Source organism: Canis aureus, chromosome 7 (assembly GCF_053574225.1).
Source record: "Canis aureus isolate CA01 chromosome 7, VMU_Caureus_v.1.0, whole genome shotgun sequence".
NCBI lineage: Eukaryota > Metazoa > Chordata > Mammalia > Carnivora > Canidae > Canis > Canis aureus.
This window is the reverse complement of record NC_135617.1, coordinates 36074098-36146186: the sequence shown is the minus strand read 5'-3', so window position 1 is coordinate 36146186 and position 72089 is coordinate 36074098. Positions and strand designations below refer to the sequence as shown.

General features: G+C 35.0%; 1 protein-coding gene across 1 annotated transcript; it reads left to right on the top strand.

Annotated features, from left to right (window-relative positions):
- Positions 1-45910: 45910 nt before the first annotated feature.
- LOC144316700 (cleavage and polyadenylation specificity factor subunit 5-like) lies at positions 45911-58249 on the top strand. The gene is made up of 2 exons (XM_077902603.1): positions 45911-45997; positions 57558-58249. Exons 1-2 carry the CDS (start codon positions 45911-45913, stop codon positions 58164-58166), a joined length of 696 nt encoding a protein of 231 aa, XP_077758729.1. The 3' UTR covers positions 58167-58249.
- Positions 58250-72089: the final 13840 nt, after the last annotated feature.

Genomic DNA, 72089 nt, shown 5'->3' with positions numbered 1-72089 from the left:
TTCAAACCATACTTTTCTCATGAATGGGTATTTTCATCCACAGTAAAGAAAAATCAAAAGAAAACTATGCATCTTGTTACAGATTCTTACCATATTCTATTTCTGTGTTCTGTATAATCTAATTACTGAAGATTATAGTTAGAAAAAGGACTCTAAAAATATCATTCTGCTGAAATAAATTTATTTCCTAATTGATTTCCACAGAAAATAATTTAATCTTTGAGTAAAATCAAGAATGTCCTAAATTTTCATATTAAAAATTGACTCAGAGGTCATCAGAGTAATCTAGAAGGAAATTTCAAAGTCCTGGAACCTGCAAGCCCCCAGCAAACAGACATAATTTTGCCTATTTCAAAGATTTTCATTTGAAATTCATTTTTCAGCATAATATTAAGCAATTCCTTTGTATGTGGGAGGAGCAGGGAGAAAGTGGTTGTTAACTTTACTAAAATGAAATAAAGGGATTTGAATGATCTATATTTTCCTACCCTCACCCCCGTTTCTATTAATCAGTTATAGAATCATTAATAGTTTTGAAAGATTTTCTGTCTCCTGTAGAATGTTTTTCCAAACCCAATACTTTTGTCTTAAGCCTTTTGATTCTGTCAATATCTGCCCATTATCAGCATTAATAAAATAAAAACCCTAGCTGCCAAACTGTTTAAATTTGCATATACACATAGAAGTTACTTTTAGATATGCCTATAGCCACTAGATTTTATTTATTCATCTTTCTCTTATAAAACTATAAAAATATTAGAGTATGTATAAAACGCTAACAATGGGAAAAAATAATTATGAATCTGTGCCGAAGTTTTTAGGACGTTTTAAATTTAACTGATCTGTTTTCATAAATATCCCTGTTAGTTTTCCTTTGCAAATATGTATGACTCATACAAACTTCAGTTATTTCTTTTCAACTATGCCAAATGTTTTTAGAATAATAAATGATTCGTATAAGAGATAGCTATTTCCAAGCATGCAAAAACAATCCTTAGAATATGTACCATGTGGTAACCACCTATTATGGCATTTCCTTTTTCTTGCATTTAATTCATTTTTCCTCCCTCTCCTTCCATCCATTTTACATTTTATCATATGCACAGTTCTTGTATTAGAAAAGTATGATTATATAATTAAGGAAATATGAATCAACTCATCACATCTAATTTTCTCGAGTTTAAAATTAGGAACAGAAGTTAATAAAATTTGTCTGCATCTTAAAATTAGCTCTGAATTATCTTGCCAACTTTTTAATAATTATTCTAAAATTGGATTTAGTTTTATAACTAACATCATGATTTCCATTTTTTCCCACTACTCCCATTTAGAAGCATACCAGAAACACATGAGAGTCTGAAAAAAGTGTCTTAGATAATCTTACATCTAAAATTACATTTAGAAGGGACAGAGGAAAACACAGAATAAAGTGCTATAAATTAAAGAACATGACCCAGTGAATTTTTCTTTTCTTCCATAGCAGTTGAGCAAGATACAATTTTCACTGGAGGAGTTCTGTGATGTTTCTGCCACCACACATTATAAAAATGCTTTTTCTTATTCAAAACCTTCTTAGAAAAAAGATGGCTTATTCATTTTGAGAGTGATCCAGAGAATAGGAATTATGATATAAAATGAAAGTGTAATTTTTCCAAGTATAAATACATCTTTTTCTCTGTGTTCAAGAGAGCAATGACTAGATATGGCAAAGATATCTGCATTTAACAAAGGAAAAGAGATAAGCCATAGAAATAAGTCTGTAATGGTGGAACTTCCTATATCAGTCAATAAGACATGGAAGACTTTCCTTGGAAAGGCAGTGATGTGATTGAAAGAGGTCAGAGTTAGGATAAGATTAACTTAGATCCTGACTCTGTCACTTACTAGCCCCCAATAAGAATGCATTTTCAGCCTTTTTCTGAGCCTTGGTTTCATTACTTGTAAAAAAAGACATAATAATATATTACCTGATTATTTTCATTATGTGAAAATTCATTAAGTGAAACAGTGAAAGTTAAGCATGAAATAAGTGTTCAGTGCTAATCTCTACATGAGTCTACTCAAAAGCTCTTCTTACCATCTTTAAAATGTGGGGTGCTCCAATCAGCCTTGCTCTGGCTGAAGAGTCAAATATATGTAACTCCAAATAACCTACACATTTACTGATTGAGTACCTGCCTAGTGTCAGACACTATTTCCACAAAAATGTTAAGTGATAATTAATTTAATACTAAAAAGTACCTTATGAAATCGGTACCATTTAACTCCAATTTTCTTAGCATAGAAAAGCCAAAAAAGTACTTGACCTGACATGACTAATTAGGAGGTAGAGACCAATTTTAAAGCCAGGGAGTTTAGTCTTTATCTCAAGAAGCACTATTTATTTTACTAAGAGACAGAACTTTGGGTTTATAATTAAAATAATTTTTTTTAATTTTTATTTTTTTATTTTTTTTAATAAATTTATTTTTTATTGGTGTTCAATTTACCAACATACAGAATAACACCCAGTGCTCATCCCGTCAAGTGCCCCCTCAGTGCCCGTCACCCATTCACCCCCACCCCCCACTTCCTCCCCTTCTACCACCCCTAGTTCATTTCCCGGAGTTAGGAGTCTTTACGTTCTATCTCCCTTTCTGATATTTCCCACACATTTCTTCTCCCTTCCCTTATATTCCCTTTCACTATTATTTATATTCCCCAAATGAATGAGAACATATAATAATTTTTAAAAATTCTTTTATCCTTTGGACATATCCAATTAAAAATGTATAGTCCAATTATAATATTTTAAAGTCACTTGGCATATTATCTTACCATGTATTTATAATACTGACTAAATACATATTTAGGTTCATTTTTAAATTTTTATTCTTGAGGATTGTTCTTTTATTTGTTTAATTTTATAATTGTGTAAAATATCCCATTTCATCCCTTAAGTAATATTTTTGAAAAATTTATTTTAAAAATAATATTTTATTTACTTTAAATACTTAAGTTATTGTTATTTTATATATATTTAAAAATATAAACTAATTAAGTAGATGTTATAGAGTGTTTTGTTATGAGACTTTATCTTTCCTATCATACATTTTTTTAAGGCTTGACATTTAGATCAATCATGTATCTATCTAAAATTTAGTAGGCTATACATGAACACAGTGTTCATTCTTATAAATTGGCTCAAAATTCATAAAACAAAACTTAAAGAGATAATAGATGATACTTAAGGAGATGACAAAGGGTTTCCTTAAAGGTCTCAAACATTCAGAACAATCTTAAAGATTGTTAACTACTTCCCTCTTAATGACAATAAAAATAATGAAGACATCATAGCTTGGATATTTCACAGAGTCAATAGAAAGATATGGCATTTAAACTTTCTATTGTCTTGTGTTTTTAATACAAGTCGATAAATATATTTAAAAAAAATAAACAGTGGGAAACCACATATCCTATTTTCCTGCCTGGTCTGTTCCTCTTTGCATGGATGTATGTATTAACATCTAACCAATAGTTTCCTATGGATGGACACCTGGGTTGTGTTCAGTCACATTACAAATAATTCTGTTTTGAATAGCCTTATACAGACAGAGTCCTTGTTTTTGGAAGCATATTTTTGAGATGGATTACTAGAAATAGGACTACTACGTCAAGAGGTAAATGGATATGTAATTTTTCTAGGTAGTTCCAAATTTCCTGTCATTGTAGTTGTATCACTTGCATTGTCATCTACAATGTGCAAGAGTGCTTTTTACACACAGTTTCTTCCACACAAAGTGTACTGTGAAACTGTATTCTTCATTTTTCCTCTTGGTAAGAAATAGTATCTCTTTTTTTTTAAGATTTTATTTATTTATTCATGAGAGACACACACAGAGAGAGGCAGAGACACAGCAGAAGAAGCAGGCTCCACGCAGGGAGCCTGACATGGGACTCCATCCGGGTCTCCAGGATCACACACCAGTGGACACACAAGTTAACTGTGGGCTGAAGGCAGTGCTAAACTGCTGAGCCACCCAGGTTTCCCCAAGAAATAGCATCTCAATGCAGTTCTCCTGCTTTTGCAAATGATTGAGAGATGCACATTCCTATTTTTATAAAACATCTACTTTTTTTTCTTTCCAATTTTCTGTATTTTTTTCTACTTGGTTGATTTTTTATTTTTAAAACAAAAATATTCTTATAAACTTTTCATGAAGTAATATTTTTACCTTTTCATAAATCTTTATTGCATGCTTACTTTGCATTATGAACTATACAAAGTATTGGGAAAATTGTTCACTATTTTAATTTTACTTATTATTTGAAGCTTTCCATTCAAATCACCTTCAGTGGAAGATGGGAAGAAATCCAGAGTTATTTATCAATTTATTAAAAGTTCATATCTGGATAGGAAATTCAATTTCTATACATTAATTTGGGATTCTTTTTTTTTAATTTGGGATTCTTATAAAAGGGACTGTATTTATCAAGATAGGATAAGTTATACTCAAGTAATATGCAAACTTCCTGTATCTCATTGGCTTAGTATTATGATGGGTTATTTTTTACTCACCTTCATAGTACATATAGGTCGAACTGCCCTTCTTGGTGATTCTCCTAGGTGATAATTCAGGGTCCAAGTTTCCTTCTATATTGAGACACTGTTGTCTTAGACTTGTGGCCCCTAAAATTTGAAGAAGGAGAAAAGAGAGCATGTGAAGATGGTTTATGGCCAGGCCTAGAAGGAATAGATATACATCACTTCTACCCACATCCTATTGGCCAGAATAGACCAAAGGACGCTTAAAAACACAGTTAACTTTTGTGTCCAGAAAGGGGACAATGAAGTGGGATTTCACAACAACATAGTGTTATTGTCTGTGCCAATAGGCAGTCTTAAATTAGAATGAGAGTTTTGTGTGATTAGCACTACCTTACTTTATCACTACTTGAAAAAGAAATGGAAAAGGAAGCAACATTTAAAAATTATGGTTATCAGAGCTTCTGTATTTTACTATAATTTCTTTCATTTGATGTGGTGAGCATCCAACCATTCCTCAATTACTCAGCTATGGTATAAAGCTTCTGCTTCTCAATGGCTGTGTGTTTTTTTCCAATTAGTATATGACATCGGGCATTACAAATTTCAGTTATACTTGTTTTGATTATCTACCTCTTTAAAATATATTGCTAAAGCCTATCTTTATTTTTAAATCATAACATATTCTGTGGAAATAGTTGTCACTTGTTTTCTATTTACTTTATGTTTGTAGAGTGCCTGACAGGCTATACAAAAAGAATGTTAAAAGTTACTATTTAGGGGGCGCCTAGGTGACTCGGTGGGTTAAGCCTTCGACTCTTGATTTTGGCTCAGGTCATTGTCTCAGGGTCATAAAATGGAGCCTGTGCTGGGCTCCATGTTCAGTGGGGGTCTTCTTCTCTCTTTCCCTCTTCTTTTGCCCCTCTCTCTGTTCACGTGCTCTCTCTCTCTCTTTAAAATAAATGAATAAATAAATCTAAATAAATAAATAAATATTCATCTTTTACCACACCAGACCTCTGGGTATAGCTAATTAAAAGAAAACTACTTTGGGGGCTTCCTATTTAAGAAAACCTCATGTGATTACCTTGAAAGTAGCAGATGATCATCATTATCCCTTTTCCTTAAATTTGTGCTTAAAAAAACAAAACAAAACAAAACAAAAAATTGTGCTTAAACTCGTATTTTATGTCTGTTTATACATAATTTTTACATTATTGTCAAATTCTCAAAAACCTTTCCCAAAATTTACATTCAACACTTTATTTTGTCCAGAATTAAAGCAAAAACTTATTTGTGATATAGTAAACCACAAAGAATACTAACATACTTTTGGGTATTTAGCTTTTTCTAAATTGAAAGTATGCCCCATGTCTCAGTATATTTTATTAAATTGGATGCACTTCTTTTTGCTCTCAGAGTACCCTATGCTATCTTCTACCATAGTGATTGTCACCTTCTATTACAGCTGTCTTGTTGAAATTGCCTTCACTAGAATCAAAGACATAGGGCCATATCTTCCATGCCAACATTCAGCACTTGGCACTTACTATGCATGACTCATATAAACTGATCAATAAATGTTTGTGGACATGAACAAGTTAGTAAATAATAAGTATGCATAAAGAAAATGACGATTCTTAATGATTGTTTTGTGATGAATTCAGAATCTAATTGCTTAGTTGGAGAAATGAGAATTTTATATATTTCTGAATGACTTCCTACTCCTTAATGATGCCTTCTTAACCTTCAAACTGCCTATAGGAAATAGACTCAAACAGGCTATAGAGAATGCAGTCACTTCATACCACTGTAAATATGCATACATGCAGCTGACATACATTCAGCTGATCCTTCCCCTCCCTTCCCCACACTCCCCCCTTCCTTTCCTTTTACTCTCGTACCCTCTTCTCTCCTTGCCTCTTTTGCAATTGCTTCTATGGGTATAAGACCAGTTTAGTATTACATGATTCCAATTCTAACACCCTCATAAGTGATTTAATAAATGGTAGGCACATTTCCAATGAGGCAATCAGATTCTTTGGGAGACTCTAATATTTGGGGTTAAAAACACTAGTCTCTGCTGTCATTTACACAAAGATAAAGTAGATCCAAGAACTGAGAGCACCATTTTGATGCAGCTATGCTTTGCCTGCATGCACAAACAGCAGAGAAAATGGGTTTCTTTAAAACAAAGAAACCTGAAAAGCAGAGGGCAACAGAACAAAATTCAAGTCCTCCCAGATGAATGGAAGTTGTCACTTTGAATTGCATGTGGCTGATTACAATTCTATAAATAAAACTCAGTATTCAAGAATATGATTCTCTTTATCTTTCCTTAATCACTGCAATTTCTGTCTTGCTCTCTTTTTTTTCATATCAGAAAACACCATCTAGTCAATACCTAGTAAACTCAGAGATTACTTGATCCATTCAGGTTTCAAAATGTCATCAATTTGGGATTTAAACTCAGTGAGTTAAGGAGTCAGAATCAGTCCACTTCGAGTTTTCTTCTTCCCATGTGGAGGTCCTGGGAAAAATGTGGTACTTCAGGGCATGGATGGTGAAGGGCATCAGATCCTTGATCATCTCTACACACCAGATTGATTGCTTCCTTTTCAGTCATTGTAAATACTTGCTTGTCAGTTCAGGCGCTGAGGTCCCTGAGTTCACTGTGATGCCTAATATCCAAGGGCCCAGAGCTCTTTCTCTATCTGAACTTTAAGGCCACCTGGAGTTCTCTGACCACCTTCTTGCCCCCTGGCATTTTGTGAGGCTTCCTTTAGGCCCTAATGGCCTGAACACTCTGCCCTTGCTTCTCCATAATTGTACACCTTCTTGATGCCGGGCTTCTTTGCAAGGGCAATGATCTCCTGGGCCACACTTGGAAGCAAGCCCAAGACATCCTTCAGATCCCCTCAAATGTACCTTTCCTGCTGTCATTCCCTTCCCAAGGGCGAGGTTCAAAGGTTCAAATTTCAAAGGTTCTATTTCACAACAGTGTTTGATACACTTGTCCTCCACACTTGGGAAAATATCTTTTGGTTTAGCTGAGAAAAGACACATTTCCTTTCTGTGTGTAGGGAAAACTAACCACATCTTTCCAAGGAAGCCATTTATGTAGACCATTCAGGCAGAGAATACTGAAACTGTTTTCCCCAACTCCTGTTCTCTCTCCCCTTACTTTAGTAAAGCACTAATAGGCCCTGTGAGCTGAAGGTGAGGGTTTGTTGTACACATTAGTCATCAAATTAATCAAGTCCAACCTATGAATGTCAGTGATAGGAGCTGTGTTTACCCAGATGTTCCATGTATACTTCAACTTATAAAGTGGATAAAATTCTACAAAAGTTTTAAGTTGGGAGAGCTGGCTCTTGTATTTCAAAATAACATAATTGGGGCACCTGGGTGGCTCCATAGGTTAAGCATCTGACTCTTAATTTCAGTTCATGTCTTGATCTCAGGGTTGTGGGTTTGAGTCTTGTGCTGGGCTCCATGCTGGGCATGGAGCCTATTTAAAAAATATCTTACAAATAATGCATGAGAATAAAAAATGGGGGACACTGGGGTGGCTCAGTGGTTGAGTGTCTGCCTTTGACTCAGATCGTGATCCCGGGGTCCTGGGATGGAGTCCTACAACAGGCTCCCTGTGGGGGACCTGCTTCTCCCTCTGCCTATGTCTCTGCCCCTCTCTGTTTGTCTCTCATGAATAAATAAATAAAATCTTTAAATAAAATAAAAATAATTTTAAAAAGAATACAAAATGGAATGGTTGGTTGTGATTAAACAGAAAAAGGCAAATTCACAGTGACTTTTTGTGTTGGATGTGTCAGCCCATGGCAGGCTTTTTCATAGGAAATATCTCATTTATGTCTCAGAACCACTGTAAAATAGATGTTAGCTTCATTTCTGAGGAGAAGAAACAATTAAATGAGTTATCCAAATTATAATAAGACTTCTATTATTGGTTGAACTGCATCCCGCCCCCCAACCCCGCAAAAGATACATTGAAGTCCCAACTCTAGGTACCTGTAAATGTGACTTCATTTGGAAATTGGGTCTTTGCAGATATAATCAAATTTAGATGAGGCCATGCTGGATTAAGGTGACCCTTATATCCAATGACTGGTGTGCTTTTAAGAAGAAGATGATTTGGAAGATTTGGAGACCCTCAGACACACACAAAGGAAAGATAGTCATGTGAAGGTGGAGTGATGTAGCTATGGTCAAGGAATTCCAAGGACTGTGGGAAACTGCTGGAAGCTAGAAAGAGATAAGTATTCTAATCTATAGCCTTCATGGAGAACATGGTCTTTTGGACACCTTTAGACTTCAGACTCCAGAACTGAGACAGTAAATTTCTTGTTGTTTAAGCTATCTAGTTTGTGGTAATTTGTTACAGCAGACCTAAAGTAATACAAAATTCTCCAGTCATTGAATGCCTAGTAGATTGCAGACATTCTCGGGGCCATCTGTTACAGGCTACTTAATTTAATCCTCACACCATCAACACCAATTTACTGAGAGGATAACTGGGTTCAAAAAGGTTAAGCAACTCACCAATGTTATACTGTTTTACTATTTTCAAGTGATAGGGCCCAGATTTGAAAGGTCAGATGCAAAGGTCCTACCACACTACAAGTGCCTTTCTAAATTCACACCACCAGAAAACAAATTTGAAACGAGAATTTTCAGATTCCAGGTCCAGTGCCCTAATCACTAAATAGAATTTAAAAAAAATCAAATGTCACATTCATCAATGCAATACAGAAGTGAACAAATGAAGACCAGTGAACGTTATTGTACAAAATTCTATGTATAAAGTCTTAGACATTTATAAAGGAAGATTGAAATGCAAAATTACAAGTGATAAGTGAATCAAATTATCTTGAATTAAATAAATACATTTATGCAATTTTCTTGCATTAAATACCGCTAATTATAAGCAGTCCAAGACAAAAAGATTTTGCCATATAGAGATTTTAATGGTAACTCTATCTGCAGTAATTAGGTAGACTTTTTGACCCTAGAAGAATGTTTTTAAAACTGTGTTTCAAGTGACCTTCCAATTTCCTCAGAGCTAAGACCTTCCTATGAACTTGCCAAGACCTACATGATCCCACCTCCTTTTCCTGCAACCTCTTACCCATTACTTCCCATTTGATCACTCTTCTCCAGCCACACTAACTCCTCTATGCTTCTGGAAATGCTCAGCTTTCTATGACTTCAAAAGAGTCTTTGAAGTTGCAATTCTCTCTGGCTGGAATTCTCTTCTCCCAGAGTTCTATATGGCTCACTCTCTCACTCCCTTCATGTTTTAACTTGAATGTCGTCATCTTTTTAATGTTGTCTTCTCTGACCACTCTATCTAAAATTGGATCCCCTGTCTATTCACTCCCTGATTTATTTTTTTTTAGCAATTAAAATTATCTGTGAAAATAAAGAAAAAAACTCATTTAAAATGAAGTTGGGAAGTCCTGAAGGGGGGGCTCTCATGAATGTAGCATCCATCTAGTTTACTTTACTATCACTGCAGGAAGAGGGAAAATTTCCTCCTTACCCAGCAACAACCCAGCCAATTAGAAGTTGACACAACTCCAAACTCTTGCTTTCCTCCAATTGACTTTTTTTCAAACAGCCCCTCTCAACTTCCTCCTTTCCTCTATACAAAAATGGCTTCTCTCCTTTGCTCTCCAAACTTGTCTATGGTTCACCATAGTTTCCTTGTCCTGAATTTTTAAGGTTGACAAATCAAATATACTATTTACATGCTTTTTGAGTTGTCTGTATTGACTTATTTCCCTTTCCACACAAATGGAAACTCCACTAAGGCAGACATTTTTGTTTTGTTTGTTACTATATATTCAATGTCTAAAACAGTTCCTGATACATATCAAGTCTTCAACAACATTTGTTGAATGAATGAGTGAATGAATGAATGAATGAATGAATGAATTTGTGGATAAATGATTTTATAACTCTTAACCTGAGTTCCAAAATCTTTTTGTCTTGGACTGTTTATAATTAACGGAAATACAAGTGAGTGCAAATTATACATCCTCTTGGATTCATATTCTCCTGTATTTCCATCATTACTTTCCACATAGGCTCTTTTATTTTTCTCTTTACTTGCTTTCCATACTCACATTAACCTTTCCTGTTTTGCTTTCTCTTTTCTTTTTCCTCCGGTAAAGCTTCTTTTTAAGAAATGATATTTCAGTTTTATTCAGGCATAATTGACAAAGTTGTAAAATATTTAAAGTATATAGAGTGATGATTTGATATATGCATGTATTGTGGAAGGATTCCCTACATCAAGTTAATTAACTAACACACCTATCCTTTCACATAGTTTCCCTTTTTACAAATTTTGTTGAGAATTTTTAAGTTCTAGTCTCTTAGCAAATTTCAATTAAATAATACAGTGTTATCAGTTATAGCCACCATGTTATACATTAGATCCTCAGATCTTATTCATCTTTTATTCAAAAGTTTGTACCTTTTACCAATCTCTTCCTATGTCTTCCACCCGACAGCTCCTGGCAACCACTTTTCTACTCTCTGTTTTTATGAGTTTGGGTTTTTTTTTTTCCTTTTTTTTTTGGATTCCGTATATAAATGATTCCATAGAGTATTCGGTTCTTCTATTTGACTAATTTCACTTAACATAGTGACCTCCTTCATCTTTTATTATAGTCTTTTGCTTAAATTCTATTTTATCTGCTCCTATTTTCTTTTGCTTTTCCTTTGCATGGCATATATTTCTCCATAACTTGTCTTTCAGCTTAGGTGTTCCCTAAAGCTGAAGTTGAAGTGAGTCTCCTGTAAACAGAACATAGTTGGGTCTTGTTTTTTTTGTTTTGTTTTGTTTTTTTTGTTTGTTTGTTTGTTTGTTTTTAATTCATTTGGCCACTCCATGTCTTCTGCATTCTAAATCTATGAAGGATTTAGTTCATTTATATTTAAAGGAATTATGGATAGGTATGAACATACTATTACTGTACTGTTCATTGTTTTCTGCCTGTTTTGTAGCTCCTCTGTTTCTTTCTTCTTTTCTTGCTCTCTTCCTTTGTGATTTGATAAATTTCTGTGGTGGTATGTTTTACTGTCTTTTGTGTGGCTACTATAAGCTTTGCTTTGTATTACCATGAGACTTACATAAAATACCTTATATTTATAACATTGTATTTTATCCTATACAACTTCACTTCAAGTATGTTGAAAAGTTCTACATTTTACTCTCCCACTTCCTCTTATGTTTTTGATGTCCTAATTTTCATCTTTTTACATTGTGTAATCATTAACAAATTGTTGTAGTTATGGTTATCTTTAGTACCTTCATATGAGAGTTATAAGTGATTTTACCAAAGCATTATAACATTGAGGTGTTCTGAATTTAACTACATATTTACCTTTTCCAATGAATTTTATACTTTTATATGTTTTCTGTTACTAATTAACCATTTTTTGTTTATTTTTTATTTTTTTTTATTTTTTAATAAATTTATTTTTTATTGGTGTTCAATTTGTCAACATACAGAATAGCACCCAGTGCTCATCCCATCAAGTGTCCTTTCAGTGCCTGCCACCCAGTCACCCCCACCCCCACCCACCTCCCCTTCTACCACCCCTAGTTCATTTCCCAGAGTTAAGAGCTTTCATGTTCTGTCTTCCTTTCTGATATTTCCCATTTAACATTTCTTGTAAGGCTGATCTAATGGCGATGAAGCTCTAGGTAGAGCTTTTGTTTGTCTCCTTTTACTTCTCCCTTACTGCCTAGGGTCTAAAAGCCAGGGTTCCTTATCTGATCTTATTCCTCAATTTCATTTAAATCAATTAAAAATTCCATTTTTAAATGATTTGAAACTTCCAAAACCTGGAAGTTTGGGCATACCTATCTGTAGAAACCTCTGGTACCTTGTGCTTTGAGCATCCTTCAACAGAAAAGGAAAAAGTCAACATTTACCTCTAGCAATGTTTCTTAAACTTTTCTGATAATAAGAATCCTCTGGGATTCTAATTAAAAATGCATTATTATTCTCTGAATATGGCCAGGTTTAGCAAATAAAAATATAGAAATACAATTATTCATTGTTCATCTGAAATAAAATACAGAAATACAAACTTATCAGTTACATGAAATTTGAATTTACCTGATATTTTGTATTTTATCTGGTATCCATATTGGGATGGTGTTCAGAAATCATGTTTTTAACTTGCACTTCAGGTGGTTTTTATTATCATGTTTTAGGAAGAGGCTCTGAGCAAGTTGCCTTTTTATCAAAGCCTACTAGTCACCTTTACAAGGGACTTTAAAAATACTCAAATCAGATGTGTAAATGTCACCAATCTCATTGTTAGTTATCATTTATGATTACTTGCTATTCTTATAATCATAATTATGTAGGTTGTTCAGCATATGTTAAATGTATTTAATTCTATCCTTTTTTATTACATCACCAAATCCTTGATTTATAGTTGTCTTCAAATTGTGTAGTTCATAATTATTGCCTCAATTATAGAAATTAGAAGGAAAATTTCACAAGACACTCTTGAAGCTAGAAAAGTGGGTCCTTGGAGGTGGAATTTAACTATTCTTTTTGATCTTGGATTTATTACATCATTCCAATCAAACTGATTAATGATACAATGTGGGGAACCTTGACTCACAGTTTTGTCCTCAGAGGATCCTCAGCTCTGGAATGTGTTTCTTGTCTTGATCCAATGAAACATGAGATTCCTGGCTCCAGGGATACCTTCAAGGGCCAATTGTTTACAAAAACATTTGCCTGAGGGTTTGAAAATAGGGGTCCAGATGATAGATGGCATTTTAAATGCATTTGCCACGTATGAATCCAGGAGGATCAGCAATGGAAACATTTCAAAGAGTAATACCAGTAATTAGGCACATTGGTTTCTGAAAATTTAGCCTTATATAGTTTGAAGGTTTGACATGTCAATGATTCCCAGATTTCTAAAGTCAAGGTGTAAGAAACTAATTGCCAAAAATATAGACATGGATTTAATAAACATAACTCAGTCCAGCTTCAATAACCCAGAAGCCCAAGAAAATTTCAGAACTTGATTTCTCAGAACTTCAATGACCTTTGGGAGCCTTCCATTAAAGAAAAATGAAGCAGATTTGCTCTAAGTAATTCCAGCCTTCAATGATAAATAAAAAGAATCCTTCACAAACATCAGAATTCTTTTAAAGTTTTTATTTTAAAAGGCCCAAATGTTCTGTAGGGTTTTTAACTTATTTTCATAGATTTGGAGAAAGTTTTGGCTTCTCAGGGCTAATATTCTGGGAACAATGAAAAATATACTGGGAGGCCTTCCTTTCACAGAGCCTACGTTAAAAGGAAATGCAATGGAAAATTAAGATGGTTTCCTTGTTTTGGTTAGATGAGTACTTGAATTTCACCCAGATTCCATAAGATTGTTCAGAATGAACTGGCCCCCTGAAATTCTCATTAAACTTTTTACCTTCAGACTTTATTGAAACTTGGGACAACACCTCTCCGCTTCCTAACCTCAAATGGTTTAACTTCTGCAAGAGAGAACATGATCACTTTCTTAGAGAAACAACACAAGATTATTTTCATCCTTTATAGTATACTAGGGATTTGAATTCTCCAATATGCATTACAACAGAGTTTTAAGCTAAAGCCTCTTTAAGGGAATATGGAACGTGAGCTAGAACTTTTGTTTAGTAACAAAATGACAAATTGCTGAGAAGGAGCATTATAGTATCTTGGGGAAACTTCCTAATATCATTGGGCTTTTTTTTATAAATGTTTGTATACATAATTTCTCAAATTAATTCCAGCTCTAAATTTTTATCTCTGCTTAATATAGTTATACTTCAGCCTTGGTGTATCTCTACTTGAAATGTTCAATTAGAATTGTTTTCAATATAGCACTTTGCAAAAAACTATTTTAATATAATAATACATGAATACAAAACTGTACAAAAATTAACACAGGGGCAGCCTAATTCTATGATATATATGTATGCCAAGTAGTAGTCAGAGAAAGTAGTCTTCCCCAGTATATTCCCAGATGTACTGGAACTTCATGCAAAACAAAAGGGAGGAATAGTTTCAATCTTCCCTTTCTAACTGTAGATGCAATTGATTTTTACTGATACAAGTCTAATTTCAACTTACCACATCTTCTAAAATCAAGTTTCTATTAAAATTTTTCATTTTAGAAATTCACAAGATTTCTACTATCCAGAAAAGAACAGCCACCATCACCACCATCCTGCCTGGGAAAACCATACAAGCTCTTGGAGGCACAATCCCTTTATCTCCAATAATAGGAATTTCATGACTTGCCTTTATCATGTGTGTACATGTCTGAGAAGCTCTTAATTAATAAATAAATGTAGAAATATCTATTAACTATAAAATAACTTGCCAACATAATATATTTCTATTGTAGGATACATAGAATACAGGATATTTCATCAGAAACCAAAAAATGAAGACATTTTACCTATTTATCTGAGTGGCAAAGAGGCTGTTAGAAGCAATATACTTGCTGTATTCAATAGAATCCCTATACTTGCATGACAATAGTATATGCTTTGGAAAGAGGAAAAGGTATAATTGGTCAAGTTATTTCTGCAAGATGTGAAAGCAACATCAATTTTCAAAGTCCATAAAGCCCAGTTCTTCTTTAAAATGTAGGTTTTATTATTTTTCAGCTATAGAGAAGCCAACAGATCAGGAGGTGAGTGGCATTTGTTATTCACAGTTCCCAAGAGGAAGGGGCATTGCATGTCACACAGGGCCATACAGAAAAGTACCAGAGCTGGTCAGGAGGCAGAGGAAGTGAGGGGAAAAACATTGGCAAGAGTCTTTATAGTAGTTTATGTGGTCAGAAACTGGCAAGATAAGGGTAGGCAGGTTCAGGATTGGTTAGTTTGAATAGTTTCAGTGTTTTCAGGGGCATTGAAACACTAGGGCTGTCCCTAGTGTTCTGGTGCTCAGCCTTGTGGTGATGAGAGCAGGAAAATAGTGCTCTTGAGTGTTGGAGCCCAATAGATAGTGAGGATGTGGGCTCTGAATTGGTTCCTTTGCATATGACAGGTATACTCAGCAAGCCAACCTTTTACTATCTTTTGGAATTGTCCACCTCTGAGAAGACTAGTCTCTCCAGGCTCTGCAAGGCCCCTGATGGCAAAGTACTAGAAACACAGAAAATAAAAGGGTAGTTAATAAAGAGAATAACATTTGATCAAAAGCCAAAGAGAAATTGTCTCTCACAAACACACTAGTGTTCATGGTTCTACATAAGAAAATTCAAACATGGCTTACATCAAATAAAGAAGCCATTACTAAAAGGAAATCTTTCAGAATTTTTCACTCACTTTGTAACTATCAAATAATTCCAGTGACTATCACTATCCTTGGAATGATTTTTTTGTGTGTCCTCTACATCTATTGTACATATCTGATACAGACCCAATTCTGGTGGTGTGGTCCAACGTTGCAGCAAATAACCGAAAAAGAATATAGAAAACAATCCACGAGTGGATTTTCTGAGAAGCTCTCTCAGTCCAGGAATCTCTTATTTTAATTATCCTCATGTCTCATAGTACCTTGAAGACTGTTTTTTATAAGTGTCGAGATGTTTCCTGAATTGTCTTGAAATGGCAACTAAAAAGACTTGAAAACACTAAGATGAATCTAGTTGGGAATATACTGTCAGTTTAAGGTGTAAAATGGCCAAAGAAAGATAGTGTGGAAAATAGCTAACTGTAGAATATTTGGAGACCACAAGAAAGTGTCTTGAAAACATATACTGGGAGATACCACACATGAAGAATGGAACATGAAGAGAGAAGAAGTTTGAGACTATACTGTTGGGGTTTATTTCACCCTGGACAGGTGCAGCCCATACAACCTATCCACTGTCCATAGCAACTCTGAGTACTGCACAGCACAGAGCAAGGGTTCCATACATGCATCTGAATAGAAGGAACGAAAGCAAGATAGTATCCAGAAAGGAGAAAGGAGAGAAATATTTTCATTGGAAAACTCTATAGTAATAGATTCTATTCTTCAAAAAATTTAGATTAAACATATCCTATGGTGAAATATGTTTAAGTACTTTTTATTCTTTCAAACAAATGTGATTCTCTCCTCCCTGTGAAGAAAACCATAAACACTATAGCTTAAAAAAAATAAATTATTTTTATTATTTAATTCCAATGTAGTAAATATATTGTGTTATATTCATTTCAAGTATACAATATAGTGATTCACCAATTCCATAGATGACCTATATTCATCAGGATAAGTGTACTCTTAATCCCTTCACTTACTTTACCCTTCCCATCCACCCAACAGGTAACCATCTGTTTGTTTTCTGTAGTTAAGAGTCTATTTCTTGGTTTGTCTCTTTCTTTTGTTTATTTTGTTTCTTAAACTCTATATATGAGTGAAATTCTATGGTATTTGTTTTTATTTGATTGGCTTATTTCACTTAACATTATACTCTTTAGATCCACTCATGTTGTGGTCAAGATTTCATTATTTTACAGCTGAATAATATTCCATTATATATACTTCATTTTCTTTGTCCACTAATCTATTGATGGATACTTGGGATGCTTCCATAGTTTGGCTATTGTAAATAATGTTGCTATGAACATAGGGCTACATGTATCACTTTGAATTAGTGTTTTTGTATTCTTTGGGTAAATACCGTGTAGTATGATTACTGGACCATAGGGTAGTTCTATTTTTTATTTTTTTTTATTTTACTTTTTATATATTTATTTTATTTTATTTTATTATTATTATTTATTTTATTTTATTTTTTGATTTTTAATTTTTTGAGGAACCTCCATATTGTCTTCCACAGTGGCTACATGAGTTTGGATTTCCACCAACAATGCACAAGGGTTCCTCTTTCTTGGCATTCTTGCCAACATATGTTGTTTCTTTTGATTTTAACCATTTTGACAGGTGTGAGGTGATATCTCATTATGGTTTTGATTTGCATTTACCTGATGATGAGTGATGTTGAGCATCTTTGTATGTAAGCCATCTGTATGTCTTCTTTGGAGAAATGTCTGTTCATGTCTTCTGCCTGTTTTTTAACTGTATTATTTGTTTTTCAATGTTGAGTTTCATAAGTTCTTTATATATTTTGGTTACTAGCCCTTTGTCAGATATGTCATTTGCAAATATCTTCCTCCATCCAGTAGGTTATCTTTTAGTTTTATTGGTTGTTTCCTTTGCTGTGCAAGAGCTCTTTATTTTGATGTAGTCCCAATAGTTTATTTTTGCTTTTGTTTCTTTTGTCTCAGGAGATGTACCTAGCTAGATGTTGCTACAAGAATGTTAGAGAAACTTACTGCCTGTTCTTAAAGAGAAATTCTTATACAGAATGATAGAAAAATAGTTGAGTGTAAATGAGGAAAGGAGGAGTTTAGTTACTTTTTAGGCAAATCACATTGCTTGTATGAAATTAAGAGGGAAAATAAATACAAAAACCTTAAAATTAGTTGTTCAATTGAAAATTATATTAATAGAACAGATAAAAAGAGTAGTGAAAGAGTGGGTAAATAATACCTATTATTAATATTAATCCATTCAATAATATATTTGGATTGTTTTAATACACTGTTTCAGTTGTCCATCTCCACTATCACTACACATTTATATTCCTCCTTTTATGTATACTAATTTACCTATATGTAGCCTTTCCTTGATGATGAAAGACTTCTGTTGCTTTGACTTTTCTTCTTAAAAACAACTCTTGTCCAGACTCAACTACTAACCTCCCAACTTTTTGTTGTATCTCAATGCATTGATTTTTGCCATTTTCCAAGTTTTTATTCAGATTTGTTATATATTTTCTACTTAAAGTACATGTTCATGTTTTCTAGTTCATGCTCTCATGTTCTTTCCTAACGCTATTATATTCTTTCAAAGTACTCCATACACGAAAAAAAATCACTAATCATAGCACTCTTACATGATCTTTTAAGTACAGGTTTATCTCTTCCACTAGACTGAATACTCTGATGTCAAAAAGAACTGTATATAATTTCTTCATTGTCATATCCCCAGCACCGAGCAGAGTATCTGGTACAAAGGAAATTCCCAATAGATCTTTAGTGAATTAATTAAATACAAAAGAACGAGTAATTGAATATATCTCAATTGCAAGACCAGTCATTTGATTGTAAATGAACTCTGATACAAGTCTGCCGTATTAACAAGGATGCAATCAACATAAGAATGATGATGTTAAAAGTAACATATTTTCCTAACTGCATCAGTTCTGTGTTAAAGCAATAAACAATTTTTAAGAAATCTCTCTGAACAAATGGCTTGGTTGTCCAGAATGGGGAGGAGCTGCCCACCCGAGTGTTTTAAAATGAGAATGACTATCTTTTTCCACAAGGAGCCTTCCAACTCTGAGAAGACCTATGAGTCGTGTCATTGATTTTATGCAATTCTTGTTCTTGAAATTTTATTTTCATTATAAGTGTCCAATTCTATATAAATCAAAGGAGAGCAAATGCCTAAACACTCCAGTAATGGTCTCAAAACCATATATTTAATTTTAAAACCTGATTTGAATCTTGCAAAAATCTTAGCTTTCTTAATACACTGATGTAGTGTTTATTTCTCTTTGCCAATTTTACTACATGTCAGTTTACTTGGTGCTATTTCAAGGCTTTCTTTGAATATGAACAGACTTTTCTACTTTGACATTAATTCAAGAAGCTTTATTTACCACAAGCAGTTACTTGCTATTGATTTTTACTACCAAATTATTTCTGTTTTAAGTACAGTGAACTTAAAATTTGGTCAAGCTTTCTTAAGTCTTAGATACTTGCTCTACCATCAAATCCATTCCACTTATTTTCACTCAGTTTACTGAGGTGAAATTTATATATAATGATATTCACCAATTTTAGTTGTAAAGTTGATGAATTTGGGAAAAAATATACCATCTGTGTATATTCCCTTAATACCACTTTGTAATCCATTTCCTTCCCCCAGCCCCAGCCCCAGCCCCTGACAAACTCATTTACTTTCAATCACTAAGATTTTGCCTTTTCTAGTAACATTTTATGCACATCTATATTGGCCTTCTTTAACTTAGCATAATGACAGATCCACCCATGTTGTGTGTATCAGTAGTTTGTTCCTTTTTATTAGAGTAGTATTCCATTATATAGTTATTTCACAATTTGTTTACCCATTCACATGTTGACGGACATTTAGGGCCTATTAATGATTTGGCTATTATGGATATTCAGATGCAGATATACGGGTGAACATATGTTTTTATTTTTCTTGGGTAAATACTTAGGAGAATCCAGTTAGGGATTGCTGGATCTTTTTTTTTTTTTTTTTTAAGATTTTATTTATGTATTCATGAGAGACACCCAGAGAGAGAGGCAGAGACATAGGCAGAGAGAGACGCAGACTCCCCATGGGGAATCACATGCTGGACTCAATCAGGGGACTCCAGAATCATACCCTGAGCTGAAGGCCCCCCAACCCGCTCAACCACTGAGCCACCCAGGCATCCTGGGATTGCTGGATCTTATGGTAAGTGTATGGAAAACTTTATAAATGGGGGCTGTAATTGATATTTTCCTTTCCAAGAAGTTAATAATGTGTCAATATTGGTTTATTAGTTGTGACAAATGTATCACAATAATATAAAATGTTAGCAATATCGGAAACTGGATGCAGAGTATATGAGAACTCTGTCCTGTCTTCACAAATATTCTATTATTCTAGAACTTTTTAAAATAAGTTTATTACAACAAAAAGGCATTTGATTTTTGTGCTCTTAGCTCAAATGAAGTTGTTTCCTTTATTCATACTGAAGCATGTTTTAATTATTAGCAAGTAATTTACACCATCATTAAATGTTAACTATGCCTTCAGAACACATATAAATTCTTCAAAACTCTTTTGAGGAGTTCCAATGTCATTGAAAGTACTAAAGGAAATTTACTAAGTTATAATTGTTTGATAATCATATATCCACAATTATCTACAGAACAACTCAAGGAAGTATGTTGCAAAGTAAAACTCTAAATCAAAAGGTAAACTGAATTAGCAACTTTTGAATAGAGCAAGCAGGCCGTACAAAATTTCTTTTTCTTTGTCCTCTGCAGTGGCAGAAATTTTAATCATATTTTAAATATTCCAAACTGTTTTGAAGTGTTGAACTGTTTTCAATGCAGAATGAAAATATTTATTTCCATTAACATGATATAGCTGGAAAAACCAAAAAGATGATTCATTTGGGAGAAATTGATGTAAGAACAAAGGACTAATGGAGACAGGACAATAAACCATTTTACTTTCACTGTGGCATCTAAAGGAAAGAACTACTAGGAATGGAGATTCAAAGAACCATCTTGGACTGTCCAATGCCTTTGAGCAGTGAACTGTAAATTTTTTCTACTCCCAGCAGATCCATTGGAACCCATCTCCTGCCCTCTGCTAAAATCTGATTTTATTTAGCTAAGTATTAAGAATTGTGCTGTGTATTTCAAGGGCCATGAAAGAGGAAAGCAAGAAAATGTGCCAATAACATCAAGTGAAATTTATAAGTTTTCTCAAAATGATCCCACTCACCTGCTTTACCTTGCCTTGACCTTTATTAATATCCTTTTGTTTTAATCAGCCAACTGAAAAAACAAATGAACTATTTCCTTTTTCATGACCTGACACATGAAATTAGTGCTTGGTGGTGGCAATTTTTTAAGCTTTTAATTACATTCCTTGCCAATGGCAGAATTTATTATGTTTTCAATGAAAACTAATGTTTTCATAATATGTTCTTCTTACATTCAGTATAAATATTGAGAATTTCATGATACATTGTTGTCTAAACTGAAACTTTCAGGATGGAATTTTATTCATCTTAGAGTTTAAAAGGGAAGGGTAAAACATTGCGCTGGTAATGTTTTGCCTTCAAATGGGCCAAATGGTATCATAAAAGCATAAATGAGATGCAAAGTAGCTTTTCATGGAATGTTATGTCTTCTGATTCTTTCTTTCTCTTTCTCTCTTTGTTTCTTTCTTTGTTTCTTTTTCTTTCCTTTCTACTTTTTTGATAATTCAATTAAAAGCTCAATAAAGAGCATAATGCAAATTTTCTGCTGAATTTTTAAAACAGCTTTATTGAAGTATAATTAACATATAATAGACTGAGCATATTTAAAGTATACTAAAATTTGTTAAGTTTGAGTATAAGTATAAACCCATGAAGCCAGCATTACAAGAAAGGTAACGAATGTATCCATCACTTAAAAAATAATTTCTTTGTGCCCTAATGTGATCCTTGTCAGCTGTTATCCCTCTATTTTGAGGAAAACAACTATCTGTTTTCTGTTGCCATAGATTAGTTTGCATTTCTGTTATTTTATATAAATGAAATCATAATGCATGTACTCTTTCTTTCCAGCTTTTTGAGGAAAACAATTATCTGTTTTCTGTTGCCATAGGTGAGTTTGCATTTCTGTTATTTTATATAGATGAAATCATAACGCATGTACTTTTTTTTTCCAGCTTTTTTCACTCAGCATAATTATTTTGAGAATTATCCACATTGTTACATATATCAGCAGTTCATTCTTTCTTATTGCTGGAAAGTATCCTGGTACTTGGATACAGTTGTTTATCCTCTCACTTGCTGATGTATATTTGGATTGTTTCTAGATTTTGGTTATTACAAATAAAGCTTCTATGGACATTTATGTCCAAGACTATAAAATACTGAGTTAAGAGAATGAAAAGAAACAGGCTGGGAGAAAATATTTGCAAATCACATATCTGTTCAAGTTTTTTAACAAGGACCTCACAAAAGATATTGTAAGGATAGCATATAAATTTAGGGAAAGATGCTCAACATTATTAGTCATGAGGAAATTAAAACCATTTTTAGATGCTACTGCATGCCTATTAGAACAACTAACATTCCAAGTGTTAGCAAGGATAGAGAGGAACTGGAACTCTCATCCATTGCCCATGGGAATGTAAAATGTATAACCACTTTGGAAAACAGTTTGACAGTTTCTTTTAAAAAATTACACATATATAAACTATATGACTCAACCTATTTATTCCTACATATTTACCTAGGAGAAATGAAGGTACGTACATGCTCTTTCTGCTGGTTATCCACTCTGATTTATTTGTTCTTCTGATCACTATTCAGTCTGACTCACACCTACCTATCTATGCTTATTAGTTTACCTGTAATTGTATACCTACCATATTAAGTTGTTGTACATTTTATAATACTAGCTGAACATTTTTTGTTTATATCGCAATAACTCCTCCACCCAAATTACCATATGGTCAATTCCTACTCACTAATTTAGACATAGTGTAAATATCCTGATGTATTTGTTTCAATTAATATCTAACCTTAACCCTGAAAATGGAGTTTGCCAATTTTCTAATAGCTCATGAGTACATTTTTCAAAGTTGTTGGTACAAAATAAAGCCTCTATTTAAGGATCATAGTAAAATGCATTTGAAAGAAACCATTTGAAAATTTGAAAAAATAGATACCTTTAATCTTATTAAGTTAGACTTGCATTTATACTAAGGCATGGACACTTCATACCTTAGATGTAGCAAGGAAAAAACATGAGTATGTTTGAAAATAGTTATCTATAATTCTACAGAAATTTTATCAATTCCAATTTCAAGCCTCTATTTTTCATCCGTAAAGTTGTGGTGATAATATTGCCATCTCACAGGCTTACTTGAAGATTACATGAGGTATAAACTCTCACGAGGGCCTGGTTCATGGCCAACACTCATTGAATGTCTTTCATTAATTCTTTGTTTAATTTACTGTCATTTACATAAATAAGCTTGTGATAAAATTGACTGAGCTAGCTTTTTTGCAGATGGGAATTAGACATCTGAATTCTGGTAGACTTATATAAGCCTCAAACACAGTAGCATTGGGGCACAAATGTCAAGAATCTTTAACAACTCTAAGGAAAGTCATGTAAATACTCTAGTTTAGATTCTCCAACAGATGTGTAAAAGAAACAAAGAAGGGATCCCTGGGTGGCGCAGCGGTTTAGCGCCTGCCTTTGGCCCAGAGCGCTATCTTGGAGACCCGGAATCGAATCCCACGTCAGGCTCCCGGTGCATGGAGCCTGCTTCTCCCTCTGCCTATGTCTCTGCCTCTCTCTCTCTCTCTCTCTCTGTGTGACTATCATAAATAAATTTTTAAAAAATTTTAAAAAAAAGAAACAAAGAATATGAGTTTGTTACTTTGCAAGTCTCATTCTTCAGTTTAATTATTAGCTCTTACATAGTTACTATTGCAGATCAATATATTTTGAAAATCTAACATAATTTTTTAGTGCATTTGTATCTTTAAATCTATAGATTTGTGTTCCAAATTTTTATAACTTTGCTAGTGAAAGTCTTAAGAGATATTGGCAGGTCAGAATCATGGTTCATGAGATATACAAATATAGATAAACATGTTAATTCCATTTTATTAGTCTGTATTAATCTAGGCTCATTCTAATATGTAAGTATTTTGAATGGCATAAAATAAACTGATGTTATCATTAAAGAAATATTCAGTTTCATTTTAAATTGTCTCATTTAGGCACTTATGGTTTCATCTTCCCAGGATATTTCTATGCCCTGCAATTATTGTATCGCATCACGAGTACAAGATCATATTTTCTAAGATTGATTCCTGACTCTAAAATAGAATGCTGCTACGGTGTCCAAATATTTAATGTTTTTGACAGACATACTATGTCTATGAAGTGGAATAAAATCCCTCAGAAGCATTTTTTAGGAATGGTTAGCTAATGTTTTTTAAAATAAGCCAGTGATTTGAAGAGATTGACAGTTACCTAGTGGATTCTTTAGATACAAATGTGGCTGGAAAAAAAATCCTCATTATTATTACTAATGCTAATGTTACAAATATTAAATTATAACTAACAACAGCCAATATTTTCTAAAAACTGAAATTCTAAGGAACATTCATTTTTATTTTAAGGTTGTATGTTTTGTTTCATGTGTAAATAGTTCAATATTACAATTTGTTCAAAATAGATGAGAGTAAAATACAATCATAGAATTCCATAAGACATTAAATATTCATTCTAGAAATTATAAGCCACTGAGTTAGTATGAGACAAATATTTCTAAAAAACATATTTCTATATTTAGTCAAAGATTACATTCATTACATTCAATCTTTCATTCCTTTCTTGTTAAAGAGTTGTAGCAGAGCAATTGATTTCTTTTTATCATATTTCCTTTTGCTTGATTATATTGTATTTCGAACTTATAATTTTTAGGGATTCTTATGGCAGTAACCACAACACCCCCTTCTCTACTTCATATCCATGATTATAGAACTATCATTTTTTTCTGCAATTTTCTGAGAAATTAGAACCAGGCATGAAAATTCTACAGTGACTAGAGAGCCCCAAGATTTTAAATCCACACTACAAGCCAATTGAGAAAATCCCGGGGTTAACTGGTGTCAGCTACTAAGATGGAATCAGGGACATCCCCACTGGCATATAACTGTTGCATTTCGTAGCAAACAGAAATAACATTTAAAGGGACAGTGGAAAGAATTCTTTTTCATAGCATTCTGATCTTTATGCTATCTGAAACTGCAAGCCAGACTATGGATACTGGAAACATATTACAGGATCACAGAGAGGCAGTGTCCAAAGTTCGGCCCAACATTTATTAATTGTGTGATCCTAGACAAGTATCTACTTCTCTGAGCCCTATTTATCTATAAAATAGGTATTGATACCAGTATCACAAGCTTGTTTTGAAGCTTAAAGAGCTGAAACTTCTATGAAGCAAGGACAACAATGAATAACACCATTCTTTAAAATATATATTTAAGCATCATGATTTCTATTTTTTAGAAGTTGTTCTAGGTAAGGACACACTTTTCGTTTGGAAATACGTTATGAAAACCTTCTTTTGCTAATGAAAACATATATAATATATATAGATGCATATAATGTGATCCTGTGTGAGCCATACTGTTATTTCAATAAATATTTATTGACTGCCTACTGCATGCCAGGCACCACGCTAAGGGAAACAGTTGATAAATGTTTCAACTGTAAAACTTGGAATTACCTTGAAATTCAAACAACACCTGAAAGAACAAGCAGCCCAAAAGTAGTGCATAAAGTACAGTTTCTTTGCACTTTTAAGAGGAGAGTCATTCCCTTCTAATTGGAGAAGACATCTAAAAAGATGCACTCTCAGAGCTGGCACACATAGCCCCATCTCTAAAGATAGCTGCATGGAATTTGATGCCCAGGACAGAGGTTTACAAAGCCTAGGCATCCAGTATGGAATCTTGAAGGCCAATGGTTTCTCCTTTCTTAGAGTGGTAAAGGCGATAAGATGAAGAATCATAAAACATGATACATCAAGTGAAAAAGACCAGAGCACAAAAGTATCTCTGCTTTGGTTATACCAATGTTTGTTTATGTATGGACAAACTAGGAAAGAAGTGGAAAAATGAAATAGTTGATATGTCAGCATGAGCATATTGTGAGTAAATTCTTCTCCTCCTTGAGATCCTGTATTGTTGCAATAATGTTGCTTAGGCAGTAAGTACAGGTTAAGAGAAAGTCCAAGACTAAAAAGTAAAGAAATATTGTAAGACTGCCTTAGGCAAGTGAGAAAATATCAAATTGAAATAAAGAGTTATTTATTTAGAGCATTATCCTGAAATACCATTCAGAATAATCTCTAACATGTGAAAACTCAACCTGTAGATTGAAACAGTGTTAATAAATTAAACAGACACTCATTCCTCACCACTCACCTCTGCTCCCCGCTGTAGAACTTTTTTTCTCCACTGTGAGATTCTGGATGTCTAAGTCTTTATCCTTTTCCCTCTCCTGTCCTGGGGCCCTCTTCTGCCACTAGAGTTCTGCATCACCTTGGATCCACAACTCCCCAAGGGACCAGGGCTTAGCAAAATCATCAGTGCAAAGTTAGGTCTTATGAAAAGAGTTCTGTTACTTAGACACTTATGGACTAGCCTAGTACTACCTCTCATTTGTAACTTTATTTTATGGAAAATTGTACTTAATGAGTAAATTTTCCTGTGAACTTCAAACTGTAACTTTTAGAGCAACATTTAGAACAAAAATCTATTCTTGCCTGTGTGTATACAGACACTTTACTCAAAAGTCGTATAATAGCAATCAATTAATAAGTAAATCAGCTTCCTAGTCAAACTTATAAAATCTTAAAGAACTACTAGATTAGTATGTTTAAATATACTTCTTCTCTTCTTAAACTTAAGGAATGGTTGGCATCACAGGCCATCACATAAAGGATGGTATCTGTACATCTGAGAGATATGAGAAATAACATGGCCCAGGCATGTTTCACCAGAATGCTGAGTTCTGCTACAATAGGACTACACTCTAGATACAGAAATGATAGCTCTGTTGTATGTATTTTGCATTATAGATAAATAGAGAACTACATGGAGAAATTAATCTTAGATTGTCACCTAAGCCTTAGTATTGCAAGGTCCTTTAAATGAAGTTTTACCAAGCTAAAAAAAAAAAAAATTGGAAATTTGTCATTTATCTGTTTCTTCCATTTTCCCTTTTATAACTTTTGATAACCTAGGCAACTACAAAAAGATCTTAGAATATTATTTAGTAGTAACTGTCTTTTACCTAAGAACGACATCTTTAGAGAAATGGAAGAAAGAAAAATTCACCTGATGCTTTTATTAATGATGTTTCTCCACCAGTACGGTCACCATTCCACACTGGAAGCATCTGCTAGCCAGAATTTTGTCAGCATTTTCATCCTTAGAACATTCTTGTGCATTTCTTTATGCATGGTTATGTAATTGTTCCCTAAATGTTCTATATCTGTGTATTTAATCTGTCAAAGTAGATTGTTGTTTCTAGGGAGTGAGCATGACTTCTCACTTTTGCTTATCCCCTTTGACATCGTTCTTGAATACACCCTTGAATAGTTAATTGCTTAAAGTAAAAGATAGGAAAATATTCCTATCATTTAGAAAATTTTACTACTAAGAATAACATATTTATTTGCAAAGAAACCGAATGGCATGAATTTGGATAGTCATCCCTGACAAAGTGGAATGACAATTTGTTAAGAACACGTGTGCCATAGTGTCTACTCTGTGCTGTTTTATATGCACCACATGCACGGGTGGGACAGTGGTGAGCTGCCCAACATCCCTCTCCAGGATTGAGGCCTTCATTCCCCAGTTGCTGGGAGCATTGCCTGCTGATAGGACACATTTGAGGCCTTCTCCATAAGTTACCTTAGACCATGAGCAACTGTCTAGCAGAAGGCTCTTATCTCCCCTCTGACAGCCCTGTTTACCTCCTTCCACAAATGAGGACAGTTGTGAAGTACCCCTCCCTGCTCCCATGAACTCCATGGGCTCAAGTAAGGCCTCTCTTATAACTGCATCACAGTTCTATTCTCCCTCTGCCCATGCCTACCTCCCTCACTTCCTTCCAGGAGGTTCCCAAGGCATTGTTCAATGATGCTCTGGGCACAGACCTCTGTCTCCATATCTGAGGCCTGAGACTCAACCTGTTTCAGTCCCATTTTACAATCCAAGAGAAAATAGAATATAGGAAAGGAAAACAGTGTGTTGATAGGCAAACTCTACCTCCAAAATATCTGTATCTGACATTCTGTGTTTCTATAAGTGAAAAAGAATAGCAGCCAGAATGGTTATTTCTCCTATGGTTGCTCAGTTTGGGCACTCCCTTGTCAGGTATTAAAACTATGTGAATTCATTAAACATAACTGTAGAAACTCCTTACCTATATGTGTGTGCCAAAGCAAATGTACTGTTATCCCTCAAGCAGAGCTAATGAGTATCTACTGAGACATTTAACACACTATTACATGATGAAAAAGAAAAACAAATTTATAATAAAAGAAATTGGTAATACTTCCCTTTTTCCTTTGTGCAGCATAACTATATATATATTTTTTCCAGTTAATTTCTCAAACTCCAAATTACCCTTATTAGCAGGAAGCCCAGTGTCTCAATTTTGAAGCTGGGAAGGAATTCAAAGAGAAGTTGAACTATAACATTTTATTCCTTTAACAAAGGTCTGAACCAAGTACGATAAAATACTAATATCCACTAATTCTGAGCAGATGCATATGTGTATTTGTATTACTTTTGGTACTTTTCTGTATCTGTGCAAATCTGTATGAAAGATACATGATTAGCCTTACAATCAGCAGAATCAATACAATCTTGATTCACTGGGCACCTACTAACATGTGAAAGAGACAATTTTATTTATATTAAATTGATTAATTCAAGAATCAGTTCAGCCTCAATTCCTCTTAGGATCTCCTTAAGCAGTAGTGGGCATCTACTGTGGGCATTGCCAAGATATCGTCACTTTACCAGAACAGTGGCTATGTCCCCTCTCTCTGATCTAGCCACTGAGACATATCTGTCCTATATTTACCCACCAACCCACATACCTCTTCTTAAAACATCTGAACCATGACTTCATGTGGAACTCATTTCCAGTCATGAGGGTCTCCTACTCAGAATAAGTTCTAGATTTTTGTACATGGTGACCCTCCTTATCTTCTCTTTCTTTCCTTCCTCTTAATCTTACTTTTCAAAGGTCTTCAATTTTCATGTCAGGGTCAAAGTTTTCCCTGTTTTTATACACTCAGATTTCAAAGAACTCCAATCAGTAAGTTTGGAATGTGCAAATGTCCTAGTAAATGAAAAAGAAAAGTTAACAAGTCTTTATAAAGGGCTACCAATGGGGTGCCTGGGTGGCTCAGTCATTAAAGCGTCTGACCCTTGATTTTGGCTCAGCTCATAATCTTGGGATCAAGCCCTGTGTCCGGCTCATGTTCAGTGCAGTCTGCTTGAAATTCTCTCTCTCCTGTCCCTATCCCTGTTCATGTTCTCTCTCTTCTTTTTTTCTCTCTCTCTCAAGTAAATAAACAAAATCTTTAAATTGACTAATAAATCAAAAAAGTCTAAAGTACATGTTAGGAAGTTTTCTATCCATCCAAAATAATAAAATTAAAATACATACTGAAATGTGTCTAGGAAATTTGGCTACAGGGCAGTTCTTCCAATTTAAGCCTAAACATGTCACTTGCATGCTTAGTTTTTTCCCATAGTTTCTATCTCTACAACTATTATCTCTAAATGGGGGTGCATGAACTTCAAGGGGAAATGTAGAGTATAAGAAGAAAATATTAAAATACTTACATTCATTACACTATATTTATGATACTTAAAAAGAAATTTGTTATATCGTAATGAGACATGATAAACAGATAGGCCCTGGTGCCCTCCTTCAGTTCCACTGGTCATAAATGGTCATGTAGGGAATTCAGAGGCAAGTGCTGGGTCACTACAGTGCAGATTGATGAGGATATCCACATTCTTTCATTTACTTTCAATGTATTTCAATGAATTATAGTTTATATGTATGAGCAAATGAATTTACCATTTTCATTACTTAGTCTTTATTAAATTTCAAAAAATGGGCAAAGTGCTTAAGAAAAGTTCCCCAGGAAATCTTTGATTAAAGACAAGACTAAAAAAAAAAAAAAAAGAAAAAAAGACAAGACTAACGAAGAAGCACAGAAGAACGTTTAAAAAAATTACAGAGCTGAAATAGCTACTTTCCTTAACACAAACCTTTTACCAGCCAAATTACAAGGAAAAGAAAAGGATGGTCTAACAAGATTTTAGAAGAAGGTAGGCAAAAAAGTTCAAAATTATCAAGAAGATTGTTTAAAGTACCTATTTATTTCTTCCATCATTATGGATGGGCCTTCAAGGATATATTGTACTTTGAGATATCAGCCAGTGGTCATATGAAGCCATCCTGATTAGAAAACCCCTTAAAACTACATTTTATTTCATTTTTACCACATCCCCTTAAAATTTCTATTTTTATTTGTGTTTAGTAATAAACACCCAATGGCTATTTATATTTCTCTCTGTGCCAAGGATGCTTATGGACACTTGAGAGATATATATAAATAAAACTCATGTCTTAAAACTGACTTTACAGAGTTCACACACAATTATGTAAATAAATGAACATACATACATTGGAGGATTGCCTGTTTTTATACTCAACAAATTTCGTATCATTGGAAAAGTTTTTATAGACGTATTCAAAGGAATGACTTACATGGCATGCAAGAACTTTTCTCCATATGTGGCCTTAAGTCTTGCCATTTATAGTCTCAAATTTCACTTCCTTATAATTGTGACATATTTGCACTTCTTCAAACATTTCATTATGTTATGCTTTCTTCAGTGCTTTGTTTCTCTCTTCCCTCTGGCTAGAGTACTTCACCTACCCCTTCTTCCCCTTACTCTTTTGTTTCCCACATCTTCCTTACATCTTCTTTTTTATCTTTCAACACACAGCTCAGTCTCCATACTTTGTGTGACCACATGTGGTTGTTCCAGAATGAACCAATTCCTTTACTCCGCCCTCCTCCATTACTGTGGCCTGTATCCAAGTCCATTACTGCAATGGCCACACTGTACTCACCCCATTTGTTCATGTGCCTGTGATCTTTTTTTTTTTTAAGATTTTTAATTTATTTATCTATTCACAATAGACAGAGAGACACAGAGAGAGAGAGAGAGAGGCAGAGACACAGGTTAGAGGGAGACGCAGGCCCCATGCTGGAAGCCCGAAGCGGGACTCAATCCCGGGACTCCAGGATCACATCCTGGGCCAAAGGCAGGAGGCCAAACCGCTGAGCTACCCAGGGATCCCCGCCTGTGATCTCTTTGAAGAGATCTATTTTACCTCCCAACCTAGTACCATGCCTGACATGCAGTATGCCCAATAAACATTTGAAGGAAATTGTATTAAACTAATATCCAAAGAGTTTTTAGATAACTGAAGTTTCACTTCTTTTGTTTGTTTATTTCATGAAAGAAATGTAATTAAGGGACTTGCTGTTTTTCTAAGAGAATGTGTGTCTGGGTAACTTAAAGTTAATAGAAGTTATTTGTATTATGTGCTATCATCCTGATTTGATAATATCTAAATGCTTTTACCTAGTTCTTGCTTGGCAATGGTTGTTCCACAAACAAAATGGTTATAAATTGATGTGGTCGGCTGAAAATGTTAATATTGTATGGAACAAGATTGTGAGATGATGCATGTAATTTTTTGTTCACTTCTAGGAAGCAAATCGAATTAGAGAGGCAATTTGCTCCCTTCTTTTATGGAAGAGTCACTTTTGGAAATGATAACTATAGAATACATGCTTCACTGCTACAAATACTGATGATGGATGTTGCATTGGAACCCAAGTTGTATAGTCTTTAAAATACAAATAAATTTCAATTACCAGGGCTTTCATTCGGCATTTTGATGAACTGTTTCTTACCTCCAGCTAAATTTGCCCTAGTGTGGCCTTTGCTGTTGCAGGTCATCTTGCACCACATGCCAAGATGGATTTCAAAAGATTCCAATGGTCTATGCAGCAGGGAAGAAAACATCGTAGTGATCCATTAAGAATTTAAGGATGAACTTTAATTGACTAGTAACTTTAGTCACCCAATTCTGAGACAGAGAGAGAGAGAGAGAGAGAAAGGAAGAAGAAGAAGAAGAAGAAGAAGAAGAAGAAGAAGAAGAAGAAGAAGAAGAAGAAGAAGAAGAAAGAAGAAGAAGGAGGAGGAGGAGGAGGAGGAGAAGGAGAAGAAAAGAAGAAGAAGAAGAAGAAGAAGAAGAAGAAGAAGAAGAAGAAGAAGAAGAAAAGAGGAGGAGGAGAAGGAGAAGGAGAAGAAGAAGAAGAAGAAGAAGAAGAAGAAGAAGAAGAAGAAGAAAAAGAAGAAGAAAAGAGGAGGAGGAGGAGGAGGAGGAGATTGAGAGAGAATATTAATGAGGTTCAGCTGCAGTCATGACTGCAATAAAAAGTATGCAGAAAGCAACAGGAAATACCCAACAGAAAATATTCCAGGGCATGACTTCTTTTGTTCTCATTACTTGGACAATAAATCTTAATATTTTCCAGAAATTTGGATGAATATGATAAGCAACTATGTTTATAGTAATGTGATTACATTTGTTAAATTAGAAACAGCAAGAAGGTCACGTATTCTCTGCTATTTTGGGAAACAATAAAGAACTAAAAAGACTGGTATCTATAGAAACTGTAGACTACTGTTGGCTCCATTAATTCTTATAATGAATTAAGAGAAAGACTGCACATTCTATGAGATCATCTTGCCTAAGATATCTTAATTATTCTCTTCTTGATATTGATTTCATTCAATTGTCTCCTTAAAATCCTCTAAAATGTTACATATTTATATATTTAATCACATCTACATATAAATCTTCTACTTGTCACTTCAGCATTTGGTTCTTTGGCTTAATCAGAGATAGGTCATTTTAGTCATTTATCAACTGTTTTCTTCACTATATGGTAAACCTTACTAAGAGGTACTTTCTTAAAGCAATCTTTTATTGTGGTTCAAGTACAGAGTACTTGTTTTTTAACATGTGAAAACAAAATTTAAAACCAACATTATAAGTAATGATATAAATAAATCAATGTAGTGAATATGCATGGTGAAAGAGAAACCCAAGCAGTGGCCATCATAATGACTTAGAGCAGTGACTTTATAGATTTTTTTCCCCTTCAGTAGAACTCTTTTCATTGTTTAAAATATCATGTCAAAAACCACTAACTGAGGTAGATCAAGTGGAGCTCCTCTGGTGGAACCTGACTTTTGGAGGCTGGAGCTCTTTCTTTCTACTGAGTTCTCTCACTTATTTCAACCATGCTCCCTGAGGAGCTGCCACTGAGCTCTATGCTCCTAGAACTTCAGTGTGGAAACTGCTGTTTTAAAGTGTAAGATTGGGATCCCTGGGTGGCGCAGCGGTTTGGCGCCTGCCTTTGGCCCAGGGTGCAATCCTGGAGACCCGGGATCGAATCCCACGTCAGGCTCCCGGTGCATGGAGCCTGCTTCTCCCTCTGCCTGTGTCTCTGCCTCTCTCTCTCTCTCTGTGTGACTATCATAAATAAATAAAAAATTTAAAAAAATTAAAGTATAAGATCTTTTCAGGGAACAGAACAATACTCCTAGAAAACTTGTTATGTGTCAGATATTTTACATTTGTATTCTTATTTAATCCTCAATTCAACTTTGTAGATGGGATATCTATCCTCATATTATACCCAGGGAAGCTGAAACTTGACAGGATTAGCCCATTTACCTAGACATCCTGCTTTGAGGGGAATTATTGAGATTTCAGTCCACCTCTGTCTATTCTAAAAGCTGACTTTTGGGAAGCTTGGGTGGCTCAGCGGTTGGGTGTCTGCCTTTGGCTCAGAGCATGATCCTGTGGTACTGGGATGGAGTCTCACACTGGGCTCCCTGAATGGAGCCTACTTCTCCCTCTGTCTGTGTCTCTGCCTTTCTCTCTTTCTGTCTCTCATGAATAAATAAATAAAATCTTAAACATATATATATATATATATATTCTTCTTCCAAGAAGAAAACAGTATATATATATATATATATATATATATATATATATATACTGACTTTCTTTTAGTCTATGACCTGCATTTCGTAGATAAAAATTAAGTGGTGGGAGAAAGACAACAGTGCTGATAGACCCTCCTATAAGAATTTATCTTTAAATATTAAAAAAGAAAAAGCTTTTGCTGTTCTCTAGGTTCAAGATACCAAGTCACTAAATTAGTAACTTCTGATTGAGTAGTCTGCTCTATTAGGGTCCATAGAATGGTCACAGGGTAAACAGAGTCTTTTTAACCAAAACCTATACGTGCCCAAAAGTATTCTGGGTTCTAGCCAAAGGTGGGGTAGTGGGGAACAATTTTTCACTGCTGAACTGTGAGGCAAATGTTGAACCATGGATTTTCAAGCCTGGTTGTCTATTAAAATCACCTGGGGAGATTTTTAAACAAAATGATGCCTTGGCCCTATCCATGGGTTCTGATAATTGGTGGGGGTGGGGATCTGGGAATGGGTGTTTTTGTTTTTATTTATTTTAGAGAGTGGAGGTAGAGGGAGGGAGAGAATCCCAAGCAGACTCCCTACTGAACACGGAGCCTGACACAGGACTCAATCTCATGACGCTGAGACCATGACTCCAGCCAAAATCAAGAGATGGATAGTCAGCGGAGTCCCCCAGGTACCCCAGGGGTATCGGTGTTTTTAAAAGCCATTTATAGTTGTACACTGGAAACTAATGTAACATTGGGTATCAATTATACTAAAAAAAACATTTTAAAATAAATAATAAAAGTGATTTGTAGGGTAGTCAGAGCTGATGTCAAGAAAGAACTCAGTTGGGGAAAAGTTAACTTGTAGAGGTACAATGTTACCTGGGCTATGATGGAGGAGACACTCGTAGGCAAGGATGTGGAGTGTAACAGAAGTTTAAAAGCATGTTTATTTTTTTGTTGAAAAAAAAGTAAGAAAATTCAAAGATTTTTAGAAGACCATTTCCAAAATGAGGTCTCTATCTAAAATGTCAACACACTTCTGAACTCTTGTTAAATTTTCTACCCTAAATGTTTATATGTCAAAATTTTAAAGAATAACTAGGGAACTCACTTGTAGATCAGAGCAATTGAATTATAAATTATTATTATGGTTCTTCATCTTGATTTTAATTGAGTTTTAATTTTCCTAATGTGAGAATATTTCAAAATATTAGAAAATGCTTTTAATAATCACATTATTTTCATTATTTTTATTATAGAAAGAATCATCTAATGGTTTAAAAATTGGATCATTAGCTGTTCTGAAAAGATATTATTCTACATCATAAAAAGAAAGAATTGTTCTGACATTATTCATCCAACAATAATATTGGAAGACAATAAAACATTTCATCATAAACGTCTAAACGTTCAAAGAATAATAAAGGTAATGAGTAACTAATGGATTAGATGAAAGACTTAGGACATTATCCCATCCAAACAAAAATTATCTGAATGGCCTTCTCAAACACAAGCTACTTGGAAGCTTTAGAAGAATCTGTAGAAATACCTCTTGTTTAAGTAACTTTCTGCATCTGCTAGTGATTAGAATATGAAAAATTAACATAGAATGCAAATAAGTGGAATAAACATTTGACCAAAAGCCCTAAAGCCTCAAAGTCTGTGAGAAACAGTATATCTAGCAAAGAACATGTCAATTACAATATACTTTCTGGCCAGGGTTTCTGAGGCTACTAATGTGCCTAATGACATAAAGTAATATCTGCTAGGCTTCATCAATGTGTGTTCCTATATACACCACAGACAAAAATGAGGTCCCAATAATTTTTCTTTCCTTGATTCCTCCTTAGGCTCACTCTTTCCTCGCTTTGACACATATCCTTAATTGTCCAGCCCCATCTGTGAAGAAGGGACTTGCTTCCCCAGTGCCATGACCTCAGAGAGGAACAGAGCCATTCTTTAACCACTTGTTATCTTTTTCTGAATCCCTTCTTAAGAACTTCTTAGCATCTGTGCCACCTGTGCATGCATCCCAGATAGTTAGACATTTGCTTTACAGAAACTCTCCAGATAAGTTCCAAGTGTGCTACAAACTCCGTGACATATTTATTTTATAGAATTTAGTCCATCATTTCATAAGTCTTTATCACTGTTGTCAAAATAAGATCAAATTACAATTAAAAATTTGGAAAACTACAAGAGCTAATCAAATAGAATCAACAAAAATTTTATTGTCTGTTTCCTACAATGATTTTTTTATGTTTATTATAATTTTTCTAAAACCTTAAACCTGGGCTAACTTAAACAACTGGAAAATTACAGTCACAAAAAAAGAAATGCTTGAATTTGGGCTCTCCCACTTACTAGTCCTGTTGCCTTGAACAAGTCAACTTCACACAACCACATTTTCCGTATCATTACAATACATGTAGTATGACCCTTAGCTTTCCCACTGCAAGGCATTATTGCAAAAATAAAACAAAATCATTTATGTAAAGATGTTAGCACATAATAGAGCAGTATATCAAAATTACAGTTATTAGCATGTGGAGTGTGTCATTTTATTTTCATTTTGCATGGGCTCAATGGGTACACTGAAGATGTAAGTGTCCAATTATATACATAACTGTATTCACAATATTAAGATTGTAAATACCAAGAAGCAAGGGAAGCAGAGCTCGTAACATGACAGATTATTTGCTCAATAAATATCATGTAACGAGTACCACATTTTAAACTGGTTTTCAACAAATCGCATTTAGGATCCCACCCCTACCCCTGCCAAATTAAGCCTGGTTTTTAAGGTAAAGAGCAGGCAGTTACATTTACCATGTTGGCCTATATACATTCATTCATTCAATATTTGAGTTCTTTTATGAAGTTTGAAGACCCCTAAACATATCAGGCTGGTAAATTCTTCTGTATTTTTTAGATGGGAAAACGGAGACCTAGAGAAGCTAAGTGACTGCCCCGTGACAGAACCGTCTGGGAGACAGCATGCGTTTGGAGCCCCAGCCCCTCACACTGCTTTCACATGGACCGTGGTCATGCCTGCCCAGTTTGGACTCAGCCCCCACCTGATCCTTAACCAATGTGCTCTTTCCTGACTTATCCTGTGAACACATGTGCTTTGTATTTATAGTTGGATGTTATTACTGGAACATTTTGTCTACTGTTATATAATTAAACTGGAAGAAACCCTCTGTGGGATGTGGAATAGCACTACAACTCAAAGATCTTCAAAGAAGTCATAAATTCTTCAATGATAGTGTATATTTGGTCAATCACACAAAAATTGTCTTGATTTTATTTATATTAAAATCAGTAATGTTTGGAAAAGAATATCTATGTCTTATTTTACTTTTTTTTGTCTTCAGCACATCAATACCTAACAAGATTGTATAGAAGAATGTATTGTCTAATGAGGACAATTTTGGTTCATAGAACTAAAGAAATAATCCTCATTGTAGATATATTGTTACAATCTTTAAAACATTTGTTGAAAATCAATTTGTGTGTTCATAAATTCATTTTTTAAAGTCAGGATAATTCCAGCTGTAATTTGTTACTTTGCATAGCAGAGACATTTCTGCCCACAGTCAGACAAGTTTAAATGGAATGGGATTCTCTGGAAATTTTCCCTTCCCTCAATTTTAAAAGCCTGTCAGAATGTTCTCTGTTCCATTCTACCAAGTCATGGGCTTTTCAGTAAAATACCAACAGAAGAGGAAAAAAGGGGAAAGGATGAATTAGCAAAAGGGATCCACGAGTCTTTTCTCTTGAAGATTCCAACCAACTTTTTGGTTCTACTATACTCAGATACTTTTTTTATTTGAAGACAGGAAAAAATGTTTTAATAATTAATATGCTCACATTCATTCTGACAAAACAATTTCCCTAGGATAAATGCTAAACTTGCCAAAAAATAGTAGATTCAAGATGTACTGTTTTTCACTTGCGCACTAAAGTACCTCAAAGTATGACTTCGCTGATTTTCACAAGTGCTCTGCCCTGCAGTATCCATTAGCTCACACCAGTAGAAATGTAGTACTATATGCCTACACTTGGTTGAGAGTCCTCATATGAAGTCTCCTTGGCTAAATAGAGCTAATTATTCGGGAAGTTTTTCTTCTTGCTCTTCTAAAAATTTTCTTAAGGCTACAATAAAGAAAGATATTCTTGCATCAACTTTTTGAAAACATGGGTGTATTGTGCTATGAAATTCTTGATGAATTTTTTTCCTACCAGATTATGTACTATATAGTCAAGAAAAAGTGACCAATTGGCCCTCCTAAGGAGGGATTTATGACTTTTCTCCTGTTGAGGGGTAGGACCTGGACATTTTGTCTGAGGCTGACATGGAAAAGGCTAAAAATATGGTAACATTTGATTTTTTTCTTAAGAATATACATATATCCTAGTGGAGGCTCCCTCTGGTGTGTCACATCACCTAGTATATGCCAGTCCATATACCACAAAATGTTGTGCCAGATTTAATGATAGAGGCAGAATCAGTTCCTCATCTTTGTTCTTTACTTCTCCTATTATTATTACCTGAGTGATAGATTTATAACCTTGACATTCCTAAATGCGTATGAGAACACATCGAAACACACTTCTACCATGCATCTAGGGTCATGTTATACTTTATACGTGAGTTCTTCATACAGTTTTGAATTTATAAATTTAAACTTATTTTAACCAAAAATTTTGAGTGTGAATTGTGGATACTAGAGGAAGCTATGTAGACAATAATAAAATGCTCACCTGGTCCTCTTATATTCAGGAATAATATACAAATAATTACAATATAAAGCAGAATGTGTATTGATTTGAATCAGGGGAATATGTTTTTATTTTTCTCTCCTCATATGGCAGCTTACTTTAACTTTTCCCAAGTGCTTTTTCCTTACGTGTTTATAATATATGCTGTGACCTTTAACATTTATATATGCTTAGAGCAATCTAGGTTGTTATTTCTTCAAAGGAAAATGTTTGTTTATACTTCCAATAGTTTGACATTTGAAATGTTTAATTTTCTCTACTGAAAAAAAGTTAATGTGAAATGGCTTGCAAGATATTGCCATTACTTCTCAGTTTCATAAAACCAGAATCCTGTGCCTTTAGTAATTGAAAGTAGAAGGTGAAATGTTTATAGAGGATAATGACTACTAAGATGGCTTTGATTTTCTTTCTGCTATATGACCTTGCTCTATGATGATTTCATTTTAAGCCAGACACCATGACCTTCCCCAATTTCAATAAAATTTTCTCCATGATTGCTTCATCTTAGAACTGTAGTTCTTTTAGCACATGTTTCCATCTGGAAATGAATCACCCAGTGATCCACATGTGCCATACCAATTGAAGTCAGTTTGAGGCCCGTCTCCAATGGCTGTGCCAAACACAAGGATATTCCAAGCCATGAGATGTTGGCTTTCCTATTTGATTAATGACGGCAATATTTAAATTTGATATATTTTAAGGTCAACATTAAAAGCAAAAGATCTTCATTTATCCTATCCTTAATAAAATGGTCAAATATAAATGTGGATTAAAGTTGAAACCTTCCTCATTTTGGAAAGTGTTTCATTTCTAATTTTCTCCCTTTTCCTGATGGCAAAGAATTTCATTTATTGAATTTCATTTATTTCTCATTTATTTTTCTGATGATAAGAAATTTTATTTATTGAATTATTGAATTTCATTTATTTTTCTTTTATGATGTGAATTTCTTCTCTATTTTTGAAAACAAGTTTTAAAATTATTTGACAAAGCAAAGTAACCTAAGTGCCATCATATCTCAACAAACATAACTCCCAAAGGATACAGTGGGTTTAAGAAGAAAATGAGATTATTTTCAATCACATAGACACAATGGTTCTGTTATTGACAATATCCATGACCATACTTCTAGCTGTCCATGAAATTATCTTTTGATTGTACAATTTACACCATGTTTATTAAATGTCATTGTCACTGAAGATCTTACTGAATAAAAGTAGGAATGATAGTATAATTCCACTTATGACTCAAAGTCTCATAAACCTTACAATGAGACACTCTGTGGGTTTAAATGTAGAAAATGATCTTCATTATTCTCCCTCCACCCATGTAGAACGTGAGCTTTTTATCAAACGTGATTCCTTAAAGCTGATGAACCAAGTTCAAAAGATAGAAAGCACAAGATTTATTGTCTACGTCGTACTTTGTATAGAGCATATAGAATGTATTATTATGTTCTCATTTTATATCAGTCCTTGTCTTAGAGTAGATAACCCAGAAATCATATCCTAAGTCTGCATGCAGGCAGATCATTTGAGAAGTGATCCCATTAACAGTAGTAAAGGATTTGAGAGGGGGAAAGAAAGAAGATGTCAGAACAATACAGTGTTATTTACTGATCACTACTGTGTGAATAGGTGCTCTGTCTTGCTGGGAGTTTCAAGGAGGGTATAGAACACATTCCACATCTGCCCATAAGGGGAAAAAAAAGTGGCATGTAGAGATGTAGAGAACTACAACCTCTCCGAGTTGAAAATTATCCCTTGGGCAATAACCACCACATACTTAAAAGTTACACATATTTCATTACTAACTGGGCTCCTGTTGATATCCCATTCTATGTATCAGGAAGGTCCCATGGCAGAAACAAGAGAAAGTACTACATAAATGAGGTAAGACTTATTCTGCAAAATATATTGAAGTTTGTATGGAAGACCTACTGTAGTATGGCTATGGCTCAGATGACACCTATAAGATATGAAGCTACAGATGGCCAATAGAATCTATTATATTTTCCAAGTTTTTGTAATGTATATACTTGTTAAGTTGATTCAGTTATAATATCTTCAATGCAGCAATTCCCCCAATGGGTTCCTTAGAACACATAAATAATATGATTCAAAACCCCTCTCCAATTTTATGTTCAAGTGAATATAAGAAATAATTATACAAAATGGAATAAACTTCTCTACTCAACATTTTCTGAGTATTTAATGTGTTGAGTTTGTGAACCTGAGGTTTTTAATTGATCTGTTTCTATAAATTTTATTTATGTATATTTTAATGGAGGGAGCAATTTTTCATGGAACACTTCAAAAGACATAAATACTATAAAATGAAAAATTTTTTTTAGGATAATAGGTGATATGTTTTGAGTTTGTGTTTATGCAGGGCACTGTTCCAAGAACTTTATGTATGTTAATGTATCTAACCTTCACAGTTTTGTAAGACAGGGAATATTATTTTCTCCATATTACAGAAGAAGAAAATTAAACATGAATAAAACTAGGAAATTTGCCTTAAAGTATTTATTTATTTATTTATTTATTTATTTATTTATTTATTTATTTTATTAATTTATTCATGAGGGACACAGAGAGAGAGGCAGAGGGAAAAGCAAGCTACTCACAGGGAGCCTGATGCGAGACTCGATCCCGGACCCTAGGATCACTCCCTGAGCTGAAGGCAGATGCTCAACCCCTGAGCCACCAAGGCATCCCTGCCTTAAAGTTTTTTAAAGATGATTTAAGACAGAATCCTTTCAGTGACATATATGGGTTTGAAGAGGGGTTAGCATGTTAATTTTCCAATTGTGTCTGAAGTTTGGTATATCTACAAGTTCTAGTAGTTCATACTTGTAGTTCATTTTCAAATATGTTTTATAGGTCACAATTTTTAATATATTTGTCAATACATTGATAAATATATCATAAAAATATCCATGAGATTCATTTTCTTTTTCTCTCTCTAGCTGTCTTTTTAGTCTTTCTGAAAGCATCTTATTTCTAATTCTTGGGACGACTTCCTTAATAATATTTACTTTGAAAAAAATACTTTTTGTTTTCTTGGCTAATTTTTTAAGTTACTTTTTCAGTTTGAATATAGTTCTATTAGTAAATTAAGTCAGGGTTGAGCCCACGAAATTCTCATGGTATAATACTTTTAGGTAAATAATGATATTTTAGAAATTTTAATTAACCAAATTCTTCATTCCGTGATAGCATTAAATAAATGTTTCATGAGGCTAAAGTGAAAAATCTCAACCTAAATAGATGTCAGTTTAGACACTTTAGTTTGGTAAGATGCCATTATACATCACTTCCCTCTGAGTTGTGTCTGACTTCTGCTATTCTGTTTACAAGATAATTTCATTCACCCTTATGTCCTTACCAATAATATCTGCAGATGATTATGCATAAAAATAACAAAATATTTCATAAGTGTAGGATGAATTAATGAAATTTCAAACATTTATGTCTTGTTATAATATATATTCCAAATTCTATCCACCTAATCAATTCTCCATATATACACCAAACATTTATTTAACACCTCCCTCCAGACACTATGTTCCAGAATTACATGTCCAATTCTGATTCCCTTTTCTGAAAAATAGGAATGTTGATATCTTCATTATCAGGTATAAAGAATAGGGGAGACGATTTATATAGAATATCAGTAACAATAAGCATTTAATAAATACAAGCTGTACTTCCCAAAACCCAGAGGTAAAAAAAAATGACAGTCTGTGGATAAAATCAGGCTCATCTGTTTTGATAAACAACATTTTATTGGAACTCAGCCATGATTACTTGTTATATATCGTCTGTGGCTATTATAATGACAGTAGAGCTGAGTAGTTGCAACAGAGATCATCTGGCTCAAAAAGTCAATAATGTTTACCATCTGGCCCTTTACAGAAGTTTGCCAACTTGTACTTCCCAAATTACCCAGGTCTTAATACTTGTTACATATATTGGGATTCTGATTAAAGAGATTTGGAGGGAAGGCAAGAATTCTATGCTCAATGAGATTTCCAAATAATTCTTATGAAGAAGCAATTAAGACGTAATTATGGGAAACTTCCCTAAGGGACGATTATTTAGAAATAGAATTTGAAGTTCTGTGGCACCTTAGCAGAGAAGAAATTTTTTAGGGACAAGAGACAGATCTCTTAATCTGAACTGGAACTAAGGTAACCCTGAGAAGAACAAGAAATGACAAAAAAAAAAAAAGTCACTGAAATGCAAATTCTAATTCCTAAGCTGAAATTTCTGAGGTTTAACACTAGGTATGGACTATCTTAGTACTAGTACTAGTACTATCTTAGTACTAGACCAGTTAAAATTATGAAGAGATGACTCAATGGAATGCAGAACATTGAGGAGACTAGAAGACCTGCATTAAGAGGAAAAAAAGAACTGAGTCAAATTGTGACAGAGTTTTAAGATTTAAAATTCTATGATAGGGCTTTCAAAAGGGTCCAGATGTTAGTATCAAGGCAGAAGAGTGAAAAGGAAAAAGCCTAAGTGGGATGTACCTCTACATGTGTAATCTTGCCAAGTTATGGGATATATTCCCAGCCAATGCGGTACCTTTTCCTTTTTTAATCTTACTGAGATAAAAAAAAAAAAATCAATCCAAATGGTGATAGTCATGAAGGCACTCACTCTGAGGGGCAATGAAAAGAAAGCTCAAGTCCTCCTTTTTATTTCTACTTGGGGAAACAGAGAAGGGCATCCCAGATTGTAAGATTCACTTGCTCTCCAATAGGAAATAAGTTAAAAATTTTGGCCTAGTTGGCTAGAGATTATTTTGGTGAGAAGGTGCCATGAAGCCAAGTCATGGCTGCTGCTTGGGATGTTAGTTGCTCTACCCCAGACTAGCCCCAGAGGACCTTTCTAGGAAGATGTTTGATAATTTTAACTTTTCAGCAACTCTGCGAGCCATATGGAGTAGAAGAAAGCCTGTGCATACTGAGCCCTAGGTTGGGACTCCTAAGCACATGTTCTGCCTTGATCTCACAGCTCTTCCTCTGAGATGTTTGGGAATGAAATCATTGGCAGAAGCCTTCACTTAAGACTTTAAAGTACTCACAGCCAGCTAGAGAAAGTCCTTAGGTACCTTCTTCAGACTTCTACTTCTTCCAAAACTTTCCTTGGACCTACCAGGGGTGCCTCAGTAAACTTTCAATTACATAAAGCTTCATTTAATCTGGAAGAAATAAATTTGCCTCCTCAGATGCTAAGCACAAGGAGGATGGAATCTGTATGAAAAACCTGTGAAATTTTATTTCTAATCAGGAAAGAATTTTCCTGGCAATTGATTTAATTCACTCACTCAACCCCACCCTCCATCATAAGCAATGCCTAATCATCAAGTGGGTTTCTTTATTTACTTTGCCATTTATAAATGTAACATCTACCAAGGATCTGCTTTCAATTTTTAAAGGGACCCTGCCTTTTTCCCTTGAATATTTTCAAACCATTTAAATAAAATAGCATGGAAAATGACTTTAAATAGAAATATAGAGTGGTTTCATCATTCAAGCAAGATTCCCATACAGTCATAATACATGTATGCTTATCCTAAGAGACCCTCAAATACAATGGAAAAAACTCCATATAAATTTTTAAATTTAAGTATTTATTTACTTATAATCCCTGACGCACTCCTTTTGACCTATAGACATATAAGTAACTTGTATACATATAATATATATAGAATACAAATAAGCTAACTCATATATCACATATCCATGTATGCCCTTTTCCACCTTTTCAGCCATAGGCATTCAGAGAAGCTCTGAACCACGAGACGTTATTAGTGGCTCAACATGGTGATTTTAACACATGTGCACAGAAGTTTTGACAGTCTTCCCACCAGAGAGTAGTGTGCTTTTGTGATTGTTTGATTCAGTACTATGGTGGAAGTGAATCTATGAGGTCTTATCATGAAGGGAGATGCAGCTTCTGGCTAGTTCTCTTGGGACACTCACCCATGGGAAAGCTAGCTACCATGTAAGCAATCTGCCCCAAAGCTACCAGACTGTAAGGAAGCCTAAAGTAGTGTATTTGAAAGACCATGTGAAGACCAGAGAGCTGTGCGGTTATCTCCTGACTGATACCAGGCCTTGCTCCAGTTCTATTCACCACCTCATCCATTTACCCTTGGTTAATAAGACCTCAATCCAAAACTACCTAGCCAAGCTCTGTCCAAATTCTTGACCCACAGACACCATTAAAGATAGTAAACTGATTTTGTTTCAAGGTAGAAGCTCTGGGGTAATTTATTTCACAGTCAGTAGATAGCTGAAATACTCAGAACTTGTACTGCTTGGTATCTTTAGCTGTATCAGATATTTTGAGTTTAAAGACCCTTCTTTTGCCTTTAAGCCATGATGCAGTGACCATTAGCAATAATGAATCTTTTTAAGAGGGAATAGTTAAGATGACACAGAAGGTTGACAATGCCCCTCCCAAAATTCCTCTTTGTCCAAAATTTTTATTGGTTCTAGTCCTAGACCTTCATATAAATTCTAGAGACAGAGCTAAATTAAGCTCTCTGCCTACCATAGCATAAATAAATGAATAAATATATATATATAAATAAATAAATTTATTTTTTAAAGTATTGATTTATCATTGGGGTAAACTAGATTCAGCTGAACTGACACAACTCATTCAGGTTCTTGAAACTAAATAACATGAGTTTAAGGATGCAAACTAAACTATAGCCCAATGTGTTTTTAGTCACTTAGAATTTTTATTTTATAAACATTGTAATGATTTGTTTTGTGTATCAACTGGACTGGCCCATAGGTTGCCCAGATATTTGGTGTCTATGCTTAACCAAAGAATGAATAGGACAAAGTTACCACCTGCAGGATTCTGACTCTCAGTCCTAGGTGAAACAGAAAAGGAATATGAAGTTGGATAAGGCCAAATTTATTGATATGATATGATAAGCAAAAATTCTGCATTTAATGTCACAGCTCAGAGAGTTAGAACAGACTCTAATGGTTTGTTAGGTTGGCTGAAACATGGACCAAAAGGAGGCCTACAGTAAGAAAAGTAGAAATGCCAGATTGCCTGGATTTAATGTAGAGGAAGGAATTCAGAGTTTTAAGGTGATTGGGATATTAGCGTGAATTTCCGGCCCCTACAGATAAACCTCAGTTCAGATCTTTAGGATTTTTGAACAAAATTCAGCCAGTTTCTACAGATGACTATTTCTTTTTTGAGAAGCAGCTTTTGCCTTGCTGTTGGACCGTAGTAGAGACTCTTTGACCATTGACCATCAAGTTAACATGTGACCTAAGTTGTCCATCATTAAGTAGATGTTATTTGATCCAGGAAGCACTAAAGTTGGGTGTGCACAGTAGTACTCCACAATCAAACGTATGTGGTATATACTTGATTGGGCCTAAGAAGGCACAAGTAAGTTATATGAAGTGTTACAAAAAGCCTTTTCTCTCCTAGACCTCCTATGGCCTCATGAGTAACCTATGATTACTTGAGAGAAAGAGGATGAAAAGACTTAGGCCTGATTTACAAACCATTCTACATCATAGACCAGGTACAACCCTAAAGTGGAAAGCAATAGCTCCCTCCTGGGATATTCTTAAAGGACAGTGGTGAAGAGAAATTCTTCCAGTGGATAGAATTTTAAGTAGTGCACCTGGTTGTTCACTTTCTTTGAAAGAAGAAATGGCCATATGTGCAATTATATAGAATTCATAGGCTGTGGCCAATGGTTTGGCTGGATAATTAGGGATTAGAAGGAACATAATTGGAAAATTGGTTACAAGGAAGTTTGAGGAAGAGATATGTTAACAGACCTCTCTGAATGGGGGAAAAAATGAAGATATTTGTGTCCTTGTAAGTGCTTACCAAAGAATGCCCTTAGCAAAGGATAGTTTCAATTATCAAGTGGATAGGATGACCCATTTTATGGATGCCACTCAGCCTTATTCCTCAGACACCCTTGTCACCACCCAATGTGCCCATGAACAAAGTGGCTTATGGTGATAAAGATAGAATTTATGCATGGACTTAGCAACATGGTCTTCCATTTACCAAGGTCAACCAGACTATGGCCATTACTGAGTCCCTGATATGAACCATTCCCCAGGGTCAGTCAGGTAGCTGGTGGGAAGCTGATTACATTGGACTCCTTCCAGTGTAGAAAGGGCAGTGTTTTGTTCTTACTGGACTAGATAGTTATTCCAAATATGGATTTGCCTTCCTTGTATACAATGCTTCTGCCAAAACTACCATCCACACACTTACAGAATGCCTTATCCACCATAATAGTATTCTGAACAGCATTGCTTCTGATCAAGAAACTCACTTCACAGTAAAAGAAGTGTGACAATGGGCCCATGCTCATGAAATTCTAGGCTTATCATGCTCCCTACCATCCTGCAACAGCTAGCTCACTAAAATGCTGGATTCATTTGAGACTCATTTACATCACCAGCAGCTAGTAATACCTTGCAGGGTTGGGGTCAGGTTCTCCAGAACCTTATATATGCTCTCCATCAGTGTCCAATATATGATATTGTTTCTCCCATAGCCAGAATTCACAGCTCTAGGAATCAAGTAGTGGAAATGGAAGTGGCACCACTCACTATTACCTCTAGCTATACACTAGCAAAATTTGTGCTTCCTGTTCCCCAAACCTATGCTCTACTGACCTGGAGATCTTAGTTCCAAAGGGAGGGATGCCTCCACCAGAAGACAGCAACGATTCCATTGAACTAGAATTTATGACTTCCACCTGACAGTTTTGGTCTCTTCACACCTTTAAATCAATACACAAAGAAAGGAGTCACTGTGCTGGCTAAGGTGATTGATCTTGATCACCAAGGGGAAATCAGACTACTATTCTACAATAGAAGTAAGAAAAAGTATATCTGGAACACATACAGAAGTATTCCAGGAGACCCCTTAGGATGTCACTTACTATTCCCATGCTCTAAGATTAATGTACAACTACAACAGTATAGTTTAGGCAGGACTACTAATGGCTTATTTTATGCATCGATTTGACTGGGCCATGGGTTGCCTAGATATTTGGTTAAACAATATTCTGGGTATATCAAATGAAGGTGCTTTCAGATGATATAAACATTAGAATTGGTAGACTGAGTAAAGTAGCTTGCCTTCCTTAACATGGATAGCCTTCATCCAATCAGTTTGATTGCATGATTAGAACAGAAAAGTTGAACCTCCCAGTAAGAGGGGACCCGTCCTGCCTGACTGCTTGAGCTGAAGCATTGGTCTTTTCCAGCTTTTGGACTCAGACTAAAACATCAGCTCTTCTTGAGTATTGAGCCTGCTGGCTTTCGGACTCTACCATCAGTTCTCCTCAATCTCAGGTCTTCGATGTCAGACTGGAAGTATACATCTACTCTCCTGGATGTTCAGCTTACTGATTGCAGATCGTGGGATATCTTGGCTTCCATAGTCATGTAGGCCAATTCCTTGTTTTTATCATATATCACTCTTGTGTAAATAAAAAGGAAAATATAAATAAAGAAATTTGGCTAAGGTATTCAGAACATTCTGAATTTCTTTTAGAATCAAATTCATTGATTTGGTATTTTTCCACAAAACATTCTTTTCAATGTCATACAGTACTTCTTAAAGGACTTTATCATTGTATCCAGGGTGGTTAGTTCAAGTTGATGGCACTCACTGAACATATTTTCATGCTGATTCTTTTATAATATTTCCAAAAATATCAAATAAAACAAGTATGCCATGTTTACTATCTGACTGATGATAATTTTAAGACAAAATTGGTTGAAAGACACATTCTGACATCCAAGATGTTAAAATGTGAAAAAAACATGCATTTTAGAATTGCTGAAATTTTTACAGTGCTCAATAAATACACTATCACTGAATTAATTATGATGGGATGATGATGATAAAGATGATGAATATTAGCTGAGAAGTTGTGTCCTTGTGCCTGATAAAGTGTGTGTTTATGTATCAGGAATATATGCCTGATAGTTGGTGCATTTATGGGGGCTTAAAGACCTATGAAAAATAAACATGAAAACCAGTCATCTGAGGTGTTACTTGATAAAAATTTTATTAATTTGAGTCTTCTCTCTCTTCTTTTTAATAAGGCTGGCTAACGGTTTATCTATCTTATTAATTCTTTCAAAGAACCAACTCCTGGTTCTGTTGATCTGTTCCACAGTTCTTCTGGTCTCGATTTCGTTGAGTTCTGCTCGAATCTTTATTAACTCTCTTCTTCTGCTGGGTGTAGGATCTATTTGCTGTTTTTTCTCTAGCTCCTTTATGTGTAAGGTTAGCTTTTGTATTTGAGTTCTTTCCAGTTTTTGAATGGATGCTTGTATTGCGATGTATTTCCCCCTCAGGACTGCTTTGGCTGCCTCCCAAAGATTTTGAACGGTTGTATCTTCATTCTCATTAGTTTCCATGAATCTTTTTAATTCTTCCTTAATTTCCTGGTTGACCCTTTTATCTTTTAGCAGGATGGTCCTTAACCTCCACGTGTTTGAGGTCCTTCCAAACTTCTTGTTGTGATTTAGTTCTAATTTCAAGGCATTATGGTCTGAGAATATGCAGGGGACGATCCCAATCTTTTGGTATTGGTTCAGACCCGATTTGTGACCCAGTATGTGGTCTATTCTGGAGAAAGTTACATATGCACTTGAGAAGAATGTGTACTCAGTTGAGTTTGGATGTAAAGTTCTGTAGATATCTGTGAAATCCATCTGGTCCAGTGTATCATTTAAAGCTCTCGTTTCTTTGGAGATGTTGTGCTTAGAAGACCTATCGAGTATAGAAAGAGCTAGATTGAAGTCACCAAGTATATGTGTATTATTATCTAAGTATTTCTTCACTTTGGTTATTAATTGGTTTATATATTTGGCAGCTCCCACATTCGGGGCATATATATTGAGGATTGTTAAGTCCTCTTGTTGGATAGATCCTTTAAGTATGATATAATGTCCCTCTTCATCTCTCACTACAGTCTTTGGGGTAAATTTTAGTTTATCTGATATAAGGATGGCTACCCCTGCTTTCTTTTGAGGACCATTCGAATGGTAAATGGTTCTCCAACCTTTTATTTTCAGGCTGTAGGTGTCCTTCTGTCTAAAATGAGTCTCTTGTAGACAGCAAATAGATGGGTCCTGCTTTTTTATCCAATCTGAAACCCTGCGCCTTTTGATGGGGTCATTAAGCCCGTTCACGTTCAGAGTTACTATTGAGAGATATGAGCTTAGTGTCACCATGATATCTATTCAGTCCTTGTTTTTGTGGATTGTTCCACTGAACTTCTTAAAGGATAATTTTAAGAGTCCCCCTTAAAATTTCTTGCAGAGCTGGTTTGGAGGTCACATATTCTTTCAGTTCCTGCCTGTCTTGGAAGCCCTTTATCTCTCCTTCCATTTTGAATGAGAGCCTTGCTGGATAAAGTATTCTTGGTTGCGTGTTCTTTTCATTTAGGACCCTGCATATATCCTGCCAGCTCTTTCTGGCCTGCCAGGTCTCTGTGGAGAGGTCTGCTGTTACCCTAATACTCCTCCCCATAAAAGTCACTCTCTTTCACCATACACAAAGATAAACTCAAAATGGATGAAAGATCTAAATGTGAGACAAGATTCCATCAAAATCCTAGAGGAGAACACAGGCAACACCCTTTTTGAACTCGGCCACAGTAACTTCTTGCAAGATATATCCACGAAGGCAAAAGAAACAAAAGCAAAAATGAACTTTTGCTTCATCAAGATAAGAAGCTTTTGCACAGCAAAGGATACAGTCAACAAAACTAAAAGACAACCTAGAGAATGGGAGAAGATATTTGCAAATGACGTATCAGATAAAGGGCTAGTTTCCAAGATCTATAAAGAACTCATCAAACTCAACACCAAAGAAACAAACAATCAAATCATGAAATGGGCAAAAGACATGAAGAGAAATCTCACAGAGGAAGACATAGACATGGCCAACATGCACATGAGAAAATGCTCTGCATCACTTGCCATCAGGGAAATACAAATCAAAACCACAATGAGATGCCACATCACCCAGTGAGAATGGGGGAAATTAACAAGGCAGGAAACAACAAATGTTGGAGAGGATGCGGAGAAAAGGGAACCCTCTTACACTGTTGGTGGGAATGTGAACTGGTGCAGCCACTCTGGAAAACTGTGTGGAGGTTCCTCAAAGAGTTAAAAATAGACCTGCCCTACGCCCCAGCAATTGCACTGTTGGGGACTTACCCCAAAGATACAGATGCAATGAAACGCCAGGACACCTGCACCCCGATGTTTCTAGCAGCAATGGCCACAATAGCCAAACTGTGGAAGGAGCCTCGGTGTCCATCGAAAGATGAATGGATAAAGAAGATGTGGTTTATGTATACAATGGAATATTACTCAGCTATTAGAAATGACAAATACCCACTATTTGCTTCAACGTGGATGGAACTGGAGGGTATTATGCTGAGTGAAGTAAGTCAATTGGAGAAGGACAAACATTATATGTTCTCATTCATTTGGGGAATATAAATAATAGTGAAAGGGAATGTAAGGTAAGGGAGAAGAAATATGTGGGAAATATCAGAAAGGGAGACAGAACGTAAAGACTCCTAACTCTGGGAAATGAACTAGGGGTGGTGGAAGGGGAGGAGGGCGGGGGTAGGGGTGAATGGGTAACGGGCACTGGGGGGGCACTTGACAGGATAAGCACTGGGTGTTATTCTGTATGTTGGTAAATTGAACACCAATAAAAAATAAATTTATTAAAAAAAATTTAGTTTCACACCAGAGAGTGAACAACCTTTCAGAGTATTAACAGTGTCTGTCTCTAAAGCTTGCTGTTCTGATGTCATGCAAGGTAAGCATTTCACGCTTAGCACTAACACTGAGAGCAGGAGCTTATTATCACAGTTTTTCAGTTGTTTGTGGTGAAATTCTTTTTATTTATTTATTTATTTATTTATTTATTTATTTATTTTTTTGTGGTGAAATTCTTATGGTTAAAATTACTCAGGGAAAAAAATAAATTTTCTAATTTTAGAATTACAGTATTTCAGGCTTCCCTCCCTCTGGATATCTGCTTTTATTTACACTGTACATTTACCTATTCTTTTTCTTTATACTCCCCACATTGAAAAATAACTAAATTCTTCTAAAAATAAAAGCAGACCGAAATGGAGTGCCTGAACCATCAAGATGAAAGCCATTTAGATATATTCACTTTTCAGCAGCTGGTTAGCATTCTTGTACAAATATTTTGTATTTATTTTGAAGCTTGTTCAGTTAATATCATTGTTCTTCTGTTTCCTACATATGATGTACTTGTGCCAGTGAAGCTGAATCATGCATTTTCCAGATGGCAAATCTTTCTGAAGAAAGTATTGTGGTGGCAGACCTGGCCAGCGGACTCCACCAATTCTTCCTTATGCAGTTCCACAGGGAATAAATTAGATTAGGCATGGCCTTCAGGAATGCAGTCAAGGTCAAATTTCTCCTTTAATTCTGCAAAAACAACAGTTCTGAAGAGAAGGAGTACATTGCATAAATTCTGAGCTACTTTTCATTGGAAGTTTTCAAATTATCTAGAGAATCTTATGTGGCTTACAGCAATCCAGAAGCAAGCTCTAATTTTTATTTTGTTTCAAAATTTCTAGCAGGTTCCTAAGTGGTTGTATTGGAAGTACATCATCTTTATTTATTTCAAACCATTATTCCTAGCTTGGGATCCCTTCCCTTTCTTTTTTCCCCTGCTATACATGTAGTCATGCAGCCAGAATGAACAGAGTCTTATTTTGTTATTTGCTAGCCCAGAAATCAGGTTATGAATGTTTATAAGGTAGCTGGAACTTCTTGAATCATCACAAGAATTCAAAAATGAAAAGATTTAATTTCCCCCTTAGATTCCCTACAATCTTCACATCTGATTATTTAAGATTATTTTGTTCTATGAGGAAGAGTAACACGGGAGCCAAAACCATACTTCTGAATTATTCCTGGCAGGTAGACAGCTCCAATTCATGAATATGTAACATCCCAAAGGAGAATTGCAGGCCTGCTGCTTCATTCATTCATAGATTCATTCATCCATGGATTCATTCATTCATTTGGAGAAAGAACTTAATTTGGTAGACCATGAGGATGCAAAGACAAACATACCACAGTTTTTGATTCCAAAGAATTTACCCTCTAATAGGAGAAGAAAGATATGAAAATAAGGAAGAGCAATGAAATATTTTAGATACTGTAAAAGGAGAAATAGGATGTCTAGGGGTGTGATAAGGAGAATAGCCAGTTCTTCTTGGGTAGTCATAAAAAGCTGAAAAATGAGCTGTTGTCTTAAAAAATGAGTCAGTTTCCCAATCACCTAATCTAGGAAATACATCCCAAACTAAGTTGAGGGTATGGGTAAGAGTGAGGGTGGGGAGTAGAGGATTTGAGCAAATGCCGAAACCCATATTTCCTTACATGTTCCCAGAACTATAAACATTTCATCTGACTAATGATAATGAGAGAATGCAGATTTATCCTAAAATAAGGGTAGATGATGAAGTATCTTATTTGCCTTTCTAAGACATTTTCTGTTGGAAGTCTGGAGGGTTTGTTGTTTGGAATTTATAATACACACAAAACCGGGGTTAGGTTCCCAGTCTCCTCAACAAAAGGCTAATTTTTTAAATCATTAAGACAACTGAAGTATAGTGAGAACAACACTATATCATGCTTAATTCCTGAGAACAGAGAATAAGTAATTTAGGTGTAAGGGAAGGAAAAATGGAACTTTACTATCTTTTTCAACTATCTTGCAATTTATTTCTTTCTTTGCAAATTGGTCACCACTGAAGCCCTAAATTCCTCTATTCCTATTCCTCCCTAAACCTTGACCATGGAATTTCTGATTCAGCCATTCCTTTCCCAGGCATAGGATAGACCCTTTTTAAAATGTCCCATAGATGCCCATTCACCTTGCTTTTTACAGAGCCCTAAAACAGCCCATTCTGGGACTCTATGGATGCTTGCTGAAGGACACCCTACATAGTGCCACACCACTTGTACGCCAGAATTACTTTCTCTATAAACTCCCATTCCCTGAATGCAATCTGATTTTAGTTCCTAGCAAAAAATCAATCTGAGGGGATCCCTGGGTGGCTCAGTGGTTTAGCGCCTGCCTTCGGCCCAGGCCATGATCTTGGAGTCCCAGGATCGAATCCCACATCAGGCTCCCTGCATGGAGCCTACTTCTCCCTCTGCCTCTCTCTCTCTCTCTCTCTCTCTCTCTCTCTCCCCCCTGTGTCTCTCATGAATAAATAAAATCTTTTTAAAAAAATCAATCTGTTCTAGTTTCTCTAACACACTCTACATGTCCCCAAAGTATTTGTTTTTATAACTCAAATAAACTGGTGGAATTTGAAGCAATTATCAACTTGAGGGAATATATTCAGGCTTTAGGACAAAACACATGTATGAAATGGTGAGCTGGCACCCATCAGGCCAGCTGGTTGTGCCTTGGAAACCACCAGTATGAATTCCCTAAAAGTGTTGCAGCTTTTCAAAGCTTATCTTCATCTAGCAGCTAGAACCTTCAAATTCTCTAAAAGTTTGAAGTATTTTCCACAAAATCATCTTCGGCAGCAACAGTAGAAGCTGAAGAGTAATTTAAAAAGCAATGAGGAAGGACAGGATAAGGAAGGAAGAAGTTATAGTAGTCTTCTCATCAATAAAGATACAATCTGTCCCCAAAAGAAATAATAGTAATTGTTATCACATTTACACATTCTAGAACATAACACTGGAGATTATTGTGATCCATTGAGAATATAGGAAATTGTGCATTCATCTATGTATTCATTTTTGTGTTTAACATTTTTCCTGCTTATTTTTTAAGTGTTCATTTACTACATTATGGTATAAACTCTGAGATGCAAGTGAAGATTTTCATCAAGTTTTAAAAGGCTAAATTTCAGTGTGATTTCTTTTATTTTATTTTTTTTTGTGTGATTTCTTTTAAAACATGATTTCTATTTCTTGCAAATATTGCTTATTTGTGTTATACTGTGACATTTTACATAAATTTTAAAAATCTAATTTTTGTTTCTAAATAAAAAATTCCTAAAAAGTTATATTAATATTTGCATCCAATAAATCATTCTAAAAGTCATTTTAATGCTTTATTTTAAAGCCACATGGTAAATTTTAAAGTTATAATCTATATTCTAAAAATCAGATGATTGAGGAGTGCCTAGGTGGCTCAGTCGGTTAAGTGTTTTCAGGTTATGTCATGACCTCAGGGTCCTGGAATGGAACCCCTCATAGTATCCCTGCTTAGCAGGGAGTCTGCTCCTCCCTCTCCCTCTGCCTCTCCTCCCTGCTCATGCTCCCTCTCACTCTCTCAGACAAATAAATAAAATCTTTTAAAAAATAAATGTAATAAATAAATATCAGATGATTGAATATAAGAGGTCTAAAAATGAATGCCCAAGACAGCCATTTGCTCAGAGAGCTAAAATAATTTTGCAAAAGAAAAATTATTTAGCACATATATTAAATATCTACTATATAGATTATTTGCCTACAATAAGTGCTCATTTCATTTTATTTTTAAGTGAAAAATAAGTATATTTTCAGGTCTTTCATAATGTACCTTATAAATTTGCTGTTTCCTTCCTTTTCTTTATCAGAGAGGCCTATGTTGGCTATAGGTAAAAATATGACTTTCTAATCTAACTCTTTATTCTAATATCTATGATTCTAGGATGACAAATGACGTTATTTTTTGTAATTCAAGGCTTCACAGATTTATACATAATATATGACCTTTCTTCCACTACCCATACCTGAGTTCTGTCCTTGACTTTTTATTTTTTAAAGATTTTTAAAATTTATTTATGAGAGACACAGAAAGAGAGAGAGAGAGAGAGAGAAAGAGAGGCAGAGACACAGGCAGAGGGAGAAGCAGGCTCCATGAAGGGAGTCCAATGTGGGACTCGATCCAGGAACTTCAGGATCAGGCCTTGGGCCAGAGGCAGGCCCTAAACCACTGAGCCACCTAGGCATCCCCTGTCCTTGACTTTTTAAATTCTTATTCATCCAACAGACATATGCAGAGGGTCCAATGTAATACCAAACTTATAGGTAATAGATGGGTGGTATCTGTGCCTTTTTACAATTAATCTTTTACTCCTCAGACTCCCGCTCTGAGTCTAGGCTTCCTACTTGCCATTCCCTACTCTGTGTTTTTCTGAGCAGATTGTTCAGAGCATGAAAAGGCTGCTTGATATTTCTTTTATGATTTCTGAGAAACATATTTTTCAGACTTGCCAAGAACACTAGAGCTTCTGTTGACAAATAAACAAATGTTGTACAACAAATTAAAAAGCAGGTGGGAGGGCCTGTCCTCTATATTGGTTTCAGAAAACAAACAACCCCAAACTCAAGCAGAAGTTTTTTGTTATAAATAATGCATCTAAAAAAAAATTTTTTTAAATAAATAAATAAATCACGTATCTAGCCCCAACATGCTATCAGTGTGGAAGCATTATAACAGCATGGGTGGAAGAATTAAAAAGCATTATTAGATTCACAAATAATTTCAACTAAATTGGACATGCTACCCAAAGCAATCTTTGGATCTGTTGCAATTCCTATCAATATATCAATGGTGGCCTCCTCTTGCGCTCTCCTGTGAATGGAGGGTGGCGTCTGCTGAGGGGGATGCAAAGAACCGCTACCGGCGCAGGGAAAGTCTCCCCGCCTGCCCTGCTTCTTCTCCCCGCCAGTACTTGAGCTCGCCAGCATGTCTGTGGTGCCAACAATGGTTCGCAAACCTGCTGGCCCCGGGACGGGGTGGGGGGGGGGGAGGAGGACAACCAGTTGGGCAACAAGTACATCCAGCAGACCCTCCTTTTTTTTTTTTTTTTTTGAAACATCACTATCGGATATATTTATCATTATTAGGTACACAGTTTATAAAAGAATAAAAATCTTCTTGAGAGCATAAGACAATAGAACCAAAGACAGGTGCCATTATATAAATGGAATGAGTGAACAAAAGACTAGGGTTTTCAAGCACATTTATATTACACAGTTCTGAAACTACTCTTTGAAACTGTAGAATCGATAGAGGATAGTTTGGAGACTTATAAGGCAATTTTACACGTGATATTTATATGTGGAGAGAAGACTTAATTGTACAAAACTATCCTGTTTTAACGTACATGACTTAATAGTAGAGTCAGTATTCTGTTTAAAGGCTGACATGTATATTCTAAATTTTAAAAACATGTCCAGATAATATATAAATTTTACCTAGAACACCTTTTCTGATGATGCACATTTACTTATATTTAATAGCTAACAATTTAAGACTATTAAAAGTGAAGCCAACATTATGATCACTATGTTCCTTGAATATAAACAGGTTTGAACTACTTGACAAAATTTAACTTTCTTAGTAACTCCCTCTGCTGAGATTGACAAGGCAACTCCTGCTATAATGTGAACATCAGTGAAAGAGCTTACTGCCATGAATACTTAGGTACTTGGCAACTCCTAAGAGACAAAGCCACAACAAGCAAACAAAAACCCCAGAACAATAAAAGCCCCATTACTGATCGTTGCTTTATTTCTCTTGTGCTGTTCTCTGAGTCTCTGAGTACATCGGGTATAGGGCTGTGTTAGGACCCACACCCTGGAACGCACCATCAACCTGTACCCTCTTACCAATTATACTTTTGGTACAAAAGAGCCCCTCTATGAGAAGGACAGCTCTGTTGCAGCCAGATTTCAGCGCATGAGGGAGGAATTTGATAAAATTGGAATGAGAAGAACTGTAGAAGGGGTTCTGATTGTACATGAGCACCAGCTACCACATGTGTTACTGCTACAACTGGGAACAACTTTCTTCAAATTATCTGGTGGTGAGCTTAACCCAGGAGAAGATGAAGTTGAAGGACTAAAACGCTTAATGACTGAGATACTGGGTCGTCAAGATGGAGTCCTGCAAGACTGGGTCATTGATGACTGCATTGGTAACTGGTGGAGACCAAACTTTGAACATCCTCAGTATCCATACATTCCTGCACATATTACAAAACCTAAGGAACATAAGAAGTTGTTTTTGGTTCAACTTCAAGAGAAAGCCTTGTTTGCAGTCCCTAAAAATTACAAGCTTGTAGCTGCACCGTTGTTTGAATTGTATGACAATGCCCCAGGATATGGACCCATCATTTCTAGTCTCCCTCAGCTTCTGAGCAGGTTCAATTTTATATACAACTGAATTCCTGCACAGTGGAGAAGTAAAAGAAGTCGTCTCTGTGAGCACAGCTATACACAGTGTAGAATAAACCTGGTAGAAAAGTTCTTTTGGTTTTTATCTATTTCCCAATCCCTAAATTGCTACCTACTTTCTGTTATTTGAATAGTAAAGTTAATATGAAGAACTAGATAGTGGTGTAAACAAATGTGATAATGTTTAATTTACTTTTGGTTCTACTCTTACTTTTTTGTACAACATTAAAGAATATGAACTTCTTTCTAATTGTATTTTTTTCCCACATTAAACTTGTAAAATTCTTACAGGTGAGGACTGTTTTTTTCTCCCCCTCCCACTTCTAGACTGGTGGTATTAAGAGACAATGGCAGGTTTAGGGCAATCAAGTATTTGGGACCCTTGTTTTGATGCCATTTTTTGGGATTATACTCCAACAAGACTGGGTTCTAGGCTATTGTGATTGAGGAACTTCTCTTACTTTTGGGAATTAGATTTGCTTAATGGAGTCCCAAGGTGCAACTCCTGAACCAAATAAAATACTTGGAGTTATACTACAACGGATCTCCCAGTATATTACTGACTGGTACATTTCATATTGATATATTCAGACCTTTGTTCACAAACAACAGATCTTAAACATATGGGAAGCCATTCAAATTGGCTAGATTGGGGAAATTTATGGGAATTTATATAAAAAGAGACCTATTGAGAGTGGACTGAGACTCTTTTCCTTCATATAATGGGGGTATTCATTATTTGTGTTGAGAAATTATGTGTTTTAGTTATTCTTAGGGCCCTAAAAAAATGTGATCTATGAAGGAAGTTTTTAAAAATGGGTCTGTGTTAGGTTTTGAACTCTTGGATTGCAAAGTTAGTTACTTCAGTTTATATCCATAGAAAGGAAAATTTGCTTTTAGCAAGTGACAAGCCTTTTCAAAAACATTTTGGAATAATTTGAATCAACTGAAATCTAAGGACAGAATAGGGGATGGATTTTGTCAGCCTAAGAAGGGGAAAATATCAAATTTAAAAAGTTCTTTAAAACAACACCGCTACATTAGGATCAAGTTTTGGGGAATAAAAAATGAATCTTAGAGCAAAGGAGTTTGCTGGCTGTGTCACTGCTTAATGGTCCAAGTATGTCGTGTATGCCTTATAAGTATATTGACTATAGGCTTAATGAGAAGGAGATCTTGTAAGATACAGCTACTTAAGAGAGATTCCTGTAGTTTTTAAGAGATTGACAGAAGTGAACTTTTGATTATTCTTATATCATCATCATACCAATATTCAGGCCTTGTCTCCTGAATATTGGGTGAATTGAAAGGCATATTGTAAATTCTTCCTTATTTAGACTTGAGAAAATCCGATCAAGAGCAACTGTATGAATAAAGGTTCAAATTTACTTAGCTGAAGTCCTGTCAAGCCTTCACAAGGTTATATGTCAAGTAGTGATTGTGACCATGTTTATGCTTAATAGTAGATGAGCACCAGACTCTAGGACCAAAAATGACTTCTGATTTCCTTTGAAAAAGCCACTAATTCTGGATAGTCCTCTTCCCTCAAGGGCTAATAATTCTGTCCCTGTGGTTTATATTAGCATATTTATAACTTACTGTAGTTTTACTGGTGATTCAATGATTAGCTGAGTCTTATCGAGGTTGCAGAAGGCAGATACGGAAACAGCTTGCTCCAGCCCACCTTCTATGGTTGCCTTTAGCATCCAAGTGTAAAGCCGTAGTAACCACATTTCAGATGCACTAGCGCTTGCCATTTGGGGAGGATGGGAAGAGGTGGACTTTTTCTTGATATTATAAAATGCTGTTTAAGTTGAAGAGATCTGATTTGGGCTACTCATATTCTTTGTAATACAAGCTTTGACCTAGAAATGAATTTTTGATCAATACTTTGCAGTAAGTGCTTGAGTCAGTCATCTATATGTTGGGGCCCAGGTGAGAAAAACCTTTGATTTAAGGTGGCTGGGTTCCTAACTTTACAATGTTAAAAAGGTCTGGTTTTGAATCTAAAATTGACAACACACAGATTTTTTTTTTTAAGCTGTCTTTGAACTAGTCAGCTACAACTGTATCTTGATACTCTCATGTTTTAGATTTTCTGATGGAAATAGTAGAACTAGGGAATTTAAATCTGATGTATTCCTAGAACATTAGAAGAAGGTACAAGGGATTGTTTAACAATTGTTTCAATGTATTTAAATTCTTAACTGTACTTCTTCAAGAACTAACAGTCTTAAATTGTGCATTCCAATTCTCTACATATTAAATACTGAATAATTTTAATGTGAACTCTTGATGGATTGATATGTAGTTTTGAATGCCTCCTGTGTTCCAGATTTGTTTATAAATGAGAGTCCTCTTTTGCATTGTATAAGAACAATATATGTCATGTTGTTTTCCCTGAGTAGTCCAAGTAGTGCATATTCTACATAAATCTACTAAATGGTACTGGAAAATACTTGTTTGGGGGATAAAACTAAAAGTTTTACTCAGATGTTTTCAGTCATTTAGAATTGATACCCCTTTGAAGAAAAGTGAAATTTGTTTTTTTTTCCCAAGTGATGAAGACTTGTGATTTTTTAATAAGTAGATAATATTTAAAATGGCATTAGAATAATTTTATGATTTTATACTTTTAACAGCAGATCAAGGAGATTTCTTATTTTTTTATCATTGTCTTATGTTAGCTTATATGGTTGTTATTATTTTGTTTATTAACACATTCCATTCAATTAGTATTTATTTGGATAAAACATAGCCAGATTAGCCAGTCTGTTTCCTTCCATGCTTAATTGAAGTGAGAAGTAGAGGTCCTCTAAATTCAACAGGCCAGCAAGCAAGCAACGTAAAATTGCCTCTCTTAAATTATGGGACTCTTAAGCTCTCAGGTTTTTAATGATTTTTTTTAAGATTTTAATTTATTTATTCATGAGAGACACAGAAAGAGAGAGACAGAGACATAGGCAGAGGGAGGGGCAAGCTCCATGCAGGGAGCCCGATGTGGGACTGGATCCCAGGACCCTGGGATCATGCCCTGAGCTGAAGGCAGGTGCTCAACCGCTGAGCCACCCAGGCGCCCCAATGTCTTTGTTTTTTAAGTACTTGCTCTGTCACTTGAGGTGAAATGCTTGGAGTAGCTTTTCCATGTTGGAGTTTCTCAAACTTAATGTTTTCACTGGTTCATGGTGTTTGGGACAGTATGGGCCTATCACTAAGACTGCTTCAGAGGATGTGTGGTTTGTATGTTGCCTCCCCAGAGAAGTCTTCATGGTTTTTGACTGTACTACAAGTCCACTTCCATAGCAAAGGTTTGATTTCTTTATAATTATTCCACTTGTTTTGCATCCCTTATTATTTGGGTTAAACTGGACTCATTTCAGGTAGTTTGCCTTTGTTGTTCAGATATGTGATGAGAAACATAATACTGTAATTTGACTTGAGCCATAAAATACATTTAAACATTAGCTCATATTTATCAAGCTTGTTTTTGGGGAAAAAAAACTGAATAAAGCCTAAGTAAGTCTTAATGAAGCCAGTTTAGGTGTAATTTGTATTTTAATGATGGATTGTAACTGTAGGGCTAGAGAAAAATTGGAAAAATGTATTATGTTCTCTGTTGAGGGAAAGATCAGAACATATAAAAACGTAAAGCTTTTGGTAACTGTGTTTACATCCTAGTGTACTAGCATCATTTATGGTTTGGCTTTGAGAATTTTTATGGCATTACACTTACAGAAAATGTATAAAAGAAACTGAAGTTTTGGTTATATTTTTATATTTGTAAAGTAAAAGTTTGATTAAAACGGTCACTTTTTTAAAATTTTATTTTATTGTCACTTCAATTAAAAAAATAAAACAGAAAAAAATATCAATGGCATTTTTCATGGACCTACAACCAATAATCCCAAAATTTGTATGGAACCACAGCAAACCCCAAATAGTCAGAGCAATGATTCTAAGGAATTTGGTTGGAAGAAAAAAAAAGCTGGGGGTATCATGCTTCCTGATTTCAAAATATGCTACAAAGCTATAGCAATCAAAGCAATATTATTATGACATGAAACAAACACATAGATTGTTGGAACAGACTACAGAGCCCAGAAATAAATCCATGCTTATACAGCGAATTACAGGCATACTTGTTTTATTGTGCTTTACTTTACTGCACTTCACAGATGTGTTTTTTACAGTTTGAATGTTGGTGGCAACATCTATCGAGCCTGTATCATTTTTCCAATAGCATTTGCTCACTTTGTGTCTCTGTGTCACATTTTGGTAACTCTCACAATATTTCAAGTTTTTTCATTATTATATTTGTTATGGTGATCTGTAACCAGTGATCTTTAATGTTAGCTTTGTTACTGTTTTGAGGTGCCACAAACTGTGCCCATATAAGACGGTAAACTTAATAAATGGTGTGTGTGTGTTCTAATTGCTCCACTGATTTCTCCCTGTCTCTTTCCTCTTCAGGTCTGCTTATTCCCTGAGACAAAACAAAATTAAAATTAGGTCAATTGGGATCCCTGGGTGGCGCAGCGGTTGAGTGCCTGCCTTTGGCCCAGGGCGCGATCCTGGAGACCCGGGATCGAATCCCAAGTCCGGCTCCCCGTGCATGGAGCCTGCTTCTCCTTCTGCCTATGTCTCTGCCTCTCTCTCTCTCTCTCTGTGTGTGTGTGACTATCATAAATAAATAAAAATTTACAAAAAAAAATTTTTAAATTAGGCCAATTAATAATATCAATGGTCTCTAAGTGTTCAAAAGAGTCACATGTCTCTCACTTTAAATCAAAAGCTAGACATGATTAAGCTTAGTGAATAAGGCATTTAGAAACTTGAGATAGGCCAAAAACTAGGCTTCTTGTGATAAAAAGTACACACACAAAAAAAAGTTGTGACTTTGTAAAGGCAAAGTTATTGAAGGAAATTAAAAGTGCTACTCCAGTGATCATACAAATGATAAGAAAATGAAACAGCCTGACTGAAGATAAAGAGAAAATTTTAGCAGCCTGGATAGCAGATCAATCCAGCCACATTTCCTTAAGCCAAAGCCTCACCTGGTGTAAGGCCCTGCCTCTCTTCGGTTCTAGGAAGTCAGAGAGAGGGGAGCTTAAGGTAAATCATGTTGATTTGATACACATATATTGTAATATGACTACTACCATAGCATTAGCTTACATTCCCATTTTGCCACATAACTATAATCTCTTTTTTGTTGTAAGAACATTTAAGATCTAGTTTCTTAGAACTTTCAAGTATACAGTGTAGTATTGTTAGCTATAGTCAACACCCAGAACTTTCAGCTTCTAACTGCAAATTTGTGCCCTTTGACCAATGTTTCCCCATCTCTCCTTTCCCACATGCCCTGGTAACTACTACTCTCTTTCTTTTTTAGATTTCACACATAAGTGATAACTTGGTCTTTAAGGTCTTAGAGTAATCATGTCGAAAGCCTGAAAGGAACAACTGAAGGAAATGCCGCCAGGTGAGACAACTCTTTCAAGAAGTTTGCCATGTCGAAGTATAGGCAAAAGGCATAGTACATAGAGTAGAAAGTGGACTTCCCATTGCAATTAGAAAAATCCCAAATCTTTTGTGTGGTCTCATCAGGCTTTACACAGTCTTCCATCCCTATCTTTCTGAACCATCCCCTAACAACTGCCTCCACCTGCATTCACTACTTTTCAGAAAAACAAACAGAAAACCCCATAAGCCCTTTCTCTTTCTAAATCTTCAGAAATCTTTTTTTTTCCCCTGCCATAAGTTCTGTACACTTGCTATCCAATTGATTCCACATGACTGGTTCCTCTTGTTATTACTATCTCAATCCAAACGGCATATCCAAAGAGGCATTACCTAACCATCACACTTAAAGTGTCCTAAGGTTACCTGATCGTGTTACTCCATGGTTTTTTTCTTCAAACACACACCACAATATTAAATCCATGTATTTGTCTGTCTTTCTTTCCACAATGGATCATAAGTTTCACAAGGGCAGGAACATTGGCTGCATTGTTCATTCTGCATCCCCACTACTTGGCAAATGATAGAAGCTCAATTAATAATGCTAAGGAAATGTATGCATGGAAGCAAATGTCAAGCAACTTTTGAATTCAGCTAAGTTTCCTTCAACTTAGAAAAGCATTCAAGAACAAAGAAAAAGCAGCAACTATTGATACTTTTTAAAAAAGATTTCCTTTAGAGAGAGAGAGAGAGAATGTGAGTAGGGGAGGGGCAGAATGAGAGGGAGAGAAAGAATCTCAAGCAGACTCCAGGCAGAGTAGGGAGCCCCATGTGGACCTCAATCTCACGACCCTAAGATCATGGCCTGAGCAGAAACCAAGAGTCAGATGCTTAACTGACTATGTTAGCCTGGTGCCCCTATCTATGAGTACTTCTTTGGAACATGAAAGCAAACAAATAAGCAAATAAAACTGACAATAAGTGAAAACCAAAGTAAAAGATAAAACTAATAAGGAACTCTGAAATGGAGAAGACAGCAAAATGCATTCATGTTGTATTTTAGATTAGTACAAAACTAAACAATTGTGGAAATTATGACTACACAAAAGAACAAAAAATTGAAATATATAGTCAAAGAAAATTGTAGGTATAAGGGAGGGGAAATTGAGAGAAACTTAAATGGGGGCATTTCCTATTCTTTTTAGCAGGATAGTCAACTGATTCTATGTATTGTTGAAATATGTAGTTTGAAAAGTCACCAACTTTGAAGTTGTTCACAATCTTCAATTAGCTTTTGAAGGATCTTCTAAGATTAATTAACTTTTTTGGGAAGAAAAATTGTTTGAAGTTTAGCAATTACTTTATTAACTTTCCTTTGGTTAAATTCAACAAAAATCCAATATTTTCTTTGTTAAAACAGAGTGTATCTTGTGACTTCATTTTCATTAAAATATACATTATATTTTATATGGCCTATTATTTCTTATACTATTTATATACTATTTACATGTAAATGTTATAATACATATATATATATATATATACACACACATATATAAGCTAGAGAAAGAGAGAGAGAAGAAAGATTCTGGATGAAATTAGATATCTTCCATTTTTATTTCTAGCTAATGAGATATGGAGTGAATTTTTTTAAATTCTTATTTTTACATGTTTTTAAAATATTTATCACAAGCATATGTAATTTTCATAAAATAATAAAATCATTCATCTAAAAAATTAAATTCATGAGTATATTTTTTCCAAAAATGCTCAGGAGATAGAGATACTGTTTGTTCAGATTTTCTAGGCAAAAAGATCAAACATATTTTTTAAAAGCCAAATGTTTTGTACTTAAAGAATTCCACAAACAAGGATACCTGGGTGGCTCAGCAGCTGAGCATCTGCCTTTGGCCCAGGGCATGATCCTGGGATCCAGAATCGATTCCCACATCAGGCTCCTTGCAGGGAGTCTGCTTCTCCCTCTGCTCGTGTCTCTGCCTCTGTCCCACTGTGTGTCTCATGAATAAATAAATAAAATCTTAAAAAAAAAAAGAATTCCACAAATATTTTTACCATTTCTAATAGTATTTAACTCATTTGATAATACTCTTAAAACACCACCTAATTATTTGGAAATATGAAAAAGTGCTTACATAGTCACTTTATTATTAAAATTTTAACTCTAGGAAATAGTAACATGAGAGTAATAAAAAAAACCTTAATCTAATTCTTATCCCTTCCAAAACAAACTAAAATTGTTTATCTGCCTTACCAGATAGCTTTTGAACCTCTAGCAAAAGAAGAGAATTTATCATCTATTGAAAGATTATTGAAAAAGAGGATATTGAAAGTGAGAGAAATAGAACTTGCTTTAAGCTTCTCTCATTATTTTGGCTTTTATTATGAAATACATGAGTAAAACTGAACATGATTTTCAAATATGATATGAATTCTACTGATTAAACAATATACTGACAAAAAAAAAAAAAAGAAAACAGAAAGAAAGAGAGGGGTACCCGGCTGGTTGAGTTGGTAGAGCATATGACTCTTGACCTCAGCATCATGAGTTCGAACCCAATGTTAGGATTGGAGCTACTTAAGAATAAATAAATAAATAAATAAATAAATAAATAAATAAATAAATAACAGGAAGTTGCAATGAAAGCGAGAGATTGCACTTTTTTCTACCTTCATTCCATGGATAAGGGAACATTTTGTTCCTGATATGCATTTTAAAATCCTTTGGCAATCATTCTTTTACGGGCAGCCTACCAATATTCAAACATTTTATGGTCCTCAATACTCTCCAAAAGAAACAGATTCCTTTAAATCATTATGTTCTTCAAAAGAGGTTAGCCTGTCCACGGTCCCCTGCTTGGCTCTGAGTGCAGTTAAAAAACAAGATAAGAGGAAGAAAACTTAGGACGGCTGATCTGATACACCCATGAAAGCCAAACCAGATGGTTCTCTGCCTACTTGCTACCCCACGTGGTTCATCATCAAATTATTTTACTTCGGTCTAAAACCTTCCTGTTGCTTTTCATGACTAAAAATAAAGTCAGACCTTACTAGAACCCACTGAGCTCTAGACTACCTGGCCTCTTTCCTACATCAGTCTCTTACAGCCTGCATCACTAGAACCCAGCTACTTAATTAGTTTTCTTTTTCTCAAATGCCTACTCTAGTGCCTGTTCCTAGCTGTTTCCACTTGGGATCCATTCTCTTGGAGCACTTCCCTTGGATTTTGCCTCTCTACTCCATCAGAGAAGGATTGTTCCCCTGGCTTTTGAGCTCCATGTTGCCCCTCCACACATCTTTATTTTTTTTTTAATTTTTATTTATTTATCATGGTCACACAGAGAGAGAGAGAGGCAGAGACACAGGCAGAGGGAGAAGCAGGCTCCATGCACCAGGAGCCCGACGTGGGATTCGATCCCGGGTCCCCAGGATTGTGCCCTGGGCCAAAGGCAGGCGCCAAACCGCTGCACCACCCAGGGATCCCCCTCCACACGTCTTTGGATCTGGATTGTCTCCATGGCCTTCAGTCTCCTGACAGGCCACACTAGAGTTCCCAGCTATTTAGGGAGAGAATAGCAGTTAGGATCAAACTCTTCACTAAAGTGATGAAATCAGAAAATGTGAAACTAAGCAATTATTGTTAGTATTTAGGAAAACAGTAGCATTTAGCCTAATTCATCCTTCTGATCATTGTAAGCTAGGTTAGTTAAGTGTCATTAAAATGAAGAAGGTGAAATTTGAGCTAGGCTTAAGGAAGGGTAGAATGAAGTCAAGCATGAAAAAAAGGATAATGCATGTCAGATGGAGGCAAAAGATTCAGCCAAGGAACAGCATGAACAAAACACATTCAACAGATAATCTTGGGAGAGCTAACATTTTCACAGTTGCAGAGGTAGACCTGGTCATTTCAGGAGGCATTTTGAATGCCAATCTTTTGATCCTGTTGTAAATTGGTTTTTGGTTTCTCCAAATGAATGTCTGAAGACCATCTGCACCATAATCACCAACTTGCTTCATTAAAAATAGTTGGAACCTACATAAATCTACTGTTTAAGAATTTCTGAGGCGGAAGCTATAGAATTTGGCTTTGTATCAAATTTGCCAGTTCATTCTTATTTGAGAATAAATGCTATAATCATTTTTTTACCTTTTTTAACAGTCAGCCATTGTATATTAAAAATCAGTATATAAAACTAATAAAAGCCATGTTTGCATGGTATGGTGTGTGTATGTGTATGTAGGAGATTCTTGAAACTCTCTCAGAAGAAAGAAAACCTTTGCTGTAATTAGTGAGAAAATCATAGGAAAATGTTATGATGATATTGGAGTTGTTAGATTAACCAGTCATTAGGATGTGAAATAGATGTGGAGAGGAAGAGACATAAAACGTAAGAAGACCAGCTGGAGGCTAATGGAACAAATATTAATTGCCATCTCAAACAGCAAACGTATAAGAAATGTTAAGTGACTTTATTTTCTCTGACTCAATTAAACCTGACTTTGACTCATAAATTCAATCTTAACCAATGTTGGGGCATCTCTTTCTAAACCCCTCCTATATATGTGGGAAGTTCCTGGAATCTAAAACAGAGCAATAATTATTGGAAAACCTCTCAGGTGCTGATCTACCCGGATTACTACAAGTTAGCACACTGGACAAGTCCACATGGTGCCTGAAAGTCCACTGGCTCTGAGTGTCAGTAAAAAGCAGAATAAAGACTTCTAAAAATTCTCTCCTCCACAAAGGAAATGAAAACACTGGCAAAAAAAAATTATCAGAATTAACTTTTTTAGAACTCTGGAAATCCAACAAGTCTGAGGCCCATTCTCCACTCTCCACCTTCATAGTAGTCTTCAAAAAACAACCCATATTCATACTGAAAAACAGCAGCCTAGAAGCAACCAGAGGAAGACTAGAGAGTTTTCAAAACCTCATACCCAAAGAATTATCATGATTTTTCCCCTCTAGTGGTTCCCAAGGAGATCCTTATTGGAGAAACTGACCCTATTTGATTGGACTCAGAGTTTGTCGATTGTGGAAAGCCTTCTCCTTTTCTCTCTCTGCCTAAAAGTTTTTCTCTGTGGGGTTGTTATCAAAATCTATTGCAGATGGCTATCTATATTGTGGACACCTGTTACAGTAGAAAACAGCTTGGAAAAACAACAGACTAATCAAAATGTTTTAAAAGGAGAAGCTGAGGAATGAGAGGGTCATAGGAAGAAGTATTAGAAAGGCTTTGGTATATTCCTGGGACTCTTACAGGCCACATGCATGTACAGGAATGTATCCATGACCAGGCCTACATGTATTCCAAAGAAATACTTGAGGAATATGTAAGATCTCACTTTGGACTGACCTTGAGGCTCTGTGAAATCAAGCAGTGAAAGCTAAGGCAGAATTTTCAAATGTCTGGCTAGTTGTTGAAGATGTGCCTAAAATGCAACAAACCCTCATTTCAAAGACTGGGAGACTTATTGATTTGAGGTATTGAAGAACATCCAACTAATTCATAGGTCAATATAAAGGACAGCATAGATTACAAAATGGACAGAGGATAGGGGCATCTGGGTGGCCCAGTCAGTTGGGTGTCTGACTTCTGGTTTTGACTCAGGTTGTGATCTCAGGGTTGTGGAATCAAGCACTGCACCAGCCTCTGTACTCATTGTGGAGTCTGCTTGAGTTTCTCTCTCTCTCTCCCTCGGCCCTTCTCACTCATGCTCTCTCTCTCGCTCTCTAAATAAATAAATAAATAAATAAATAAATAAATAAATAAATCTTTTAAGAATGGACAGAGGATCTATTCAGATCTATGAATAGACGTTTTTCCAAAGAAGATACAGATGGCCAACAAGCACGCAAGATGATGCTTAACATTACTCATCATCAGGAAAATGTAACTCAAAGTCACAATGGGATATCACCTCACACCTATTACAATGGCTTTTATCAAAAGGACAAGAAAAAACAAGTGTTGCTAAAGATGTGGAGAAAAGGGAGCCCTTGTGTGCTATTATGGGATTCTGAATTAGTGTAACCATTATGGAAAACAGTATAGAGGCTCCTCAAAAAATTAAAAATGGAACTACCATATGATCCAGCAATTCTACACCTGGGTATTTTTCTGGAAAAAAAAAAGTGTAGGTGTTCCTGGGTGGCTCAGTTTGTTAAGTGTCCAACTCTTGATATTGGCTCAGGTCACGATCTCAGGGTTGTGAGGTTGAGCCCTGCATCTGAGCATGGAGCCTGCTTAAGATTTTCTCTTTCTCTCTCCTTCTGTTCCTACCCCCCTAAAAAAATAAATAACAAGAAAATAAAAAATAAAATTGATAAAGGCATTTAAAAAAATGAAAACACTAACTCAGAAAAATATGTACATCCATGTTCATTGCAGCATTATTTACAATAGCCAAGGCATGAAAACAACCTAAGTGTCCACCAATGGATGAATGAATAAAGAAAGTGTAAAAAAAATAGTTAAGAAAAATATAAATCTATTATGGAATATTATATAATGGAATATTATTCATGTATAAAAAATAAGGTAATCCTACCATTTGCAGCAACATGGATGGACCTTAAGGGCATTATGCTAAGTGAAATATATCAAACAGCAATATATTTTATTAAAGCTATTAGCTGAAAAATAAAGAATATCTTGAGAGTCTAGCCACCAAGAGCAAGTCACTTATACTGAAGAAAAAAAAAAAAAAGGAATGACTTCAGACCTTCCCAGATCAGTGTTTTATGCTACAACACAATGGAGTAACATATGTAAGATTTCCAGAAAAAAACTGTCAGTACAAATTTCTTTATCCAGTCAAACTGACCTTCTTGTATGATTAGACAAACTCCAAGGAATATGAAATAACAAAGGAAATATTGTTGCCATATGAGTTTCCTCATTAATCTACTTGAGAACAAAGTTCAAAAAAAAACAGAAATATGTTGGCATAAAAGACAGATTATGCCACAGAATTTACATTTGCCTATACAATAAAGACTAGATAATGATTTTAATGGAGATAAAATAGTATGTGATAGCTATATGTTTTGATGATGTAGAAATTGTCTAACTACAACATTGGTGTAAAAATTGGGAGTGTGCATGAAAAGTAGAACAAGCTCTCAGATTTCAATCTATTGCTTGAGTTTAGATGCCAGAGATGAAGACAAGTAGAAGATAGTATTCTGGGGAAGGAGAATAGAACTTGCTCATTTTTCTTCTGTGCATGGGGAATAAGTGAATAGTCTTCAAAAAGATGGTGGGCACTGAAAGTATTATGTAAAAGAATTATTATGCAACTATTATACTATAATAGCAATTAGGACAAGAAAGCAAACCTCTCTAAATATGATAAAATAAAGCAAAAAATAAGAATAAATGTATGAAATTACATAGAAAATTATAGCTATATATTAACATACATACATATATAAAATCATCATATAAACATATTTTTATATATCATATGATATGATGAAATATGATATTGCAGAACTGAGTCCAAACACATATCTATAAAAAGTATGTTGGAAATGTAAATTGGAAAAACATGTCTATAAAAAGAAAAGGGGGTTCAAATTTGTCAACAAAACAAATTCCAAAGCTATGCTATATACTAGAGACACACCTATGACAAAGAAGTTCAGAATTATTAAAATAACAGTATGAACAAATATATACCAGCATAAAAATATAAAAGCAAAGTTGGAAATTTTAACATCTGGTGACCTAACAATCAGAGCATTAAGAAAAGGCAAAGAGGGATACTTTCTGGTGCTAAAAGCTATAATTTATAACAAAGATATAATTTATGGATATTTATGCATCCAATAATAAACAACTTCCATAAGGCCACAACCACATGAATTTCCAGGATAAAAAGACAGAAACACCACAATAATGGCAGATTTTAGCATACCTGGCTCGATGTGATGAAGTCAACAAAACATTAAGGATATAGAATACCAAAAAAAAAAAAAAAAAAAAGGATATAGAATACCTAAACAATGTAATCAGGCAAATCTTAACCTTGATAATAGACAACATATATCATCTTTTCAAGTACGCATGGGACATTTACCAAAAAAAAAGTGTATTTTCTGCCACAAGTCCAGTTGAATACACTTCTCTTTCTTGCTAACTAAAAAACAACAACAACAACAACAAAAAAACCCTCACAAGTAAAAACTGCCTGAAAGAGCAAAAAATTACAAACTTACTTAGGGAAAAAAATAATTATAAGGTATATATCACAATCTATTGGATAGGTCATTAAATTATAATAATTATCAGATAATTATCAGAAAATATTTATAGCATTAATAACCATATCAAGTATATTCACTGATTCTATATGTTGATTACTGTTTTCTTACCTATAGTTCAGTTTATCAATCTTAGTGATTTTGTGTCTACTTATTCTATCAATT

What these genes read in the sequence shown, in the direction of transcription:
- LOC144316700 (XM_077902603.1), top strand. Translation starts at nt 45,911, where the DNA reads ATGGACCAAAAGGAGGCCTACAGTAAGAAAAGTAGAAATGCCAGATTG. An exon ending in AAGGAATTCAGAGTTTTAAG is followed by an intron (nt 45,998 to 57,557) that starts GTGATTGGGATA and finishes CATCGGGTATAG; the next exon opens with GGCTGTGTTAGGACCCACAC.